General features: G+C 49.0%; 1 protein-coding gene across 1 annotated transcript; it reads left to right on the top strand.

Moving 5' to 3' along the window:
* The first annotated feature begins 9,222 nt into the window (after positions 1–9,222).
* LOC121444923 (transforming growth factor-beta-induced protein ig-h3) lies at positions 9,223–39,558 on the top strand. Its single transcript, XM_041646870.1, has 17 exons — positions 9,223–9,397; positions 13,914–14,012; positions 22,765–22,829; positions 24,528–24,688; positions 24,956–25,120; positions 25,356–25,502; positions 27,179–27,320; positions 29,957–30,169; positions 30,872–31,009; positions 31,532–31,677; positions 32,309–32,445; positions 33,129–33,259; positions 35,621–35,745; positions 36,669–36,771; positions 37,210–37,289; positions 38,221–38,245; positions 38,936–39,558. The coding sequence occupies exons 1-17, from the start codon at positions 9,264–9,266 to the stop codon at positions 38,974–38,976; spliced, it is 2,052 nt and encodes a 683-aa protein (XP_041502804.1). The 5' UTR covers positions 9,223–9,263; the 3' UTR covers positions 38,977–39,558.
* Positions 39,559–71,115: the final 31,557 nt, after the last annotated feature.

Consider the following 71,115-nt stretch of genomic DNA (forward strand, 5'->3'; position numbering starts at 1 on the left):
ATGGAGACTAAAGGGAAAAAGAACTCACAATGGCACAGCGGATTGTTTCAGAGGGGCTTCGGTGGGCTCTGTGTCTAAACAAACACTTGTTTGAAGCTGCACGCCATGCTGTTCCTTACTCACACGCCAAGTCTTTATGAGCCCAGCCTTGAGGTCCAGGTCCTTCCTGAACTTGGCCGACTCTGCCGCATAGTCCCAACGGCTCGGTAGAATTTGCACTTTTTGGGTTTGGTCACACAGAGAGAGTCAGGCCACAAAGACACACACTTGCTCCCTTCCTTGCCTTCTTGAAACTGCAAGCAGTGTTCAGCCGGAGCCTGGACAGTACCAACATGGGATGCTGATTGGTGGTCCTACAGATGACATCAGGATCCGACATCAGGATCCACAAGTCCTCGGGGGCTACTTTAGGGCTTCTTGCTTTTGGAGAAGTGGTCCAAAGAAAAATCAGGTCTAATTTTGAGAAGAATGAATGAATCAGGCCTAAGGATACTGAGTATATGCTATACCACGGAGAAGAGGTAAAGGAGGGCTTAATGTAAAAAGTCAGGGTTGTGGTTTTTTTCTTTTTCTTTTTTCTTTTTTCTTTTTTTTGGCCAGTCAGTCTCGGTATATATAAATGTGACTTCTCTGGACTCTCCTGAGTCTCCTGAATTATCAAGTACTAACAAGAACCAGAAAGCCAGCCCAGCAGTCTTGGCTCCAGTTTCTGCCTGAGGAGCTGCCGTCTACCTCACTGACACAGCTTCCTTTCGCCCAGATGATGAATCACCTCTTCTGGGAAGACTCTGGGACCCCTGCCCCCTCCCTGCTCCCCTCCCTGCCCACACCAGCTGTATGGGGTGGCGTGTGGTTGGTACTTCCCTTAGGAGCTACTTTTGCGTAGAGTCTTGTATTAGGCGCTGATTTCACCGTGTGTGCGTCTGGCTCTCTATGGGGCCGAGCGCTTCCCCCCCAGGCATGACTCACTCCTGTCTGGAAGCAGCCCACTACAAGCTAGCTCAGGCAGATGTGAAGACCCCATCAAGACCCACTTTCTGGAGTGTGCTGGCTTCTGAAAACTGTCAGGACGTTTTTCAAAGGGCTGACTAATAGGATCAGCTTGGCTGCTAAGGTGGCTGCTGAGTTAGAAATGATGTAACTCTTTTGTTGTCTGAAGACTTTGATGTCCTAAACATTAGACAATGCCATTAGTTTAACCAGTTCTCATATATGCAACTTATATTTGATCAGTATTGAAACAAAGTATTCAAAGTTTTTTCTTTCCGTGTGCCTGGCATAGTGTTGCCACATGTCCTTGGGCTGTGTGAGCCACCCCCTCTACCTGGGACCTTTAATTCTTAGTTCATGTGATTCCCTGGTGTTTTGAAGAAAGGGTGTCTGCTTCACAGGTGTGAGTTCTTGTCCAGAGGGAGCGGCACTGGGAAAAAGAGTTCTGCCCTGCCCAAGTCAGACAGAGCTTAGAGCTTTAGGTGGAGAAGGCTAAAGAGGGGTCTAGACAGTCTAAGCAGATGATAGAGGCTGGCTGTCACCTACCAATGTGGACCTAGGGAACCCGAGAGCTGACGAGATTGCCCCGTGGGTAAAGACACTCACTGCCAAGCCTGAGGCCCGAGTCCCATCTCTCATCTGTCCTTGGAACCAATTTGGTAGAAAGAGAGAAACGACTCCAACTCGGACATGTATCCTGTATCAGGCGTGCACACACAGAAAGTAAATAAATAAATGTATAAAAAAAAACCCTAAAAGCATCCCTTGTATGCTGAGAGAGTAAATTATTTTCTGGGGTCTAGACAACCCCTGGTTTGAGGACTGCGGGACATCCCCTCCAAGAGGCCCCAGGATACAGAGAGTGAAATATTAGTCCTAAGTTACCTAGGGATCCACGCAGATGCCAGGGATGTAGTACAAACCTAAAGATGTAGTCCTTCTTCACCTTGCAAGGTGAGTAGCTGCTTCCTTGTTGCACTTCTAGGGATTGAACCCAGGGCTAGGCAAGCCCTCCATCATAGGCTGCATCTCCAACCTGCTCAGTCACATGTTTATATTTTTGTCAAAATTCTAGATGCTTCTTTAGAGTTAGCACCTGCAGTAGGGTTGTCAAGAGGGAGTAGAAAGTCACAGCTCAGGGACCAGCAGTGTTGCTGGCCAATTGGAATCCTCCTGTGGAGCCTGGGAAGCTCCAGTCCTCAGAGACTCACCAAGCTGTTGGTAAGAAGTGTTCTTGTAGCCAGGCAGTGGCGGCTCACACGCTTAATCCCCCATTCAGGAAGCAGGGCAGGCAGATCTCTATGAGTTCAAGGCCAGGCTCCAAAGCTAGTCTCAAAACAAAACAAAAAGTGTGTTCTTGTATGCTGGGAGGTGAGGCCTGTTGTTTACTTGATAGGGCATCTCACTGTGTAGCCCAGGCTGGCCTGGAACTTGCTGTGTGAGTGGTCTGCCTGGGTACGTGACACTAATTCAAACAACCTTGACTCTGAGGTGAACTGGACATTTGGCCCAGTAGCTCTGGGCTTTTTTCACTTTGGTGGAAAAGAACACTTGGCTACCACTCTCCTCACCAAAGCTGCTGCTTTCACCAGAGTGACCTCGGGAAGCTGGGTGGGTTTGCTCAGTGAACCTCTATGCAGAGAAATTGATAGGGTTTCAAAAGCTACATGGCTGCCCTACATGGTGAGGGGTACATCTTCAAACTCCTCCAGGGATAGACCTGATTGGGGCATTGAGGAAATGAAGAAAAGGTAGACACATAAGAAAGCTCGGATTGGGTGGGTGGGACTCTCTGGTGAAGAACCTGCAGTGTCTTGGAATTGCAGTGTGTTTATTACACACAGTTGAACAGGTAGGTGGGGTTATCACACACAGCTGAACTTGGAGGCAGGATTAGCTAATGTCTGTAGGAGCCATCTCTGTAGGGAAGCGGACTTTAAGCATAAAAGCTGGGGAGAGAAGGTTAATGATGGGTATTTTCTGCACACACTGTCAACGTTCACACTTGAATCCCCAGGAAGGCTTTCTATCCCTTTGAGCCTCGAGGGAAGGGAGGGGCTTTGCCATTTCTCCATGAATCTGGTGCTACGGTCCTTATCATGGACACCTATCATATATCCGTGCAGGATTTCACACCAGAGCACAACACACATCCACTCAGGATTTCACACACTCAAGTATTCCTCCACTCCCCACAGCTTGCACGGTGGTTTGGGGTAGGGCAGGCTGGGGCAGGGGGGTTGCTTTCTTCAATATGTTGACTTTGCTTTGCTGACTTTGTGGCCACTCTGGTGGGTTCCTTTGATTCTCTCAGCCTTGGCTTCTTTGTATGTGGAGTAGAGAAGATGGCAGTACCCAAGCTATAGGATTCTCTCGAGGATGGGAGGGCTTAATGCAGGCCTTTGGTAATCCACTGATGGCTCGGCATCCTGTGTACACACATGCCCATTTCTGACGCTCCTCTTCTGGTTCTTCCTGGCATCTTTCTCAGGATGCCTTTCTTCCACACAGTCTGGAGGGACCACAGAGACTGGTCCTTGTTTTTGTTGCATTCAGAGACAATCATCCAAGTCTGTTATCTGTGTCCTCTTTATCACTACAAATGCTGTGCCCTTCACTAGGAGACATCGTGTGGTTTGTGAGCATCTCAGTGTCCACCATGTCCTAGGGACTCATCTGGAATCCCATGAGTGGAACAGCGAGGAGGAAGGTGCCGGGGGAGATTTGTAAGATTGAGGGGTAGGGTGCAGCTAGCAGATAGAATACCAACAGACCTTCTCTTGTATCCTGTCTTCCTGGCTGGGCCTACTGTCTTACTGGGTGTGGTTAATGGAGGGTTGGGAGCAGTACAAACTGGGTTTCTTATGGCTCTCTGTATGGGATTTAATTCTATCCTTTCAGGGCTGGGCAAAAATGCGGTTCAGGGCAATATCAAGTTTCGGAATGTTGAAACAAATGACAGACTCTCACTATCCTGCCCTTCACACATCACTTATTGTAGCATGGCTTTGAATGTCTGGGATGTTCTGGGCAGAGTCGGGTGACCTCTGGAGAAGGGCATTCTTAGGATTGGGCCTCAGTTAGAAGGATGGCTGCCGCCGTCACAGCTGCTCCAGTCCGCCTTTCCCTCTGACAACACTGCACCTAAGGAAGTAGAGACTTCCTTCCTCTTGGTCTTGAGGGTCTGCCAGAGAGTCAGCGTGTGACTTTGGGCGCACCTTCTTGGGGACTCTTACTCCTTCATGCTTGAATGGGATGTTTTCAGTGGGCAGCCAGGGGAGGAAGCCAGGAACAACATTCCTCAGAGCTCTTCAGAGTTGTAGCTGGAACCAGAAGCCACGCATGGCTGTGTAGTCCTAGACATACTGGCGAGTGGCCCCCTAAGCAATCCCACCGAAGTCCGTCTCTAGTCTAGACCTCTCAACTGGAAAAAGCAAGAATGCACAAAAAAAAAACAATTTAGACAAGACCTTTCAAAATCAGCAGGGCAGCCCACTGATGGGCCATAAATATCAAGTTGATTCCATGCTGTCTTATTTTGGGGTACATAAAAGGACCACTGAGAAAACACCCAGGCTGTCTATCGAGACAGACTTTCACCCTCAAAAAGAGAGGCCTCATCAAGTGGGAAAACCCAGGAGGGAAAGCCAGCTGAAAATGCTCCAGCCCAGAAAAATTAAGAAATTTGCCTGAGCAAGACCGTAAAGTTGGTTATGCAAGTGCTAATACATGTGCCCAAGACAAAGAAGAGCAGGGGGAAGCTGGTGTGGATCTGTGTGTGGGAAGAGAGGAGGAGGTGTGTCCAGCAGGAGCTGACAGGAGCACATGCGCAAGCTGATGAGGGGATAATTTCCAAGGGGACTGAGTGTCAGGTGCACAGAAGGAGGCAAGTAAATCATGCAATCTTTTGCTCTAGGTGATAAGGATGGATTTTCCACTGATGTAGTCTTTCCCCTACATTTTCCGAGCTTTTTGTAGTAAAGCTGTGTTCCTTTTTCTGTACGTCAAAAGAAGAAAACTCAACAAAGCAGTCTGAATCTTCTTCCATAAATAGTAGCCATCAGGAGTGTCTAGGCGAGCAGAGTTTGGGGGTTGGAGTAGACAGGGGATGCTGGGAAAGTGGGTGAGAGAGTAGGGTAAGAGATGATGTTAGGAGCTGGCTATGGGTCGGTAAGGGAACGACAGGAACCTGGGTGTTCAAGGGTTAGAGAGCGAGCAGAAGCTTTGAGGAGAGACTTGGAAAGAACGTTTGTCTTGGTAACAGAGGGCATATGGGAATCAGAAAGGGAGGAGGTTCAAATCCACATGCAGGGTTTCCTGTCTTGAATGGTGCCATCCGCAAGAGTATCAAAAAGATATGTTGGCCCAGAGAACTGTGTGGACGCCTGGACTTTGGAATGCAAGGCCACCTGGTGCTATCTAGCTCGCTGGGGCCATTGCCTGCCTTGGAGAGAAAGAAAACACAAGCAGAATGGCGTGGGTGAGGTTGGTCCCACAAGCCAGCAAACCGTCATCTGTGGGCATCACTCTGCAAAAGTATTTGAGGTTAGGCAATTAAAGCAACCCCAAGGACGCCTCCAGGTTCTCCTCAGAGATTTCAGCTGTGCCAAATCAATGAAGCTCTCTTTATGAAAAATCAATTTCCCTGGAAAACAAATTTGGGTTCTAACCAGCAAGTAGCATTTGGCAAACTCTCATGAAGAAAGCCAGTGTTTGGAGAAGAGAGGGAAACAGCAAGCCATTGAGTGGAGCAAGCCTGGGAGAGAGCCTGGTGCTGTTTCAGGCTGTGACAGCTGCCGTCTCCATCAGCTGGGAAATGCAAAGCTGTGGCTTTGTTTCTGAGATCTTACCACCACAAGCCATGGTCTGTCCTAGCCTGTTGGAGTGCTGGAAGCGGGGAGGGAGAACGGAAAATGATTTGGTGCCCCATTTCCTCTCCCTGTTCAGTGTGTAGAGGACACTGGCTATCAGCAGCAAGATCCGGAGCAAAAGCCACTTGACTGTCACACCTCAGTGGCCATCCAGTGGGAGCTAGTGTCAGCACAAGCTGAGAGTTCCTCTGTTCTTGTTTCGTGGGGGCAAATATTCCAGGATATTCCCTTTGGGTCAATCATTTGACTTGTACTCTATGGTCACCTGCAGGTTATCAGTCTAACGTGACCTCATAGGCCCAGGTTTCTAGGGAACGACACAAAGGGACCCTGTCATAATGTGGAGCCCCATTCTGTAGGTCTGAAGAGAGTTTTAGAGTCTGCACTTCTAGCACATTCTCCGGTGGTGTGGATGCTGCTTTCTGAATATCACATCTGGAGTGGCAAGGCTGTGGCTCTGGAAAGTCAAATCCCACACGGCACCACGGTCACCCCTTACCTGTAGCAAATGCGGCGGCTTCTCGCCTGTGTTCCTTACATGGATAGAAGTACTGTATGACATGTGACACAGGAAACAGGGTTCCCAGATCTGACACATACGCTCTTGGAAATCCCACGCAAATATGCCTTCCTATTCCTTCTAGGCTGTATGAGGAGCAGGCTGGAGAGGCTGAGAATCCTCTGGAAAAGGTCTGACCATTTCCCTTGATGCCCAAGCCTTTGAGGGGGGGAACAGTAGAGCCAGGCCTGAACTGGCCTGTTGCCTGCCTGCCTCTCGCCCACGGACATGGGATCCCGTGCAGAAAGCTCGTTGGAAACTCTGGTTTGTCTTCTGCTACTGAAGGCTCATTGTCGAGTGTTCCCAAGTTGTTTACACATAGCTTCTGGTGATCTTGTTTGTGCCACAAAACATGAAAGCCACCGTTTTTCTAAAGTACCTGGAAGAAGTCTAGTAATTATTGTTCCAAACAAGCCTCATTTTCTTGTGTTTAGATTTTCTAACATGGAAAGAAAAAAAAAAAAAAGCTCCCAAATGAAAGGACTGTTTTGCCCTGGCAGCTCCGGGCCATGGGGCTGGAGGACCTCCCCACACAGCGACATCACCGTCTTTGAGGCAGCAGCTACTACCATGGGGGGTATGTTTATATTTCTCCCTTTTATGGGGACGGGCAGGCGGTGTGGAACTTGTGGTGGAATTTTTAAAAATATCTAAACAGTAACTGAAGCGTTACTGTGATCTCCTCGGTGAGCTCATGGAAAAGCTCAAGTCATCCAACGTTAGTTTTATAGAGGGGAGTGAGGACGGTGAGATCACTAGCCAAGTTCAGACCCCCTCCGTCTTGCCAGAGATGGGGGTGCTGGACTGGAAGGTGGAAAGCAACCGCTTCCCGAGCTCCTCTCCCCAGTTAGCAGGGTTTCCTGGCCCGAGGGACGCTTTCTGGGATCAGGCCTGCACTTGACTCTTTATGGGTGTCTTCCAGCATCCTGGACCAGGCAGTCATCGCGTTCAGAGATGCTTTCTAACAGAGCAGAGGTTGCTTGGCTTGGCTTTGTGTGCAGCCTTTCTCTCTGTTTCGAGTTTCTCCATCAAGGCCTCCCTCGTCCCACTGCATCTCCACCCATGGGGTTATCAGCCTCTGCTCTGCTTGTACCTCCCTCCATCAGATCATTGAACAGCTCTTGTCTCCTGTCCCCTCACTGGAGAATGGCTTCCAGGTCTGAGTCGCTGGATCAGGCTGCCTGTGAACATTCCATGGAGATGAATCAAGTGTACCTCAAACTCATCAGGTCCTGAGCTACTCATCTTTCCCTGGCAGCGTTCCGCCATCTCCATGGCCTTCACATGAAAACAGCCGCAGCAGCAGCCATCGTGATGCCCGAATCTCAAACACCTCACTCACCCTCGATGCTTCTTTGCCCCCAGTACAGAGTGTGTCAGTTGCTTTACTGCTGCGATCTGACAAGACACAGTTTCAGAGAGGAAGGTTTGTTTTGGCTCACGGTCCACATGATGCCATTGTCCACCTTCCGTTGTGGCTGAGAAGGCAGGCAGTGGAGGCTGCTCACGTGCATTTCTGCAGATCACAAGGCAGAGAGCATGGGGAGTGTTCATGTTCACCTTGCCTTCTCTTTCCCCTCTTTTTCCAATCCAGGACTGCAGCCTGTGGCATGGCACCATCCCTATCCCATGTGGGTTTTTCCCTTCCAGCTAGTCTTTGGAAACACCATGCAGACACACTCAGAGCTGAGTGTCTCCGATGCCCTGGGCATTTGTCAGTCTGAGTCAGTTGGTAAGCACAGTTAGCTATCACATGTAGCTCGTATGTTCCCCTGAGACTGCGTATCTCCTAGACATACCTCCAATACTTCTCCCTTCAGCTCCAACTCTACCACAGTAGCACAAGCTCCTATGTGGTCCCCTCCTGCTCAGCCGACCCTCCTGCCTCCCATCTTGCCTTATTTTATCTGCTCCCCTCGAAGCCTGCTCATGACACTAACTCTGCCCTTTGCTTGAGCCCCTAACACTGGCAGGATTCTTAGTTTAGATCTGACCCCTGCTATTCGCCTGTCTTCTGCCCGACTCTTGTCTCCACCCAACACGCTTCAGTCAACTGACTAGCTTAGCATCCTCATTTTGCCTGACTAAATCCTGTTCAGACTCCAGATCTAAAAGCAGATGCTATCGATTCTACCTGATTGAGGGGCCTACTCCAAACTCCTAAGGCTCCAGCTGCCTCTCTCCATGGTATCTTCTTGGCTAGGTCCATGCTCCCCACATCTGGGAACTCACCCCTGGGGCTAGTAGAACCAAGTAAGGGGAGGGTGATTAGTAGGTGCCAGGGTGCCTGCTCACCTCCTCGCATGCCTTGAGCTCCTCCAGGGCACACTCCTAGCATCTATCTGGCATTCACAGACTTTTACCGAAGCCAGGTGAGGGATTCCTGATTGCCAAGGTGTGAGCCCCGCCCTTCCCCACTTTTCTGTTTTCTGTCAACAGGAAGATTTGCTCCTCATCTACAGCATATTAGCATGGGTGGTGCATCAGGATCCCAGAGGCCAGTCTGACAGGCCAAAGCTTGTGGGTGCCCGCTCACACCCTCTGGCTTCCTGCAGCCTAGGTTCCAGGCATGAACACCTGAAGAAAGAGTGAAACTTGAGGGCGCCTTCCTTTGGACCCGCACTTTGTGCGCAGTGGGAGGAGGGTGTGTGAGGCGGCTGGGCGGTGCAGGAGGGCTGCGGGTGCTTAGAAGTGGCTTGGCCTGGGAGGCGCCGGCCGCCCTTCCCCGCCCTCGGCCGCTCCCACCCTCTCTACTAAACCCTAGGCGCGCTGCCTGGCCGCTCTCACTTCGCCAGCGCCTCCCGCGCCTGCTTTCGTCGTGGGTCCGCGCGTGTTCCTGCTCCATGGCGCTCCTCGTGCGGCTGCTGACCCTGGCTCTGGCACTGGCACTGGGCCCCACCGCGACCCTAGCGGGCCCCGCCAAGTCACCTTACCAGATGGTGCTGCAGCACAGCCGACTCCGGGGTCGCCAACATGGGTAAGCCCCAGCGGTTCCTTGGTGGGCGGTGCAAGGACAGGTCGCTGAACTGCCAGTGCACTCTGCTGGGGACATCATTGTAGCCGACCTGAGTAGCAGGGGACAAAGCCCGACCGAAAAGCAGCCAGTGCACGTAGAGACTAGCCCTGCGTGGAGGGAGGAACTGTGGGATAATGAGATGCGGGGACCCAGTGGAATGCTTTGTGCTGAAAGGATTGGGGGCGCTGGCCAGTGGCCACAGACTCGGACCAAAGGTGCATGAAACAGCCTAGGGGACTTTCAGTCTCCTCTCCTAACTCTAGGTAAAAGGGGGCGTTGGCAGCTCTCAGCAAGGAATTGCCATCACCCTGAGAAGGTGTTTACTGCAGAGGGGAAGCCCAGCCAGATCCCACTGTCTAGTAAATCCAGGTGTGAGTCTGGTCACACACAGCTCCTGTGCACCTGGCATTGCTCTGCACCCAAACACTCATGCCCAAACAGTGCTTTCTGGCCACCAGACCAGTGTGACACCTTGTAAAGGAAGAGCAGGAAAGTTCACTTTCTACATGCTAGATACATCAGGTCCTGGAGGGCCCCAGCCTGTCATGCAGGGTGCCCTGGAGCCAGCATCGGAATCTGTCTTGAAGCCATGGCCAATTTTGTGAACGTGAGCCATTCGTGCTTCAGATACTCCTCTGGGGCACCACAGATGTGTGGGCTTCAGGAGCACTGGCCAAGGGTATGCCCTGATGAAGATCCTGGCCCAGGCCCAGGCTGTGCGGTACTTCTACATACAACCAGGCCATGGCTGCTTCGAACATAGCCCAGCTTTGCTGCACGTCCAGCCTACCTGGCTGCACCAACATGGTTTATACTGAGGAAAACTATGTGGGAAGAGAGGAGAGGTCCGGATGCCCCATACCCCAGCTCTCCAAGAGACTAGACAGATCTGTCCTCAGACTTTAAAAACACCCATGTGGCTAGTGAGGGTTGGCTTTGTAGGCTCAGACAAAATCGCAGGCCCCACACTGGGTATGCTCTGAACTTGGGTAAAGGCTGCCACTTTTAGGGAGCACTCACTCTTCTGCATGTGGATTTCAGGTCTCTTATAGACTCCCGGGTCTTAGCTTGGGGGAATCAAGCTGCTGGGTGCAGGACTGACCACTCTGCAGGGCAGAGCCCAGCCAGGTCATGCCATAGCCACACACCCTCCAGAAAGGAAGGAGGCAATGCAGAGGTCCTGAGGTCATTTACTGCTTAGGCCGTGTGCATGGAAGGTTGGGAGGGCAGATCCGAAAAGTGCAGATTTGAAGTCTCAAAGCCAAGCAATGACAACTGGAATGATCATCTCTGCCTGGGTCACCTTTGGTCCCGCCGCCTTTCTTGCACGCTGTATTCGGGTTCAGGGGTTCTGTTTCTCCTTCTTCTTAACCACGAAGAACAGCACACATGTGTGCATGCTACAGCATTGTCATCCAGAGTAGCAATGTCACAGCAACGTGAAGTCTCTAAAGATACCACATAGATCTATCGCTGAGGCCAGCCTCCTTCCCAGACCAGGACACTGAGAGGAAAACTTGAACTTTTAAAAACTGGTGTGGACCATGGAAGTGGCCCCGCTAAGGCATTGCTGCTAAGCCTGATGACCCACATAGAATGAGAGAACCAGCCTCTCAGGAGCTGTCTTCTGCCCTCCACACACTCACTGTGGCATGTGCCACCCACCTAAACACAAAATGAGTAAATGATTTAGACCAACATCTCTGAGTGCTTCTTGCGCTGAGTTGGAAGCCCTGTAGTAACCTGTGACAGGCTGAGTGATGGGGAGATGCCATGTACTGAGCAGGGCGATGCATTCCTTTAAGCCAGCTACTCCTGAGACAGGGGTAAGAGGTGGGCAATTTAGGGAGACCCTACCTCAGCATAAATATAAGGAAGAGCACATCAGCACCCCTTCTGGAGGGAAATCTGGACACCCAGGCACACAAGTCTTGGCAAATGGGCAGGCACTGTTGCATTTACTCTGATCTAACTGTCCCTGAAAAACCACGGGACTGCCTGGCCTTGCACGCATGGGTGTGGTTCCCTGTGCAGATGGATAACCTTGTACCAGTTCCAGTCCTTTATTCAAAGTGAGAGCTGGAGGGGGGGGGGGGAGTTTAAGGATGTGCAGGGTGTCTCACAAGGGAGGGAAAGGACCCTGTACCTAACTCTGGGCAACAGTGCATAGTCATCTATCACCCTGATGTATTTGCTTCCCCATGCCCCTGCCCCCAGCATGGTGAGAGCCACTGCAAAATTCTTATTTTACAGAGGGAGAAATCAGCCTATGCATGCCAATACAGCCTTAGGATGCAAATACAGAAAGCTGGTAGTAGGGTAGGGGTTGCTTGGTGGTCTCTTGGCTCCCCGCTGTATCTGTGTTACCTTTGGAGCTAGCACACTAATGTAAAAGTGAAAGTGTAGCCACAGGTTTGAATGGCACCAACAGAAACAGGATGGAAGTTCTGGAAGTCCTCGGTTTTCAGACACAAGTCGAACAGCAGGGCTGCTGGTCTTAGGGCAGAAGCCCAGAAATGGCCTGCTCATTTTGATTACATTTCAGTATAGATTTCCTGTGGACACAGCTTACCCCTACCCCCAGCCTCTGCTCCTGTGGCAGGGGCAGTGCAAACTCTCTCTGCCGAGGAGAGGAATGCTGGAGCCAAGTCCACAGAGACTCGCTGAGGAGCCGCCGGCCGCCCATGGAGAGCTGTGGGGAATTCATCCACAGTAATTATTTCCTGCTTAGCTGGACAGGAGAGCTGGGACTGTTCAGCAGTAAGGATGATTTGGGGCTGGAGCATGGCTGGTGGAAGCTCTTCGGGGGGTTATTCAAGGACTGTGAAACATGTGGATCACTGGGTGGAGAGTCTCTAAGCACCTGGGGAGACCCAGGAAGCTGGGCTGACCCAGCTACCTGAGTCACCCATCAAGCTTGACTTCTCATGGTCATCACTACCCTAATGTCAAGCCCGCTGTGCTCACTTACTGTTGTCCCTTGAGCAACAGCAACAAAAATGTAGTCTTCATATGGAGAAGAAACGGGAAGGAAAAAGAAAGGGTCAGAACAAACAGCCACCCAATCACCCAACTGTGGACACTGTCCAATGGTGAGGTGGTAGCCACAGATCCCCCAAATCCTATGCTCATCAAAGGAGTCTATGGATCACAGTTAGTTGTTAGTTAGTTAGATAGTTAGTTAGTTGAAGCAGAGTCCAGATTGTTCTCAAACTCACTGTGCAACCTAGGTTTGCCTTGAACTCAGAGCAATCCTTCTGCCTCCACATTGCGTTTTAAGGTATTGAGAGTTGCTATTGAAGAAACTGTCCACATTTCGATGTGCCTGATGCTGTGGGAACATGAAAATCTTGTGGACACCCTCAGTCTGTTTTCTTTGCTTGTCTGACTTACAGTTCAGTCAGATGGCTGCTGCCTGCTCAGAAAGAGGCTCACTTTTGTGACTCCAGATAGCAGCTCCCTTGCCCCAGGAACTCCAAAGAAGGTGCCACCAACACCGGACCTGAGCACCATTCTGGTTGCTCAGGAGAAAAACATACACTCAAATAGCATTCTCCAGAATGCTAAAGGCTCCAGAAGGCTCCAGAAAAATGTTCTCAGCAGAAACCCGGGGGTGGGGGGAGGTTGCTTCTGCTTTTCCACAGTTACTAAAGATCTTTTTAAACTAAATTTTTATAAACTGTTTCCACGAGCCTGATCCCCACTGACTCTAACCAGGCCGAGAACTCTTGTCTTTGCGGCTCTTTTGAGGGTAATTGGAGAGAGGGACCATCATGATATATCAGTTACCAGGTCTGTTTGGTACCTAGCACAAAATAAAGGCAGCCCCTCAGGTTAGAGTCCTGCGGGAAGTGGGGAGTGGCTCTGAGAACTGTGCAATAGAGAGTTAAGAGAGAGAGAACTCATTGTCAGTCCTGACAGCCTCTGGCCACTCACCCTGCTTTACAGGGTGGATACTCCCAGTGTGCCATCCCAGGAGCCAGGCACTGGTCTAGACATGCAGAGCATGTCTGTTTATGGAGCTGGCTGAGAAGTGCTGGAAGCCATCCGCTCTTGACAACGGGACCTGTGACACACACTGGGATGCCAAGTCTGTGCCCAGGGCAGGTACAGAAAGAGGGAGTCTGGAACGTCCCAGCAATATCGCTTGGGTTTTGCTCATTTTCTCAGTCTGTAACACATAAGCTCACTTTTTAAGGTACTTCCACCTTCATTTAATAGTTGCCTGAGCCAGGGAAGGATGCTTAATGTGTAAGACAGACTCGAAGCATTTATTTGAGGAAAAGATTTTATGGAAAGGAAAGATGTATATAGACCATGCCAAAGTTTACCCCAAACCACCAAAATGGCCATGTCTCCTCTCTCCAGATGGCTCTGCTAACCATAGGAGGTCCACATGATGGGACGGACCGCACAGCGACCTCAGTGTAGGCTGACTTGCCGACCATCTCACTCACACTGTTGCTCTTGTTTCCAGCCCCAACGTATGTGCTGTGCAGAAGGTCATGGGCACCAACAAGAAATATTTCACCAACTGCAAGCAGTGGTACCAGAGGAAGATCTGCGGCAAGCCGACGTGAGTATCTGTAGCCGCCCAAACCATTGCCTGCCAAGGAGACCACAGTGTGTGTGTGTGTGTGTGTGTGTGTGTGTGTGTGTGTACGAGCCAGCTGCCAAGGAGGCCACAGTGTGTGTGTGTGTGTGTGTGTGAGAGAGAGAGAGAGAGAGAGAGAGAGAGAGAGAAAGAGAGAGAGAGAGAGAGAACCAGCTGCCAAGGAGGCCGCACTCTATGTGTATGTATGTATATGTGTGTGCGTGAACCAGCCACCAAGGAGGCCACCCTGTGTGCATATATGTGTGTGTGTGTGCATGTGTATGGGGTAGTTGCCAAGGAGACCACACTCTATGTGTGGGTATGTGTTTGTGTGTTTGAGAGTCAGCCATTAAGGAGACCACGCTGTGTGTGTATGTGCATGTGTGTGGTGTGTGTTTCTCTCACTAAATGAATCGGCTATTCAGAGGAAAAGCTATGTGACTCTGGGAATGAAAAGTTGTCGGTGAACTTACCCCAAAGGTCAGCCAAGGTAAACACTTCTGAAAGTCTCCCTGTGTCTAGGAGTCACACAGGAAGCAGTGTAGCAGATTGAGACTCAGGCTCTGACCCCAGTTCCGACCCTGGCTGTGCCACATACTTGGGGAGGGTTCATCTTTTGAAGCCTCAGTTGCCTCGTGGGCAAAATGAACACAGCAGAATGACCTGCTGTTGACCGGAGGGTTGAGTTGAGCACTATTCATAAGAGGAGGAATATGACACCTGGCACATCATAGCTACAAGTCCCAGAATATACAGATGTAGACCACACATGCAGAAGCTGTGTGGTGGTCACAGTAGGTCTTGTGGGTGCCTCTCTTCCTGGAGGGAGGTGGCCTTTGCCTCACTGCCTGGCTGCCTGGTGGAAGCGGTTGAATGCATGTTCCAACAGAACTCTGGGGAACCTAATCGGCTTTGGTGCTGACAGTCAACAGACCTCAGAGCTGGCTCTCTCTTGCAGAAGGGAAGATGTACCATACCAAATCTCCTAAGAGACGTGTGGAGACCTGACCTTCCTCTTTTCAGGCAAAATAGGAAGATTTCTCTGTACTTGCCCCAGTGTGAGAGATTTTAAGATGTGTTTCTTATGCTATGGCTGTCAAGCAGCCATCGCCAGCTGAGAGAAGGAAAATGTTGTTCCCGTAACGTGTGCGTGGAAATGAACACCATGCTGTGTGGCTCGAATTATGTTAGGTTGGTCCTGGGCTCACAGACCAGAGCAGAAGCAAGGCTAGCAGCTCCCTGGGACCCTTTGTACAGCCCATGGCAGCAAGTCCCACCCGTGGGCAGCCTGGTTTCTGAGTGCTGTATGAGCTGGGACCCACAGATGCTCAGCCCAAGTTTGTGCTGCTTGTAACGGAAAGACTACCAAGTTTTAAAAACCCTTTCAGTACCAATAGATACGTACCTGACCTATTTAAACTTATAATTGCTTAATTATATGTGAAGTCAGACCCCATGCCATTACTTCTCAGGAGACGGCCAATGTGCTGGTGCCAAGTGGCAGATCTTCATGTCGTAGCCTCAGGGCACCTGGGGCAAGCTGGCCACAGGGTGGCATTCACCACGCTGCATCCGATTGGCCCGTGCTGTGGAACTTGACAGGGATTCATGGGAGCTTGATGGCATTCCTTGAGAGCTCCCAGACACGTGATGTTGACAGTGAGCTGAACTGATTTACTGACGCCTACCCATGTCTCTGCGGGCCAGAATGAGGTACACGCCACAGGAGGGTGCTGACAGATTGTCCCTGAGAGTCCTCTCCTCTAACCTGATCTGGTTTTGAGAGCACAGTGAGGTAGTGGGTCAGCCCTCTCACCCCAGAGACTGCAGGAAGCCGTGGTGGTGGTGGAGGGCGGGGGCACCAGCTCTAGGAAGGGAAGATGTACTGGGTTGTGGGTAGAAGAATGGTCTTTGTAGTGAGGTCAGTCAGAGCCCAAGGCCATCCAGGCTTTGACCTGGCTCACAAAACTGAGAGGAAAAAATTATTCACATCCAACTCCTGCATGTGGTTGCTGCTCTGGGAAACCTCAAGAAAGAGAAAGTGAGCAGAGGAAAACATGGGCTGCTAAAAAAGTTAGTCCCCAGTGGAACATCACATGTGGTCTTGGCCTTAGGAGGTGGAGCTGATGTAGAAGGGACCCAGGGGACAAAGAGGGGAAGAGGGAGAGATGGGACTCATCTCTGTTGTCCTCCAGGACTGAGAGCTTCAGAGGACACCGGCGTACATAGGAGAGTTGTCTCCAAGGGAGCTGACTGTCATATGGCCACATTTAAGTGCTAGGTGGAGTAGAGATGTACCAGCTGGAGCTGATGTCATCCGGAGACTGGGTACCTAGACCTGCTTAGTTGATCATGAGTGGGGCTAGAAGTGTGGCTATTGGAGCAGAGTTTTGACAAGCCAGCATGGGCATTTTCTCAGTGAGATGTCAGCAGGGAGGCTGCAGCAGAAGTGTGTGTGGGATGAGAGGAAGCAGGACCTAAGGGGGCCTGAGACAGAAGGAAATTTTTGGTTCTGAAAACAGATGATGACACAGAAATAAAGGTCTGGCCTTGTGAGGTTACCAGAGACACGGACACAGGCATAGCGAATATGGAGCCTAGAACCCCTTGTCTGTGCCTGTGAGGCTCTGGGTGCTGTCTTCCAGAGGGTACGGGTGGCCCTGCCACACTCGGCATGGTCCCTGCCACATTTGTGAAGCCTCTGAGTCTTCAACAGTAGCGGTCTGTATTTCCAAGGAGAGAAGAATCTGAGACTTCGGTGCTGTTTGTCAAAGACCCTGTCAGGCTAAACTACTGCAGGATGCGGTTAGCAGGGAACCTCTGTGTGGTGGCTTCTGTGTGGTGGCCTGAGCGAATTCTATTGCTCAGCAATTCATCTCAGCCTTTGCCTCTGAGCTGTAGCCCCAGAGTGGCACGAGAGCCAATCAGACAAAGAGACTGTGGCTGACAGGAGCCCACTGTATGCTTTCAGGCCCTGGTTTGCTCAGGAGCCATACAAGTTTTCTGTGTGTCTCTAACCCATAAAGAGAAGCTCTTGTGTGAGGCCGGGGGATGGGGATCTACTCAACAAACAGGTTGAGGCTGACCTAGCTGGGGTGTCACAGCCATGGCTGGAGCTATAGAATCCTAAAGGTGGAACAAAGGGACAGTGTGCAAGCTAGTGGGGGGGGGGGGGAGCAGTCCACCCCAAAGTCTTCAAATTGCTCCCCTAGCAGCATGGTTCACAGGTGAGAAGCCATTCTCTGGAGGCAAGAAGAACTGACAGGACGCCCCAGTATCTCCAGCAGCTCGAGCTTCTGTACCTTTCAGCCACGTGGCACAGTTCCTTGGCATTCGCAGAAACCGGACATTTCCGGAAGCCATCTGGGACGTGGTGGCACTTTCCTGTCAGCTAGAAGGTCTACTTCTAGTAGATGTCATCCTGGCACAAAGACATCTGACAGAGCCCCCCCTTCCTCCCTCCCTTGTGTCCCTTCACCTTGGCCCAAGAGGAAAAGAAGTGGTTGGAAGCAGTCAGCACTGTCCCCAGACCACGCCTGTGCACATTTCCTGTCCCCATCCATAACTTGCTCTAAGATAACAGAGACTGAGCACACCCCAAATACCCCACCACACGGTGCTTTCTAAAAATTCTAGGTCTAGACCGTTCTGTGAACTAGGAGTCTGCTTAGATGGTGCGTGATTTTGTTCTGGTGAGAACTTTCATGAGCCCACGTACTGTGTGCCGCAATGATCCCCCAACAATGCCCGCATCCTAATCTGAAAGCTGTAGATACTTTCCTTTCCGTGGAAAAAGGGCTTCACAGACGTGGCTTGGGTGTCAACCTGGAGTGAGTCTGGAATCATAGGTCCTTGTAAAAGAGCAGCAGAAAGGTTGGAGTCAGAGAAAGGGGTGTGCTAAAATCCACAGCTAGTGTGATGCCGCCAAAGGCTGAGGAACCCAGCCGCCTCCGGAAGCTGAAGGGCAGAGAGGGGATTATCCCGGTGGTTTCTAAAAGGAATATGGCTTTGGTTTTAGGCCCATGAGGTCAATTGCTGACCCTAATTCAGAATTGTAACGCAATAGATTTGTAGTATTTTAGGCCACCGAGTTCAGGGTAATTTGTCACAACAAGCAATCGGAAACTAACAGCCCTTGCTGCTGTGCTGATAGCGATCACAGTGGTGGGGTTTGATCAGCTGTCTCATGCAGGCCTTTACTTTCAATGAAGCTATGTTTGTTAGAGCATAACTGAGCTTCCGTTTTGTCATTTCTGTGAGGGTGTTTTATCTCCATCAGTTTGCTTTAGAAACTCCGTGCTGAGTACTTAGAATACACCCCACGTGGAGGTACTTCATGTATGTTTGCCACTTCAGCCCCCGTAGTCATTCTCTGTCCAACAGTGTTTGTGGGGAGAGAGAAAGAGAGAGAGAGAGAGAGAGAGCATTTGCAGATGGGAATACTGAGGAGCTAGAAGTCTACACATCCTACTGACAGCCATACACGGAGAAATGGGGAGGTCTAGCCCCTTTGTACCATCCCCAAGGGGAATCCAGCCTGGCCACTATGGTCAGCAATGCCACAGGGAGCAGGCTAGGATCTAGGTAGACTGTCCTGAGGTCCTGAGTCTCTTTTTCACAGCCCCAGATCTGTAGCCAGGGTCCTAGAAACAAATCCTCTTGAAGTCAGAGTCCTCGGGCCAGAGTCACTAGTCACCCCCCTCCCCTGCCCCCGGGGTTGACTTCAAGTTTGGTGGTCATTATGATGACTGATGGAGACTGAGAACCAGGACTTCTCCCCCAGACAATGGGTGTCCCTATAAATTCCACAAGCCTGTGTTCTGAAGTCACTTCACATCTCCCTAGGCTCTGAAAACCTTCACTGGGCCACAGTCGGTTAGGAAAAGCCCCACTTTTTCCCTAGGAACTTCAAGAATCAGCTTAGCCTCTGTCCAAGGGACAGCGCGTAGAAAGTGAGCTGCTTCGGGCTGGCAGTCCATGGGGTATGCCAGTATCTAGAGACTGTAACTGTGTGTTTGCTCTGTGGTTAATCTGAGGCAGGATGACACAGAGAGTGTCCCCTATCCCAGAAGACTACGCTCCGTCTCCATTCCTTACCCCACCTTCTCCCTGAGTGTAGCTAGTCTCTTGCCGCTTGTAGCTAGAACAGCAGCGAGACCCATGCTGTGCATTTGGGGGAGCAAATGTTTGGGGAGAAGGCAGTGAGACTTCTCCCCCATTCAATCTAAGAGACAGGCAGGGGACAAAGCACCCCACACCTTGACCTTGTGTTGACATTATCTTCTTACATTCTTTCTTCAAATCAGGTTACTGTCTCTCGTTTCCTTTTGCCCTAAAAAGCTAGAACAAGGTGACCAGTAACTCATTCCCTAGTGTGTGCGCTTAATCCAGTCTGAGGTTTTTATGTACCACGCTGTAATCAGAATCTAACTGATGAGACAAGATACAGAAACCAGTAGCCTGGTCCTTCCTGAACTGGGGACATTCAAGGAGAGCACCCATAGTTTCCGTTCTTCTCTACTGGGTCTAGAGAGCAGACTGAAGTTCTGTGCTTACAAAGTTGGCATCTTCTCCAGGGGGAGCCTATGTAGAATGGAGCATGGCCCAGGGAGGGTGGATAGCTCACTGTGAGACCACCAGCTCACAAAGTCCTGGTTAAGATTGTTCCAGTAAGCTGCTTTCTCTGTGTGTAGTCTCCAGCTGGCCTCTGCAATCTGGGCCTGAGCCGGCTGGTTCTAAGAAGGGCTTATATGGTCTAGACAGCTAGGAGCATGGAACCTGCCAACTGCAGAGCCCTCTCCGCACATAAGGCTGATGTCCTCAAAGGAGAGTCTGGTGTATAACTATACTCCCGGAGAGATACCTGGAATGGCTACCAGCGAGCCCAGGAAGGAGGGCTCTCCAGAATGAGAGGATTGGAGAGTCTTCACAAAGAGCTGTGCTTAGTTACAGCCTATGCCTGGAGGAAGGCTCGCAGCCTTGAAGATGGAAGTTCTACTGTGAGGACTCCGCAGTCCTCCACAGAAGCCACCCTGGTGTGAAAGCAGGGTGCTCTCCAGCCCCTGTGAGAGTTAGGTGCAGTGAGCCCAGCAGAAAGGCTTTGCCATTCGCACTCAAATCTGGCTGCTTCCTCTGAATGCTCGCGCGCATGGTTGAGAGCAGTGGTCAAGGAGTTAGCCTCAGTGAAACAGGAGAAAGCCTCCATGTGTCTAGGCTCTCAAGGACCCCTTAGCCCATCTTGTCCTGTCCTTCTAAGACTGCTCTGCTTAGGTCTATCCCGTCCTCACCAGCCCCCAACTTTCCACTTCTTCCCATGTCATTCTCTAACCCTCTTCTACGCGCATGTACACTCATGTACACATACACTATGAGGGGGGTATTTTACCTTCACTGAAATCCTGGGGAGGCCACCCAAGCTGTTCAGTTGTCCTTTGGTTTGGAGGGGACTGGAACTCAGAAGCTAACATTTGGGGAACAGAGTCTATGGGGAGTGTAGCTGGGCACTCCAAGTCATGGAAGATGAAACGGTGTGTTCACAAAGGGTCACGGAGAAAACTCTTTGGATGGGACAGTTTTCCTCAAGTGCTTCTCTATCGCCGTAGGTTTCCACATTGGCACTTTGGGAAAGTGACTAAGTTGGGGTGATGGCTTTATCTGATTGCACCTCCCCAACTCCAGTCACAGAACCCTGGTATTGTTTTTGTGTTGTTTTTATTGTGTGTGTGTGTGTGTGTGTGTGTGTGTGTGTGCGTGCGTGCGTGTCTGGGGAGATGGGTCCTGGTGCTATGGGCTCAAGGCTTGGGAGTTCCCTGGATTTAGCTGGGAGAAGCTGGCAGATACTGTTTTTCTTTTCTTTTCTTTCTTTTTTTTTTTTTTTTTTTTTTTTTTTTTTTTGGTTTGTCGAGACAGGGTTTCTCTGTGGTTTTGGAGCCTGTCCTGGAACTAGCTCTTGTAGACCAGGCTGGTCTCGAACTCACAGAGATCCGCCTGCCTCTGCCTCCCGAGTGCTGGGATTAAAGGCGTGCGCCACCACCGCCCGGCCAGATACTGTTTTTCTTCGAGAGCCTTTGCCCCTTAAAAGTCCCTCTGCTGTCTGGGGTGATCACCCTGAGGCTGAAGGGGCATCATAGAACAGCTGCTTGAACTGTGCCCTACTCTGTGGATCAGAAAATAGAGACCACAGAGAGAAGTGGGCTCCCAAGGTTACCCCACTTGTCACTGAGGGATCCTAGGTGAGTCACCTCATCCAGGACGGCTTCTTCTACACCTCTCTGCCTTGGCAAGTTCCTTAGCAGCGGAGATGGCGCACGTTCAGAGGAGAGCATAGTGGGTTGATCGTTGTTGGCCAGGCTGTGATCTCACCGCCTGTTTAAGGAACCAATGGGAGGTGTGCGGCAGAAGAGGGTGCAGGAGGGAGAGGGAGCAGGGTACAGAGGAATGTATAGCTTGTCACTCCTCACTTAAGGGGTCAAGTGGGGGCTGGGGGACGGCAGGGGGGGCAAGTCTAGCCAAGTGGCACCTGTAGCTCCCTGGCCGTCTGAGAATCTGACACATCCCCTGGGTAACAGGACCACACTTCATCCTCACTTAAATGAGTCTTTCCTGAACCGATTCCAAATGAAGTCTCAGGAGCCAGCAGCCTCCTCAGCACACACCCCTCCCCCCAGGGCCACATTTCTTCCCGCCTGTCTGCCTCTTTTCTGATGATGTCATCCCTGAAGAAAAGGACTGGTAAATCTCTAGTAGAAGAAAGGAAGGGGAAACTGGATTGGTTGCATTTGCCGCCAGGCCTTGGGGGAGGGGCGGGAGTGGGGGCTACACACCTGTGGGCAGCCTTCAGCTCTGGGCCTCGGGCTCCTTGGCCACAGTGTTATTTGAGACTCTCTCAGCTTCAGGGCTCTCACAGACTATCAGGGTGGCTGAAGTGTGCTTTGTGAAGTCCAGACAGCAGCCAGCACCCCACAATGGGCCCTTGGAAGAAGGAGAGCACACAATCTTTAGTTTAAAGCGCCCTGCACGTCTCCTGTCTCCTGTTCATCTGAGTGCAGAGGAACTTGGCAGCTGCTGCTATTGGCTGCCTCCTGGAAAGTCAATGGGAAGGTTGATGATGAGGGCGGGTGGGGGAGTAATTTGTAAATAATCATGAAGGTATTTTAAAATTGAAACCATAAACATAAGTTTCTTTAAAATGTAAATGAATAGCAAAGCAGGTGTCTTCACATGGAGGTGCTCTGTTTGCATCTGAAATTTGGTTTGTAAAAGCTGAGCGGACACAGTGATCACCCATGCCCTGCCTTTCGGGCAACTCAATCGGGTACTGGAAGAGCAGGAGAGAGACAGAGACCAGAGCCCCTCCACCTCCCACACGTGTGTTTTACATATGTGCTGAGACTCAGAGAAGAGGTGGGACCACGGGAAGGATATTGGGGGGGGGTAAGCTCAGAGACAGAACCAGCACAGGAGTCCTCCCAGCTTCTCCCCAGAACACCATCTATCCAGAGCCCTGTGCATGGTTGTTGGAGGTCATTGCGGGGTGACCGATGGTTCTGTCAGGGCTATTGAGTGTGCTGCCTTCGCCTGGTTTCCCGGTTGGTTGGCTGCTGGTGTTGGCGACCATCAGAGACAGGTTACAAGGCTGTTGACGATGCTCCTGGTCGCTATGCTTGTTGCCCCTGGGAGAGCATCCGGGAGGAGGAGCAACGCTCTAAGGGACACTCTCCTGTCTCTATTTCAGAGTCATCAGCTATGAGTGCTGCCCAGGATATGAAAAGGTCCCGGGAGAGAAAGGCTGTCCAGCAGGTGAGTGAGCCAGGCCCGGCCTGTGGGTGGATGGGATGGAAGAGTTATCCTGTGAAGGGCAGCACAATCATAGCATGGTGGAGGCATGTGGTTGAGATGTCTCTCCCGTGTGTTCCCTGGGCCATGAGGTGCAGAGGACAAAGGTGGAAACAGTACCTGTCCTGCGCTACTCCTGACCCTCAGCAGCAGGTGGAGGAAAGGCCACTCCACTCTGCCCAGCCTCTTCTCCGCGGTTACAGGTTCTAGCCTTGTAGTCAGCGGCTCTCTGTGCTTACAGGTTCTGGCCACGTCATCAGTGGCTCTCCATGGTTACAGGCTCTGACCTTGTCAGTGGCTCTCCGTGGTTACAGGCTCTGACCTTGTCAGTGGCTCTCCGTGGTTACAGGTTCTGACCTCGTTGTCAGTGGCTCTCCGTGGTTACAGGCTCTGACCTTGTCAGTGGCTCTCCATGGTTACAGGCTCTGACCTTGTCAGTGGCTCTCCGTGGTTACAGGCTCTGACCTCGTTGTCAGTGGCTGTCTGTGGTTACAGGCTCTGGCCTCGTCCTCAGTGGCTCTCCATGCTTACAGGCTCTGACCTTGTCAGTGGCTCTCTGTGCTTACAGGTTCTGGCAAAGATGGCAAGATACTTGTGAATTTTACTAGAACCTTCACTGCCACACAGCAACTATGCAGGGCTGGGTTTTGTTTTAGCTTTGAAAACCAAGATAGTTTAAGCTTAAGATAGTTTCTTTTTTTTTTTTTTAAGTTTTATTTATTATGTATACAGTGTTCTCAGTGCTCTGCCTGCAGGCCAGAAGAGGGCACCAGATCTCATGACAGATGGTTATGAGCCACCATGTGGTTGCTGGGAATTGAACTCAGGACCTTTGGAAGAGCAAGCAGTGCTCTTAACCACTGAGCCATCTCTCCAGCCCCTTAAGCTTAAGATAGGAACAGGAATTTAAGAGGGAAAGAGATTTAATTTAGTGGCAAGTTCATGATGTTATAGTTAGTGTGGCCATGGCTATGGCCTTGCTAACCGAAGGAGAAGGGCAGTTGAAAAAATAAAAGGGTATAAGGAGGTTGGCCTATAGGGGGGGACTTAACTTTGGGATGATCATTTCTGATGATTTAAATATGGACTTTAGTCTGTGTATGTGCATACATCTGCTATCCCAGCTGTCAGAAAACTGAGGCAGGAGGATCACCATGAGCTGAAAGCCACATAGTGAGTCTGTCATAGAAAGCAAATAAATAGACATTCCAGTTGCTGTCTCAGGGGACCCTTCTCAACTGCAGACGGTTCCTGAAAAACACACGAGAGTCTTGGCAGATAGATTTACAGTCCTTTTGTTCTAGCAATGGTGTTAGGGAACACGTGGCAATAGCTGGGGAGATCACAAGGCCCGTGTGGAGTTTCCTGCCTGTTTCTACCCACTTTATCTGAACACATAGAAACAGAAGCTCTGCTCCACTGTTCTTAAAACACTTAGGAGCTGCCCATCAGGCTGGTCCACACAGGGAGGCATTTGACCTACTGGGTGGTTCTGCGAAGCATGTGATTTTAAGCATCTCCATCCATAGACATCTGAGCTTTTCCCCACTCTTCCCCCTCCCTTCCCTCTGCAATTGTCTCTATTCTTTCTAATGAAGAAGCACGGGCAGGTGTGTGTCTCGGATGGACTCACACCCGTCCCTCTGTCCTCTGCCTCTGCAGCTCTTCCGCTCTCTAACCTTTATGAGACCATGGGAGTTGTAGGATCGACCACCACGCAGCTATACACAGACCGCACGGAAAAGCTGAGGCCTGAGATGGAGGGACCAGGCAGCTTCACCATCTTTGCCCCTAGCAATGAGGCCTGGGCTTCCTTGCCTGCGGTAAGAGGAGCCTTCTGCCCAGGGCACTCTCTTGGGAATCGCCTTTCTCCTGAGACCTGGGCACGCAGTGGGATTCTTCTGTTTGGGTCAACATCCTTTCCCTTAACCCCTGAGGGAAAGTTAAAGTGGGGTCCCAGGTGCCTTCCAGTGGCCCCATCCTCCCAATGATGCTCACTCACTAAAGGAGGAGCAATTGGCGGAAGAGGGGTCTAGGTTCCCTTGGAGCAGGGGTTGCTGCCTCTCAACTACTGTGCCCTTTCTTTCTAGGAAGTGTTAGACTCCCTGGTAAGCAACGTCAACATCGAACTGCTGAACGCCCTCCGTTACCACATGGTGGACAGGCGGGTCCTGACAGATGAGCTGAAACATGGCATGGCCCTCACCTCCATGTACCAGAACTCCAACATCCAGATTCATCACTATCCTAACGGGGTAGGGGCATCCCCAGTTACTCAATGCTGTTCTCTGTTCATAGCGAACCCACTTCTGGCCCATCGGGGTGTTTCCTTCTAGGGTTCCGTCCTGTGATTTGATAAACCGTAGACACGCCCTTGCCTCTGGGTCTTCTCTACAGACCCTCCCACTTCACACTGCTCCTAGCTGTGGGCCCACTGTTTGCCCTTCCGGCAGCCCTCTCTTTACTCACCCTTGCTTCTTCTCCGGGCAGATTGTGACAGTGAACTGTGCCCGGTTGCTGAAAGCTGACCACCATGCGACCAACGGCGTGGTGCACCTCATTGATAAGGTCATTTCCACCGTGACCAACAACATCCAGCAGATCATTGAGATTGAAGACACCTTCGAGACCCTTCGGGTAAGGCCCATGCAGGGGGCAGTTGACTTCCCCAGAGGGACCTGGCAGGGTGACTTCTGCAGGAGGACCTGAGGATGTCCCAAGTGTGGTTAAATGGAGGAGATACTATGAGCACTGGGCTTGATCCACTCCGAGAAATGGCCCTGTTGTAAAGCTTCCCTTTCTTTGCCTCTTCTGGATAAACCAGCAATCTGTCACAGTAACTGCCAGAATCCTCTGAGTCTTAGGGCTGAGCTGTGAAGTCCAGAGTGTGAGGGCCCACCTCCCTGATTCTACTTCCCACACAGGGCACTATTACAAATGTCTTGTCAGCTGTCACTGTGCTTTTAGGCCATATGTCACCAGCCTGGGGCCTCACACATGTCCCCTGGAGCACAGACCTTGCAGAGAGGCTGTGGTATGACTCAGGAGAGTAGTCCAGACTCCCGACTGCTCTGGCCGAAGGCGTATGTCTAATAACTGGAAAGGCAAGCAGTTTCCTGTTGGCGCTGGCCACACAGGAGGAAGTGAACACGGGCTGCCATGTCAGGGGTTTTGCCTGATTCAAGGAGAACTTCCTAACCACAGAGCACACAAGAGGGAGTGGGCAGCCCCTCCCTGGAGATCTCCAACACAGAGACAAACACAGCAGCATGGGCACAGAGGGGCCTCGGAATCTGGGGAGAGCTATGGCTGGCTCAGGGGGCCCCCAGGGAGTCTAGCTCTCCAAAGGCTTCTCCCTGCCTTTCTTCTGGGTCTTCAAGGGAATGTTAGTTCAAAGTCGACAGTGCAAACCTTCATTATCAGCACAGAGTCCCATAAGTAGCTCCCCCTTACTGGGGGATTCGAAAAAAAAAAAATCTCTTTCTTATTCCCCTTCTGCCCTCCCTGGTACTCATTTTTTCCTTCTAGCATGAGTTTCTAATACCTGCTGCTCCCCAGGCCTAGGCAACAGGGAACAGAGTGAGTCAAAAGGCTGCCATTCTTTCTGAGGGTCTAGATGAGACGTGTACAAGGCAGGGCAGGGTGATGTCATTGGGGAGGGTTGGCAAGTGAATGGCAGGCAGTGTAGCCCAGGAATGGTGGCCAGGGAAGGCTTCTTTGGAAGAGATACTCTTAGCAGAAGGCTCTGAAAGATGAGACAGCCCGCGTTTCCCAGTCCCACCGCAGAAGCACCGCTGAGGTAGGGAAGCCTGGAGGAAGCCTCCATGCCTTCCAGACCAGCAGAGACTCCCTAGTGGGGAGCAGTGAGAAGCAGCTCCGGCTCTTAGGATACTGTTCTAGATGTGAAGCCCTGAGTCACATGATCTTTGCATGCCATCATCGCTCAGAAGGGATCACAACTAATTGTGGAATTAGAGCTGGGAGACATGACAGTGAGGTTCATATTCATCTGGGGACCTAAGCCAAGAGGAATGGCGTTTTGGTCAAAGTTTGAAGGAATGGGAGTAGAAGATGCGTAGAAAGAGAGGAGGAGAGACTATTGGGATAAAAGCCTAGAGGTAGCATGGACTGACATCTGTCAACACCTGAAAAACAGCCAGTGTGGCTGGAACATGGGCCCACAGAATCTCAGCCAGGCTTCTCTCTCACTTGGGACTTCTCTAAGTGTCTCTAGTCCCCAGGGAAGGCATAACCAGGGTGTGTGTATCTTGCCAAGTAAGCATACGAAACACTTGTCCTCCTTGCCTGCGCAGGCCGCTGTGGCTGCATCAGGACTCAATACCCTGTTGGAGGGTGACGGCCAGTTCACACTCTTGGCCCCAACCAATGAGGCCTTTGAGAAGATTCCCGCTGAGACTTTGAACCGGATTCTGGGTGACCCAGAGGCCCTAAGAGGTGAGCACCTTCAGCTCATGTTGCTGCTTCCTGGGCACAGCCCACCTGAACCCCGGCCTATGCTGATGCCACAAGAGTCAGAAAATCCACTGCAACCCTGGTTTATAGTGTTCCCAGTGGCCATGTTTCTGTGGAAGCCTAGCAGACTCAATTCTGAGAGCCCCTAGCTGACCCTGGCTAAATAAAGGGAACAAAACCGGAGTGGCCAAAACTGTCAGGAGGACGTATGATGCTTAGAGAGCTTGGAAGAATCGGGTGTGGGTGGCCGGAGGTGGCATCCTTCAACTAGAATCATCTTGGTAACCTTTTATATCTTCCTATATCTGACCAGAGGCTTCATGGGTAACCAAAAATATTAGTTAGGAATCAGTAATGGTCAGTGATTTCTATTGCTGGTTCCATCTTTCAGTTCCTAAATTAGACATGGAAGGTAGATTAGGAGTGGTCCACTCTCACCTCACCTGACCCCTTTTAGTTCTAGAACTTCTGAAGGATCACTAGCACCAAGCTGCCCGGTGACCCTCTAGATCCTGTAAAGTGCACATTCTTCCTCCCAAACATCACTAGGCGTGACTTCATTTAAGCCTGCCTTGGCAGCGTGCCATGTAAGGAGAAGGAGCCCCGTGCTTTGCAGACACCCTGTAAATTTAAACTCTCCAGGCCAGGCATGGGAGGACAGGGACACTTCAGAAAGCAGAGGTGGGGACTGTGCCTATGTGAGTGTTGTCCTTTAAGATACCTGTCCCTGGCTGAGATCTGGGGTTCTGCAGTGAACACAGTCAAAAGTGTGTCTTCAAGAAAGTTAAAGTCTGGTAAGCACCCGGCTTCCAAACAAGCTGCTGAGGTGGGATCCGGTGAGTGCCGTGTGGAGGGCAGGGCTGGGGTCCATGGTCTCAAGGGCTAGGAAGCTCCCTGAGAGGGATGTGGCTGCATTTCCACACACATGCCTGAAATGACCAGACTACAAAGAGCAAAGGTGTCCTTTGGCTCACAGTCTTCGATGTGTTATTTCCTGATCACCTGACCCCATGGTTTTCAAACCTGTGGCTTTGTGGGTCGGGCACTAAGTAACTTAAAGGCCTCACAGTAGCCCTACCTCTTAAAGTTGTCACCACCCCCACTAGTACCACCCTGGGGCCAAACCTTTAACACACAGGCCTTTGGGGAAGGAGGACATTCAGCATCTACACTGTAGCATGCACTAAAAGATCTTTTGTACAGAGCACATTTTTTATATTCATTGATATTGGAAATCATTATAGACCCCAGATAGAAGCCTTTTGCTTATCTGCTTCTACTATGCCATAACCAGTTTTCTCCAACCAGGGCCCTGCCCTCTGCTGTTATAACTACAGACTTGAAGGCAGAGGGCTGGGGTCTATCTACATTCACAGTGCCCTGTTTTGTCTCTAGATGGTTGGTAGATAGTCAGGAAGCAGGCCTGGGCTGGCATATCTTGTTTGAAGCCTGACTTCTGGTCCTGTCCTTCTCACCCCTATATGACCCCAGGAGTTCAGTTTACTTCTCTAGGAAGTATGATCCCTCAAAGGCCTCGTTCCTATGGAGTCTTCTTGTCATTTTCAGACAAGGCTTACTATGTAGCCTAAGCTAGCCTCAAATTCAAGGCAGTCTTGCTTCTGAGTGATGGGATTACAAGCATACCACCATACTTGGCCTGACAGAGTCTTTTTGTCTCTTCTTTACTTACCGAGTTGGGTCAGCACTGGCTCTCAGGATCTGTTTCCAGTACCCTGGTGCCTCTGTCAGCCCCACAGCTTCCTCCTAACTGTGACAGGGCAGTTTTGGTTCCCACACTCAAGGATAAACTGAAACTTGCCTCTGTGGTGAAGCTGAGACAAAGGACCTTGGTGACACTGGAGAGTAGCATCTGGGAACCTGTGGGCTTGGGGAGGGGTGGGGCTTGTCCTTGGCTGGTCTGTGCTGCTGCTTTCCTACACAGAGGTCATGAATGACCCTGAGACCCTGTTAGAGGTGTGGGTGCAGAGGCTTCAGCTTCTGACTGCCCAACACATGCCTCCAAAGTAGAGCCTAGACTTACGAGGGAGCAATGGGCACAACCAGCCTCTAAGTCAGATCCTGGCCACTAGGAGGCCTTGGGGTAAGATAAACATAATCCAGAAAACAAGACATGCAAATAATTCATACCTATCCTTGGGTCAGTTTTTATCATTGCTTGCCTCAGTCTATGTCTTATAAAGGCCTAAGACATAAAGACCATAGTATACCTATTGGAGGTTTCCTCTTCTCCCTGGCCCATTAGGAGAATTTACCCTGAAGCCCACTGTTCATGAGCTAATGGCTGGTGTTTCTGTGTTGTGGAGAGGCTTGCATTTCAGGTCTAGGAGACAATGCTAATCTTATCTGTTTACTCATAAGGAAGATGAGATTTGAGGAGGCTAAGTGGCTGACCCAGGATCCCACAGTTGATCAGCAACCAGGGGATTCAAACTCAGGCAGTGTGACCATAGAGTCCCAATGATTTTAGATAGTGGTAGGCAAGAGATGGAATGTGGGCCCTGTAATACTCCAGCAAAGTCCTTAGCCACAGACAGGCAGGGAACTGGTCCCTGCAGAGGTCTCAGCAGGCTCTAGACCTGTGTCCTGTTCTGCCATAGACCTGCTGAACAACCACATCCTGAAGTCAGCCTTGTGTGCCGAGGCCATTGTCGCCGGAGTGTCCCTGGAGACCCTGGAGGGCACCACACTGGAGGTAGGCTGCAGTGGGGACATGCTCACAATCAACGGGAAGGCTGTCATCTCCAACAAAGACATCCTGGCCACCAACGGTGTCATCCATTACATTGATGAGCTGCTCATCCCAGATTCGGGTAGGTGGGCCTCAGGGGCCTCTGTCCTGCGCAGCTTCCTCCCTCCTCTGACAGCCCTGGTGACAGCACCAGGGCTATGTAGAATCCTTTGAGCCATTTCCTGCCCTTGGTTCAGCACACGGCCCTGTACCTACTGTGAACCTATGGGAAGTGTGAAGCTTTGAGCTTCAGGTACAGAGGTCCAGACACCATCCTGAGGCAACCAGGAATAAATTAGAGCACATATGGAAGGAACGAGACACCATCGTAGAGTTCTTTCTGGCCTGCATCTTGTGGTTAGGCCCAAAAGGCCATTTGCTGATGTCACAACATCTTATTTCCTTAGAGAAACCAAGGCCACTGGCCCAGGGAAGATGACTGGATTGGCTTTGGTTTCCATTCAGAAAGGAAACCAGTCTCTTCCTGTGGGAGTATCTTCAGAAGCAGCCACGCAGGCCATGCTGCCTCCTCCTCCCCACCACCCTCAAACAGGCCCTGGCCAGGCCACCCTGGGGTCAGGGACAGTTCTGCCTGCTGCCAAGTGACTCTTACCTCCCTGCAAGTTAGGTTTTCCGACCACACAAGCATGCTGGGCCCCACTGCATTCAGAGGGCCGGTGGCTCACAAAATGAGGTTCCTGCTAATGCCTGTCCCATCTGGGGTGGACCATGGCATATACTCATGGCCATGTTACCTTTCGAACTCTGTCTCTCCCTCTTGTAGCCAAGACACTGCTTGAGCTGGCTGCAGAATCTGACGTCTCTACAGCCATCGACCTCCTCAGGCAAGCCGGCCTCAGCACACATCTCTCTGGAAAAGAAAGCTTGACCTTCCTGGCCCCTCTGAATTCTGTCTTCAAAGGTAGCGTGGAGAACACCTTCTACTGTCCTGTTGTCTCTGGGACAGCTGCCCCAGTCCTACAGCACTGCCCTGATTTACGACAGCCTTGGAACCTTCCGCCCACCATAGCCCAAAGCAGATGTGACTCTCTCAGAAACTTTGGACTACCCATTGTTTATCTGAAACAGCCAAGAATGTACTGGGGACTTTTCCCCTCGGAACCCAGCATTTCGCTTCTGCCGAGAGTGGAGCAGGCTTCTGCTTTTTGTTTGCAGGGTCAACACCAGGGTATATGGGCAGAGGCTAGCTGAGCTGCCACCGTGGGGATGACAAGAAAGACCCTCTCCCCTGACTGAGGGCAAAAATACAAACACCCTCAGTGCCTAGACCTATTTTATTTTCTATAATAGAGGCCAAATGTTAAGGAATTTTGGCAGTCACACTTATTTTCTGTCTCCATTTCCAAACCAGGAGGGGATGGGCTTTCTTTCTACTATATGTGCCTCATCCTCCACTTCATCTCTGTGCACCCTTCGCTTGCAGATGGTGCCCCTCACATCGATGCCCAAATGAAGACTTTGCTTCTGAACCACATGGTCAAAGAACAGCTGGCTTCCAAGTATTTGTACCACGGACAGACATTAGATACCCTGGGTGGCAAAAAGCTGCGAGTTTTTGTTTATCGAAACGTAAGTTCTAGGACCTTACTCACACTCCTTCTTTGGCTTCAAATCTACAATTGTTTTTTAAAGTCCTCAATAGCCAGGAACTTATGTAAGAACTGGCTTCTACTAAAGGGGAAGTAGTTTCTGGAGAGGGCAGGATACTAGCTGGCACTTCCTTTCCTGCAGACTTGGAGAATAAGGCTCAGACCTAACTGAATTGCTGAGCACTGAGGCTACCTGGGGCTCAGCAGCATGGACAAGGGGGAAGGGGCATGGAGGCTTTGAGTCTTCCCAGGCTTGTGCCAAGAGAAGCCCCATGAAGCTCAGACCTCTTTGATCCAAGACCTTCCCATATCAAACAGGAGGGATTGCTCCTGGCCTGGGATCAAACAGGACCATTTGGCCAAAGATGTCCAGTGACCGGTGAAATCAACCAGTCAGCTACCTCTTGTCTGCCTATTTGATCTTTGTCAATGGACCTCGTGTGAGACTGATGTTGTCACGGAGTCCTTATGCAATTTTAAGAACCCCTATAGCCACTCTTCCTTGTGGAACACTTCTGTGGGCGATGACATTGCAACTGGCTTGGAACAAATCTGGAGACCCCTGCCTGAGGGGATAATCATCTCCCTTTCTCTCCCCCTCTTCTCTGCAGAGCCTATGCATTGAAAACAGCTGCATCGCTGCCCATGACAAGAGGGGACGGTATGGGACCCTGTTCACCATGGACCGGATGCTAACTCCCCCAGTGGGGACCGTTATGGATGTCTTGAAGGGGGACAATCGTTTCAGGTAACCAGTCTCATCCCAGGGCTAGGCTTTCGTCAAGTGGTCATGCTGGCCCTTATCTATTTTATCCAACTTCCCAGGGGGTGACCTAATGTAGTGACATACTGGTGTGATCTTCCATGTTTGGGGTGTGGTGAGAATGAGGGTCTCCTTGAAACCTTAGATTGGGAAGCAGGGCTCCTGCTGGCGGTATATTCTTCATACCCATTGTAAGGGGAGACGTTCTTATTACTACACAAGGGTGTCACTCACACCAGAAAGTCCCCAGTGAGCTGAGGGCACAGGTGTTAAGGACCTGTTGTGTTTTCCTCTTTCTGCATTTTATTTATAGGCTACTGAAGCCACCATGTCCCTTTACTTCCTTGCCTTGATCCTTCTGTCTCCAACTTGCTAGCTCTCCAGTGAGTGCTGTCAAGCCAAGGGTTTCCTGGGCACTGGCTTCAGTTGCCTGCCCAAGGGCTGGGAGACTGGGCCCCTGGCTTTGCAGGGTCACACTCAGCAGACACCGACTCTGCCAGGCTCAGGGACAGCCATACCAAGTCCCACCTTTCTCCTCCCTCTGTTCCCTCTGCCCATATTCCCTGTGTATGACATTCATTCTCGTTGGAAAGATGTAAAGTACACGGTCTCCCTCTGCATCGGGAGACGCCACGGAAAGCAAACTCATCTTCTCTGTTTGTCTACAGCATGCTGGTAGCCGCCATCCAGTCTGCAGGGCTGATGGAGACCCTCAACCGGGAAGGGGTCTACACTGTTTTCGCTCCCACAAATGAAGCTTTCCAAGCCATGCCTCCAGAAGAACTGAACAAACTCTTGGGTAAAGAGCAGTTTAAACAGCTATTCCCATTTCCCTGAAATAGCAGTCAGTCCCAGCCATGGCAGGAAACGAGAGATACAGGGCAAAGGGACTTAGTGATGAGGCCATGTTGTGGACACATGAGCAGAATTAAGGGGACAGCAAATGGTGACAGTAGTGGAAAAGGGTGGGGTGAGGGCAGGGACCAGGGAGACTCGGGACAAAGGACACAGAAAACACCAGAGCCAATTGTGGTTGTGACGGGGCCATGGCAAAGAGGGGTCCTGAATGCCCCTTCCTTCTTTCCTCCCTTGGGCCAGTTGACTTTCAGCTGGATGTAGGAGGGCAGAGGTGATGCCACTCAGTTTTCTTAGACACGGTGCCAAGCAAGCAAGAAATGAGCCGCTGAGGTGTGTGCTCTCTGCTGGGGAGCTGTGATGACAGAACTGCATTAAATGTCCTCAGAGATGGAAAGTCCGTCTTGGGCAACTTCAGCTGAGGGTGGTGGTGCAAGTGAGCTCTGGTGAGCTGCTGAACTTCTCTGAGCCTCAGTTTCCCCTTTAGAAAAATGAGGTTGGCAACAGTCCCAGACTCACTATGATATGGATTAAATGTGGCACACGGGACAAGGCACACATGTTCCATTAATAGTGGTGGGGACAGGGAGATGGGATGGGGTGATGGGCGTTACCTCCGATGTATACCCACCCTCCCAGGAAGGTGGTCAGGGGAGGAAGAAAGGAGTGCAAGGAAGCAGCTTAGCCAACCTCACTCAGAACAAACACAGTTTATGCCTCCCTTCCTGCGGGAGAACAGAAGGCTCAGGTTGCAGTCATCAAGGAACTAAGTGTGTGTCCTGTTTAATTTTCCCGATTGCCAAGTGCATGCCTGTGTCTGTTCTGCTGACGCAGGTTCCTGAGAAGAGGAGAGAAGTTCAGTCTGCACATAAATGTCCCATCCTCTCTCAGCCTTCTAAGAAGGGATTATTCCCCAGGTGGCCTGTGCCTGCTCAAGTTTCCTCATGTTCAGCTGTATGCAAGGTCCGGGAGGGGGTGTGGGGAAAGTTTCCTAAACAGCCCTCAAGTCCTATGGGGAGGATAAATGATCCCCGAGGGAGGAAGAGTGGCCCTGGTGACTCCAAGGGGACTGGCTTGACTTTGCACCTCCGGGCCATATTTTTGTGGGAGGGGATCTCTTACCAGCTTCAATGTAGATGTTCAAGAGACCCTTACAGGTGGCTGAGCTTTAGTTTTCCAGGCGCCCAGACCCCAATAATCACACAGAAACTATATTAATGACAACACTGTTTGGCCAACAGCTCAAGCTTATTTCTAGATAACTCTTATATCTTAAATTAACCTGTTTCTATTATTTTGTATTTTACTACGAGGCTCATGGTTTGTTATCTCTTACTTCTTGGGCAGCTACATGTCTGCCTGAGTCCGCCTTCTTTCCTCCTCTATCTCTGCTTGGATTTCCTGCCTTGCTATATTCTGCCCTGCCATAGGCCAAACCAGCTTCTTTATTAACCAATGATAACAAAACATATTCACAGCATACAGAGGGGAATCCCACACCAGCACAACATAGATGTGTCGTTAACCAGATGAACTCTCTGAGTTGTTTTCAATTTTCCTCTGGGTTTCTTGATCCTGGGAACAGCCACTCATAAGCCCTGGGGAAATAAGCCACTGGCTGTCTATGGAAGGATCAGGACCAGAGGGTAGCTGGCAGATGTCTGTGCTGCCTCTCATGTAACTTGGGAAAGGTATCGGGTGCCTGGTCCAGTTGGCAGAGAAACTGATGCGACTTGGAAGGGATGTGCCGAGGAGGAAGGATGCTGCAGAGAGAAAACTGCCTTGGCCCTGACCTCATCGGCTCCGTGGCTCCTCCAAAGCACAGCTGTTGATTCTTTCAAGTCCTCCCTCCAGGAAATAGCTAACTCCAGCAGAAAATGCACTTGAGGGCATAATGTGTAAATATTTCACTACTGTGTTATAGTCGGCAGGAGCCACGTCAATGATGAGGCATCCCAGATGCCGATGCTGGAAAGGTCCCTGGCTTTCCAGGCAAATATTTAGCTCATGGAAGCATGAGTCATACGCATAGAGGAGTATGGATTAACTCCTCAGCTGCCATGGAATCCTGCTTAACCCAGCCGCCTGCTAGCTCCAGGGCCAGCTCACAGACAGGGCTGTCTGCTGACCTTTAGATTGATAGTGGGTCGTGGGCTGTGCACACAGTGGGCACTCGGTACACACTTCTGCTTGTTCAATGAGTTGTCCTGCTCAGAACAAACCACCGCTATCTTCTCTTGTCCCTTAACCTTGCCAGTCGCCATCCTTGTGCATAACAGTGTCCCCTTCTTCTACCATCTTACAGCAAATGCCAAGGAACTTACCAACATCCTGAAATACCACATTGGAGACGAGATCCTGGTTAGTGGAGGTATCGGGGCCCTGGTGCGGCTGAAGTCTCTCCAAGGGGACAAGCTGGAAGTCAGCTCGGTGAGTGTGCCAGGGAAAGGTTGGCTGTGTGCTGCCATGAAGTCTCTAGGACACGCCTCACCGTGCACACAATTTTTAAGATGCTAATCGAACCTTCGAGTGTGGTTTGTCCAAAGAAAGAGAGAAAAGAGAAGCGCCCAAGGGACACCAAGAAAGATTATCTATAGATGTGTGTAGGAACTTCCAGATGTTCAGGGCAATCGGGCATCTGACGTGGATTGTGAAGAAGCTCCTTAGAAAGTGGGAAGTGGTCCCCAAAGCCAGGCACTCACGACCTGTTCAGTGGCTGGCGTCTTCCTTTTGTCCTGATTCTGCTCTGGGTGCCATCTCTCGCCCTGTGGTGATGGTACCGCTCAGCTTTGGAGCTGGGTTCAGGGTGTCTCTACCTCAGATGAGAACATAGCCAGCCTGACTCAGCAGAGGCCATCCGTGTGGATAGGAGCTGGTGGCTCTCTGCTCCAGTCTCTGGATCTTTGGTGTCCCTTGCTCACCAGTTCCTTGGAGACCATGGGAGGAAGGCTGGGAGAGATCTGTTTAACTTGAAGTCACTCAGGGTCTCTTGGGACTCAGTTCCATGTGTTGGGATCCTGTCTGTCATAGGCACTTGGGCTGTTCAGGAAAGCATTTGCCCCGAGGAGACATCCCCACCTATGTAGTTCAAGGAGCTGTGTGGCCTTCCTTGCACCTCAGCTCCCACTTCCATTAAGAGACAAGCGCCATCCTTGCCCCACATTGGGTGAGGGCAAGAATCCTAATCGCGCTGAGCCTCCATAGGGCAGTGGAAGTCTGCAGAGAGCAAGGGCCGCTGCTCCCTGGAGAAGCCCTGCTGCCCATGCACAGAGCGGGTGTGTGGTCAGCAGGGGCCTGTAGAACGAGCAAAGCCAGTAGGCTCCGCATCTAACAACGGCTGTCTCTTCTCTTAGAAAAACAATGTGGTGAGCGTCAATAAGGAACCTGTTGCCGAAACTGACATCATGGCCACAAATGGTGTGGTCCATGCCATCAACAGTGTTCTGCAGCTGCCAGGTGAGATCCTAATCTGTGCTCCTCACGAATAATGGCCACAAGCACGGCCTCCCTGGGGCCGAGGGAAAAGTGCATCAGGAGTTATGGTTCCCAGACGACATACTACAGAACTCGAGGGCCTATTTCTTAGTGAGCTGCCTGCTGTCTTACCCCAACGCTGACATTTTGCATCGTGTGTATTTACATGGATGCTGGTGGCAGACAAGGCCCAGATGTGTATGTGTGTGTGCATGGTGACACTGGTTCCAGAAAGGGCCAGGCTGTGTGTGCGTGAGGACACTGGTGGCAGACAGGGCCCAGCTGTGTATGTATATATGGACACTAGTGGCAGACAGGGCGTGGTTGTGTGTTTACATGGGGACACGGGTGGCAGACAGGGCCCAGCTGTGTGTCCATCGAAATGGTGATAGCAGACAGTGGGCTTCTCTTTCTCCCTAGCCAACCGACCACAGGAACGGGGAGATGAGCTGGCGGACTCCGCTCTTGAAATCTTCAAACAGGCATCGGCATATTCTAGGGTATGTAAGGGTACCAGTAAGCATGGCTGAGGAGAGCAGCCCTGAGACCCACCTTGCCAATGGGGGCAGCGCACCCCGAGTTCATGCCTGTAGCAGGTTGGCTGCCAGGCCTCTGAATGAGTCTTCATTTTCTGAGACTTGCCTATCCTCTGTGTATGTGGAACTGGGCTCCCTGGCCTCAGCCCTGCCTGCCTCACCCCGCATCTCTCTCTTACTGAGCTTCCTTGCTGGGCCCCCTGTCAGCTTAGGGTGTGGTGAGGGATCCTCTGTATGTTACTAAAGCTTTGGTTTCAAGAGAAGAGACTTCAGGCTGGAGTCCTGACTCTGGAGGCTAGAGTTCGAACATGGCCCTCCACTTTTGAAGAGAGATCTCCTCCACAAGTGCTCTGAACCCTTACTTCTGGGAGATGCCCTAGCTGACCCCCACTCCCCACAACTCTAAGCTTTGGTCTCAGTGGAAAAGCCTAACTTGCAATCCCCCAGGAATGTCTATCCTCTACATAAGACCTGGTTTGAAAGAAGCCTGGTACAGCCAAGGGCCACTGAGCTCACTGAGGGGGCTCTTTGGGGACCGTGGGTTCCACTTTTCCCTTTCTCTCCCCCGCTTCAGCAATTGTTTGGTGTAGAGATGACAAGGTGCAAAGACCCCCCCCCATATGCAGATTTAACGACGATATGTACTGGAAACCTCACGCCCTAGGCATGACATGCGGCTGCAGTCCCTCCCTGGAGGACCACCACAAGTTCTAGACCAGCCAGGGCTACATAGAGAGACCCTGGCTGGAAAAAAAAAAGAAAGAAGGAAGGAAGGAAGGAAGGAAGGAAAGAAGGATGAATGAGGGTGGATACAGAGGGAAAGACAGAGACGGAGGGGCCGGAAAGAAAAAAATGATGAAAAGAAAGCCTGACCTGCGTGTGTTTGTCCTTTCAGGCTGCCCAGAGGTCCGTGCGACTCGGTAAGTGTCTGGGTCTGCTGTCCCCTCTGGGCTAATGAGCCCGACAGTCCCTAGCAGAGCCAACCTGCCATATGTTATCACATGCAGTAAGAGAAGACTGGCCCTCAGGGTCAGAGCAGCAGGGTCAACTGGGGTCAGACAGGCAATCTAGTTTCCTTCTCTGTAACATGAAGATAGTGGGGTCGGGCTGAATGTGGCTTTGGCCTCAGGGAGCCTGGGAAGATTACACAGGCCTTGGCAGGCCCCCACACTGAGAAAAACATCCCAAGATGACAGATGAAGAAAAACCCAAAAGATCAACTATTGAGTAAGACATGAAGTTCCACAAACCCCAAAGCCCCAGCTGTGTACCTGAACAGGAGAACATGGCAGAGGGAGGCCTCACAGCCTCAGGAGATCCCAACTACTTGGTAGTCTGAGACAGGAGGGTTGCAAAAGTAAGGCCTAGATAGGCTACAGAGTGAGTTCAAAGCTATCTGATCAATCTGGCAAGACGTTGTCTCAAGAATAAGAGAAAAGAGGGCCTGGATGTCACTCACTGTGAGAGCATTTGCCATGCATGCATGTGGCTCCAGGCTCATCCTCTGGTATCCCCAAGATAGAAAGACTAAGCACCCAGACAGATGGTGGCACAGCAGACGACGGTGGGACCCCTGCATTTTACCGGCTTTTCGTGCTTCTTCTTTGCAGCTCCTGTCTATCAGCGGCTACTGGAGAGGATGAAGCACTAGCAGGACCAGCGAGGTGTGTACTGCAGCAGCTCCCTGCCAGTTTCTCCCGGGTTGTCAAAGAGACCGTTGGATGTTTTTGAAACCAAATATCACACTTCAACCTACAAGGGCAGCACCGTATTGAGATCTGAGCCTTGGACGGGTAGAGAGGGGGTGGAGGAGAAATGGGCTCTTTTTAGCTTTCGGTCCCTCTAAGCATGGTTGTTGACCCACTGAATACACAGATTACCTGGCTCTGATGTCCAGAAAGGACCTCTCCAAAGCGTGGACTTTTCTGACTGTGCAGAGGGCCTGAACAAAGGGAGCTGCAGCATTGCAGAGCTCACAAATGTGAATCAAGCGGCTCGGCATTCTGGGAGCCCTGGCATGTTTCTGTAAAGCTCTTGTACAGCCGGAGAAATGGTATCACTATAAGCTATGAGTTGAACTGTTCCTGTCAGACATGTCTTGTATCCACACATGGCTTCGACACTTCTATATGGCCCTGCCCAGGTAGAAAAGAAAGGGTGTATAGAACATGTAGAATGCAAATTTCCTGGGTGTGATGGAGCCATGGTGTGTTTGTGATAATAAAACCAAAGAGATATATATCTGTATGCTGGTTGGATATTGGGGATGGGTTCTGTTCTGCTCCTCGGAACATGCAAATTACTTCATGTCTGAGTCTTCCCAAGAGCAGTTCAGCAAGGAACCCTGAGGGTGGTTAATTGGTACAGTTTCAGCAATTGGCCCTTGGATGCCCAGGCAGCTTGTGCGGGTGTAAGCTAAGCCTGGGCTGCTCTTGTTTCTGCCTACTCCTAAGACCTCAGTTTTCATATCACCCAGCACTGTATTTCTCTGAAACCTTTTCCTTTCAGGGATGAGCTGCCCTCTTTGTTTTGGACTTTTGACGACTTGGTCTTTCCCACACAGACCTATCATTCAAGGGATCAGATGGGTACTTGGGACAGAAAGAATATTGGTAACAACAACAATAGCCAGACTGATGCTGGAGCCCATCTCCTGGCTCAGAGACCAGTATCTGACAAGAGAGCTAGTCCATATTTCCCAGGCTCCGCCTTCTGAGCCAACCCTTGTTCAGATCTCTTTCCTGCTCCCTCAGCCTGTACCATCCAGATGTGCTTGGTACTCTGGGGTCAGCACTATGTGATTGGGAGAGTGCTTTAGCTTCCTGAGCCTTCTATGTATCAGGGTGGTGACCTGCTTCCTGGGTTAGATATTTGTGGGTGTGAGGGTAAGGTAAGACATGGTCTATAGAGTACCACACAGTGTCATGTCCTTATTGTTATACCTTCTGGGAAGCTCAAGATCCTTGCATCCATCGCGTGGGTCTTTCCTGAAGGCAGCCTGCTCCCCTGGAGAATGGGACAGCCCTATTCATACTTTGTGCACGCACAGGTGTGCATGCACACACGTGTATGCACACATAGCTAAAGCATAACACCAGTCAGTTCTGGGACTAGACTGATAGATGAGGCAGGAAGGCCTTTCTCTTACATACTTTTAAATCTAAAGAAAGATATTGTATCAGTCTATTAAAATTGACTGTCCAGGGGGATGGGCAGAAGGCTCAGTGGTAGGAGAACCCAAGTTGGGTCCCCAGCACCCATGTCCTACACCTCATAAACACCCATAACTCCAGCTCCAGGGAGTCCAGTACCCTCTTCTGTCCTCTGTGGGCACCTGTGCCTACGTGTACATAACCCCACACACATGCATACAATTAAAAACAAATCCTTTTTTATTTTCTTAAAAAAAAAGTCACTCATTCCTCATGTGCACAGGTAGCACAGATAGCTTTTGAGAGTCACAAGCATCCACCTTAGGTCCTGGGTAACAGGTACAGCTTTGTCACCATGAAGCTTCCCTATAGGTGGAAAAGAGAACGGTCACTCAGCTAATGACCCTGACGATGACATGAGGGAACACGGAAACACAGCCCCTTAGCTCTGTGACAGATGATAAAGGAACCTGAGGAAGTGGGGGTGGGAGGAATGGATGGCCTGGAACAACCACTGTAACCAGAGTGGGGGGTACTGAGAGGGGCTGGGGTGACTGACTGTAAAATTTAGGGCTCGGGGCTCGGGGAGACAGTATGCTGAGAGGTGAGACACAGCCCTGGGCCTTGCCAGTCCCGTTGCTTCCCCGTAGCTCTGGCCTGCTCATCTGGCCTCCTGGGCAGTCCCCTGGCCTGGGACTGTGGTGACCTTGCTCTTGCTGGGTGTCCTGCAGCTGTGGACTTTGAGTACACACAATATCCACGATTCCAGTGGAACCCAAAGGGATGGCTATCCTAACTCTTAAAACCCATTACATTGTAAATAGAACTCTGCGCTGGGGAGATGGCTCAGCAGTCTAGAGCACTGGCTGCCCTTATAGAAGACCCAGGAGGTTTCCAGCGCTTACACAGTGGCTCTCAACCATCCGTTACTCTCATTCCCTGGGGCTCTTCTGCTGTCTTCTGACCTCCATAGGCACCAGGAACACATATGGTGCACATCCATACATGCAGGCAAAAACACTTATACACATAGAATAATAAAAGAAATCTTGAAGAGGTATTTAAAATAAAACCTCCCACAGGATTCCTTAAAAATGCCAAATGCCAACCAGTGTTTAAATCCTTCCCCTCCTTTTCGCCATTTGCCTTTTCCACATCCTTGCCTCAACCCTCCCAGTAAGGATTCCACTCTTCCCTAAACTCTCTCTTCCAGAGTCTTCCTGTGGCTACAGCCCTAGGTGCTCAGAGCCCTCTGTGGGGATCTTAACTTGAGACTTTTCTGCCCTCCACCCACGTGCTGGTTTCTCTAAAGCTCAGGCTCAGCTTTAAACGTGTGCTGCCACCTGGAGGCTGGCCTCCTAAGGCTGAGGAATCTGCCTCTAGCTGTTTCCTGGGATTTTGTACATCCAAGGCCAAGAGCAGCCCAAATAGGATAGAAGTTGCACAGGCTTCACCTGAGTCCAGGCGCCTGAGCCTTTCAGTCCGGGGAGGAGACAGAGGTTGAAGGAGAAGGGGTTCTGCCTCTTGCTGCTGTCTTCAGGGAGCCAAGAGAAGCATGGCCCAGCCAGTCCTGAGCAAGCCAGGCACAGGCAAAGGGGACCCGACCGTCCTGAGATCACCCTTCCCCAGCAGGCTGAATCTCTGCTGCATCTCTTTGACTGTAATTCGCTACCACACCACCGAGGGACTGGGGTGGGGGAGCAGCCACAGTCGCGGGGCCTCAGCAGCGCGCCAGTGCTACGAAAGACAGAGGGATACACCTCTGTGAAGGAACCGCCATTCAACACTGGGCTTTTGAAGAGCTGCATGGAACATTGTGCTCAGATCTGTTTCGAAGCCAGGAAAGACGGCCCTGGAATGAAGGGTGGGCCCAGTGCCCCACCCACAGAAGTCAAACGGGGCCATTCAGATCGTTCATGCCTGGCAAGTATGGGCCCTGGAATCCCCTACACCAACCCCACACACCCCAAATCCTCCCCACACCCACACTCTGCTCTCACACCCACAGCACATTAGCGCCTAAAGGGTCTGAGACAGAACTCCAGCCAGGAACAACTGCACTCCTCTTCCGTGAAGTAAATGCAGCCCATGACCACCATGGAGTAGAAACAAAGAAAACAAAACCAACCCTGGGTCTATAATAATGAGTCTATTAACACTCCCTAGTAGAGGGTTGGGAGAATTCACAGACCCTCGCCTGGGATTCAGCGCCGCCCCCACCTCCAGCTGCGCATGCTCTGGAGAGGTACTGTCCTGTATGAGAGGTGGAAGGTTAGCTGAAGGTGGGACTCCATGACACCCTTCTCAGAGAAACCACCATTTGTTAGTCTGCCCATTCCTGTACACTCTTCACACCCACACTGCTGGGGCCTTTGGAGAAGGTAGGTGGCTCTTACACATTCCCAGAATCCTCCCTGCCCGCCATCCTCGCCAACAACCCCCCACCCCCAAGCGCCCTGCTTTAATTTCCAGGAAGTTCTGAGATTTGGAAGTAGCAGAGAAGGACTTCTGATTAAATGCCCTCATTTGGGCAGAAATGAGGTTTTTGCATGAACAGATGGGAAAACTCCTCTTCCTCTCAGTCTTTGGCGCCTGCGGTCCCGACAGCTTCTTGAGAGCCGTGTGTCAATAATTGAAGTTCAAGGAAGCAGCGCCCTTGAGTTTTCAGGGATCCTCGGGACACAGGATGAGAACAAACCCTGCTGTTTCCAGCAAGCTGAGCGGAGCACAGCTACTTCCCCGGGTGGGAAGGACGGATACAGAATACTGGGTAGATACCCCTTGGTGCTGAGATTACAGTCATGGGCCACCATTCTCGGTTTAAATGCAGTTTATATTGGCTAAATTCTGCAGATCATGTGCTTGTCAAGTGGAGAGCACCTTCTACTGGGCAGCTGTGCACAGCAGGCATGCACAAACACAGTCACAAGCCAGCTTCTTTGCTTGCAGCAGGAAAGAGAAAGAGCCTTCATCCTCAGAGTTCATGGTGCCTCCATCGTAGTAAGGGAACTTGAAGGACCCTGCAGGTGCTGACGGCATGGAAGACCTTGACTGAACACCCAGGACTCTTTCACCTATGGAGAAAACACACCAATGGGGCATTCTGGGCCACTAAGGGATGTGAGGTTATGCTATAAGTGGCTTATCTATTAAACCCGCAAGAAAATTCTCCCACCAGTGAGTACATTTATCAATAGCCAACTGCTTATCATCGAGATCACAGAGTTTATACCAGTAAATGACTTAAAGTAAAATCCCATTTGTTGCCTTCCTAAACTAAATGTTTTTTTAAATATTTATTTATTTATTTATTATGCATACAATATTCTGTCTGTGTGTATGCTGCAGGCCAGAAGAGGGCACCAGACCCCGTTACAGATGGTTGTGAGCCACCATGTGGTTGCTGGGAATTGAACTCTGGGCCTTTGGAAGAGCAGGCAATGCTCTTAACCTCTGAGCCATCTCTCCAGCCCCTAAACTAAATGTTTAACTTCAGAAAAATACTTTGGGTGTTGTGAGAGTGGCTTGAAAAACAATGATCCTCTCTTCACAATAAGAGTGCTGGAGCTGGGCAGTGGTGGCGCTCATCTGTCTTTAATCCCAGGATGCAGAGGCAGGCGGATCTCTGTGAGTTCTACAAGAGCTAGGCTAGTTCCAGGACAGGCTCCAAAGCCACAGAGAAACCCTGTGTCGAAAAACAAAACAAAAAACAAACAAAAAAAAAAAGAGTGCTGGGGACTCAGCATAGTGGAAGTGAGACAGGTTGCCTTCATTTCTACAGAAGCCAGACATCAGCCTGCACAAGGGGCAAAAACAATCATTACCATGACTCGATGCAAAAGTGAGGTTTTTATATATTCCTAATTGCATTTTCCTGCCCCTCAAACTCCTCGTTGACTGAGCTCTTCAGGAAGCTGTGGTCCTTCCTTCTGGTCTAGCACAGTCCCTTGCTGTGGGATGATGCTTTTGTACACTGTAAAGATTTGTCACTCATTTTGGTTTAATGAAATGCTGTAGCCAGGCAGGAAGTATAGGCAGGGTGACCAGACTAGGAGAATTCTGGGAAGAGGAAAAGCAGAGATATTCAGTCACCAGCCAGATGCAGAGGAAGCAAGATGAGAATGCCTCACTGAGAAAAGGTATCAAGTCACAAGAATTATGGATTAATTTAAGTCATAAGAGCTAGTTAGTAATAAACCTGAGCAATAGGCCAATCAGTTTATAATTAATATAAGCATCGGTGTTTCTTTGGGACTGTATGGCTGTGGGATCAGGTGGGACAGAAACTTCTGTCTACAGTCCCCCACTCCTACTCCCCACCCCAAATTCTCCATCCTCCTGGCTCTAGCTCCCCTAGTCTGAAACAAGAGCTGAGTCATGGAGCTGATGGTCTGTAACTTTTCAGCCCTAAGATAACTAAAGAGTGTCCTGGCAAGCAAGCGTGAGATGAGCCGCTAGCTAAGGAAGACAGGAGCCCGTGCCTTCTGCTCATCTGTCATTCATTGCTGAGCTCTAAATGCCCCTCATACTGAAATGGACCATGTTTTTGTACAGTAGCTCAGTGGTTAAAGCATTTGCTATCCAATCACAAGGACCTGAGTTTGAACCCCCAGAACCCACATTAACGCTGAGACACAGATGTCTATAACACCTGATCTCCTATGTGCACACAGAGTGTGAAGACAGCAAAAGCTTGCGTGCTAGTTAACCTGGCGTACACAACAGGAAACAAACAGACAAAGAAAACCACAGAAGCCCTATCTCCGACAGGACGGAAGGCGAGAACCAACCCCTGAAACTATTCTCCAACCTCTGCACATGCTCTCGTGCCATATTCAAACACGAATGTGTGCACACACATTCATATATACCATATGGAGGGGAGGAAACTGTCAGTTATGAAAATACATAAAATAATTGTCTACTGTTTGCTCTAAGGAGTTAAAACTCGTCTTCCCTCTGAGTTTGATTCTTTTTCCAGGGGAGGCACAGCCCCAGCTGATTTCATCCATGAAAACTGTTTTCCTTGCACCACACAGTCATCTCCGACTTCTTGTCCTCGGCCGTCTTACCTCTCAGCAGTCCGTCTCTTTGTCTCTTTGATCTGCACAGCTGTGCGCACATCTATAGCACACCACTTAAATTGGTGTTAATCTCATACCTTTTTTAATAGCATCTTATAGACCTAGATCTCATTAGAGCTCTTTCTTTTTGAAGATAAGTTGGTTTTTTTTCTCTTTTCTCCCCCAAATTTATACTTTCTTCTTGTAAAAAAAATGCTAGAAAATGTAGGACGCAGAAAGAAAAAGTGAAAATATTTAATATTTATCATTCTACCACTGGTGGTCATGTAGATCTCCTTCTCAATTTGTGTTTTGAGGAAAATGTGTCCATCCAAAACATATTGCACCCCCACGATAGAAATAAAGCCCAAGCCTGTGCACAACAAATAACACTCTACCACCAGGCTGTGTCCCCAGCTGTCATCTTCCATTATTGTGCTCAGGTATACTTCAAAATAAAAAGAAAACCCATCAGAGTAGGAAGAACTCCAAGGCAACTCTGGTGGTTTTGGATGTTAGTGATGCTCCCCTGATAGCATCAGAGGGATCATCTGGCTGGCTGGATATCACAGCCCACTCAAGATAGATGTTTGCACCAGTTGGTAGCAGAGTGGGACATCAGACTGAAGTCTGCAAAGAACTCCAAGAAAAGTTGCTGGTTTGAATACGGATAGAAGGGACACAGGCAGCCTGGAGTGGGAGTGAGCAGTCCCCAGCTGACAGCCATCGAGGACACTGACCCCTCTGATCTAAAGTCACAAGGAACTAGATTCTACCACCAAGGCCAATGACCCTTGGCAGGAAGTCTTCACTCTCTGAGCATCCAGTAAGAGCTCTGTTGATGCCATGGCCCCTGTCTGAGAGAAAGACCTTAAGTAGAGACTCCAACCAGCCTCCTCTTGGAGAATTTCCACTTTATAGAGCGTGAGATGAGGAGCAGGCATTCTGTGAGGCAACTAGTACATCCCACCCCTGGTGGCTTTACCGTGAAGAACAATGACTTTCTATCCTGCAGCCGTAGGGGCCTTGTTAGAAGTACAGATTTCTAGACTCCATCTTGTCAGATTATGCTCCTGTCTCATTTGTATGAAGAAGCCTAGGAATTAAAGCAAGCAAGCAAACAAACAACAAAAGGAAAAAATGAAAACAAACAACAATAGAACCAGAGTCTGTGTTTCCTGTAGCTAGGCCAAGCTGGCCTTGAACTCCTCTTGATCCTCCTGCCTCCATTGCCTAAGTTCTGGAATTATAGGCATGTACCACTGAGACAGGGAGAGAAGTGGGGAAAGGATGAGGAAATCCTAAAATGAAACTAAGCTTTCCTGCCTCAGCTGGGCAGTAACTCAGGCGCTGGAGTCCTAGAGAGTCAATGGTCATCAAGCCATAGCGGCTTCAGGGTCCGCTATCGCATTAAGTTGAAGAATGAATTTCACAGAGGATCAATGTGCTCTTCAGCTTTTACTGTCCAGTTGACACAACCTAGAGCCACTTTGGAAGAGGAACTCTCAATTGAAGAGTGCCCTCAATGAGTTTGCACGTGGCCGTATCTTTGAGACCTTGTCTTAGCTAACAATTGACATGAGAGAGCCCAGCCCACAGCGGGTGGTACCATCCCTAGTTACAGGTACTCCGGGCTGTATAAGAAAGCTAGGTGAGGGTGAATCACGGGAGAGCAAGCCATAACAGGATTCCTCCATGTGCTCTGCTTCAGTCCCTGTCTCTAGGTTGTTGCCTTGGGTTTCTGACCCTATTTCCCTCGGTGACTGACCGTAACCTAGAAGTGTAGGCTGAAATAACTCCTTTCCTCTTCAAGTTGTTTTTAGCCACGGTGTTTTTCATAGTAACAGAAAGGCACCTGAGAGCAATGAGCTTTGCACAAGGTGTATTGTAGTCAGAGGTGAGTGCCGCAGCTGGAGAGTACGAGTGTGTGCCAAAGATGGGTTGCTGCTGAGGACAGGTGTCTGGAGCTAATAAGGATTGTGTAGCCTGAGGCATGGGGTGGGGGGGGGGGTGAGCATTACAGCTCTGAAGGGAAAGGTATCCTGAAGCCAGGCTATACCTATAGGCCAAAAACACAATCTACCCCTGATTCGTGTTTTTTGCTATGTATTCCGGTGGTTTCTCAGCAGGAACGTAGCAATCCTGCTCCTCAGAGAGAGAGAGAGAGAGAGAGAGAGAGAGAGAGAGAGAGAGAGAGAGAGAGAGAACGAGAGAGAGAGAGAGAGAGAGAGAGAGAGAGAGAGAGAGAGAGAACTACTACCACTCAGCTCTGCTCCACTCTGTTGAGGGGATTTCCGGCAGAGATGTCCTTAGCTTCTCTGCTCTGGCGAAAGTGTTTCTTCTCTGCTAAGGGGGAAACCCCATAGAAATATAGCAGTCTTCTGCTCTGGCAAAAATTGTTACTTGTTACTTCTCTGGCCTGGTCCACTCCTGCATAAGAAGGCCTTCACCCAAAACTGATTCAAGAGATTTATTGGGAGGGAGGAATCCAGGAGAGTGACTGCCTCTGCCAGGGTGGAAAAGGGAGCTCCCAACTGAATAAACACAGGGTTTATATAGGGCTTCTTAGGGCAGAGTTTTTCCAGAGTGAAGATTTTCAGTGTGGGAATTGGTCAGATTTCAGTCTCTGAACTTGGACAAGCTCAGAGATGGGCTGGATGTCATTCTCATAGATTGATTGTTTTTTCCTGCTCAGGGATTGGTTGGTCTTTTGTACTGAGTTGGTCAGGGGTAGATTGTGGTTTTTGCCTATGGTTTCAGGGCCAGAATATGCATTTTTTTTTCTGACTCTGGTTTCAGGGTGAGGGTATGCCCTTTTACTCTACAGGGGGACCCAGTCAGTCCAGTTGGCCCAACCTCTGGGTGTTGTGGGATAATCTTTTTTTTAAATTGTGCAAATGTGTCTCTGCCAAGGCACCTTCTAATTGGGTTAATGAAGAGCTGAATGGTTAATAGCTAGGCAGGAGAGGGTAAGACTTCTGTGCAGATATAGGAACTCTGGAAAGGAACCAGAGAGACAGGAATATGTTAGTGAGACGCGGAGGAAATAGGAAGCACAGTATGAAGGAGAGGTAACAAGCCACATGGCAGAATGTAGATTAATGAAAATGGGTTCATTTAAGTTATAAGAGCTAGTTAGGAATAAGCCTAAGCTAAGGTCATGCTTTCATATTTAATAAGAACTCCCTGTGTTATTATTTGGGAGCTGGCAGTTCAAAGAAAGTCCGGCTACATCTGGGAGTCTATGTACCTCTCCCATTCCAGGTCCACGGACAGAAGTTTCAGTCAAACCTTCATGCTCAGCTTCCAGTCACCTGTGTAGAAGAAGAAATATAACAAGGAACCAGAGCCCCCAATACTTCCCTGGCTTCTGACCAAGGATAAGAATGGAGGTCCCTGTAGGTGGAGGCCTCTTGTTCATTTCCCAGCCACCCAGACTCCCCAAATAATCACACAAAAATTATATTATTTAAATCACTTAAGCGTATTGGCCAATCACTTAAGTGTATTGCTAGCTAGCTCTTATATCTAGAATTAACCCATTTCCATTATTTTATATTTTACCACAATGGCAAGGTTCCAGCTAGCAGCTCGTGTCTTTCCCCTCTGGTGGCTCCATGGCATCTCTGACTCCACCTTCTTTCTTCCAGCATCCATTTAGTTTCCCCCTCCCCAGGTTTACTCTGCCCTGTCACAGACCAAGCCAGCTTCTTTATTCATTAACCAATAAAAGCAACACATACGCAGAAGGACCTCCCACACCAGCTCCCTGCCCCTAAAGCTACCTCACCAGATTCTACTTTCTCATGACATGACACCCAGCTCAGTATATTTAAAACTCTCCAGCTCAATGTCTCTTAAAAGTCATGAAAACGAGGATGCTGATGCCATCACTTTGGGATGGAGCCAGAGACTGTTGCATCTCACACAAGGTGATATTGATGCCATTGATCCCAGGAGCCACAGTCAAGGCCAAAGTCTCAGCAGGTTCAGAAGGTCTGCCCTAGAACAACTGGGCATTCTCAAGTCTAGTTGTGGGACTAAGAGCATCCCCTAGGACAGTGACTCTCAACTTGTGGGTCGTGACCCCTTTGGAGGTCTCATATCAGATATCCTGCATGTCAGACATTTACATTACAATTCATAAAAGTAGCACAATTACAATTATGACATAGTAACAAAATAATTTTATGGTTGGGGGTCACTACAACATGAGGAACTGTGTTAAAAAATTACAGCATCAGGAAGGTTGAGAACCACTGCCCTAGGGACTTGTTAGAAAACAACTTTGGGGGCTCCCTGCTCAGCTCCATTGGATCAGACATTCCCCACAGTTTCAGGAAACCCACTAAGAGTTGCAGGAAGCCTGGGAACCACAGCCAAGGTTGGGGAAACACATTTGCTGGGACAGCAGCAAGGCCTGTGTTGGAGGGGATGCCTGGCTCTTTTCAGCTTTGTTCCCAGGGGCCAAGTCCCTGAGGCAGGAAGCAGACTAAGATCTGCCAGTGCAGCTGGGTTTCTGCTTCCTGATAAGGTCAAAGGCAGCTGCGTGGGCATCATTATGTAAATATGAAAAAAAGCAACATTCTTGGGTGGGGGTGGGGGAGTCCTTCACTCTGGCTTTAATGAGCAGAGGCTCAGGCCAAGCCAGATGTCTATTCCACTAACAGCTGCCTGAGAGATAAAAACACATCTGATTTGTTTGTTTTCTCTCAATGTGATGTATCAGTTTCTAGGGTCTAAACACCCATTTCTGGAAAGCTGTGGGATTTCCCTGTGAGGAAACAGGAAAGCATCTCTCTGAAAGGAAGGGACAGGTTTGTCATTCCAAACCCGCAGGCACACGTTCTTCCCGTAATGTACGGAATGCCTGCCAGATGGCAGCCTCTGTGCTAGGAATCAGAGACGGAGCTGTTTATCTTGATAGTAAATGGTGTCTTTACAATTATTGTCTCCTTGTAACCAGGCTTGCCTGGCAGGAAGAAAAATACTCTAAAGAGACACTTGTGTTCCTCAGTTTGAATCAATGAACCCCAAGAAACTGGAAAGCCCTCAGGGAGTTCATGTTGGCAGAGAAAAACACAGAGAGTCTGAAGCCTGGTGGTACCCAGAGGAAAGAAGCTTGTCTTCCAGAAAGAGATGCATCACACATCCCATCACACCACCTGCAGAAGAAGGTACTGGAACTATGTGGGGGTCAGTGACAGAAGGGACCACACCTTCACCAAGATTGCTTTTACCCTCCAACCAGCTCCCAAATCATGACACAGAGACTTAATATTAGTTATGAATGTTTGAACATATGCTCATTTCTTGCTAGCTCTAATAACCTGTTTCTCTTCATTGACATTTTGCCTCAGGACTTTTTACCTTACTTTACTTTTGTATATCTTATTTTCCTGCTGTCTCCATGTCTGGCCGGCTAGCAGCTGCTTGGCTTCTGGCCCCAGACATGACCTTCTCTTTCTCCCTTGTTCTTTCCTCCTTCTTTTCTCTCTTGAGTCTAGCTTTTTCCTCCTTATTCTCTCTGCCCACCAGTCATGTCTAGCCCTCTCCTGCCTAGCTACTGGCCATTCAGCTTTTTATTAGACCAATCAGGTGCCTTAGGTAGGCAAGGAAACAAATGTAACCCACTTTTACACAGTTAAAGTAATATTCCACGGCATAAACAAATGTCACACTTCTTTATATAGTTAAATATTCCCTATTTCCCCTTTTTGTCTAAATAAAAAGAAAGGTTTTAACTCTAACATAGTAAGATTAGATACAATAAGAACAGTTATCAAGTAACAATTACATTTACAATATACAGTCCATTTGTATTTGGCAAAATTAAAGAAAATACTCAGGACCTATGTAGACATTTGTACCTCACATTAGGCACCAAATAAACCAGTCTTCCCCTTAGTCACACACCTTGACATAGTTAAATATTCCACAACAAAGGTTGAACATTTCTTTGCATTTCTCTTCCATTTGAGATGTCTCTATCTGTACCTCAATTTTTAATTGCATTATTTATTTGAGTTTTTTTCTTTCTAATGTCTGGTTTCTTGAGTGCTTTATATATTTTGGAAATTAACCCTCTGTCAGATGTGGGTTGGTGAAGGTCTGATTCTGTACGCTGCTGTTCTTTCGTAAGGTTCCATTTATTAATTGTTGATCTTAGTGCCTGTGCTTGGGGTTCTATCCAGTACTTTTTCTCCTGTAGTAGTGCGTTCAAGGCTGTTCGTCACTATCTCTTCTATCAGGTTCAGTGTTTCTGGTTTTATGTTGAGGTGTTTGATCCACTTAGACTTGAGTTTCATGCAGGGCGACAGGTGCAGATCTATTTGCGTTCTTCTGCATGCTGACATCCAGTTAGACCAGCACCATTTGATGAAGATGCTTTTCCCCCCATTGTATAAGTTTGGTTTCTTTGTCAACAATCTGGTATCCATAGGTGTGTGGACTTATATCTGGGTCTCCATTTCAGCTTCATTGATCCTCCTGTCTGCCTTGATACCAATTCAGTTTTTATTACTGTATTTGTGTACTTAACTTCACTACAGGAAAGAATTTTAAGACAAGTCAGTATGAAGCTGAATCAAAGTAGGGATTTTTGTGGGTTGTGTGTGTGTATTTTAGAGACAGGGTTTCTCTGTGTAACCCTAATGTCCTGGAACCCACTCTGTAGACTAGACTAGCCTTGAACTCAGAGACCAACTTACCTCTGCCTCCCCAGTGCTAGGATTAAAGTCCTGTGCCACCACTGACCAGCTGGAGCATGAATTTATTTAAAAAATATTTTAGGGTCTGGAGAGATGGCTTAACAGTTTGGAGTGCATACAATTTTGTCAGAGGATCAGAATTTAGATCCCAGCACCCAGCTCACAAATGCCTGTAACTCCACTCCAAGGAATCTGTTGCCCGTTTCTGGCCTCTATCGGCATTCATGTATATATACAAATGCACACACAGACACATAAACACACACCCACACACGTACATAAATAAGATAAATCGTTTCTTTGTCTTAAGAAAAGCTTTGGACAGATTTAAGCATGGCTGCTGTAGGCACAGAAGGAAAGAGTATTACAGACAGAAGTGTGAACATGGGTGTCCCTGGAGAGAGCTAATGATATAAGTGTCCTAATAATAGCCTTACATAGTTTTGGTGACTTTGGAATTTACATAGTTTAAACAGTGTCTAAAGACCTTAGTTTTTATTTTTCAGTAAATGAAGTCATAGATTGATCTCTGAGGTACATTGGATAGGTGTTAGAATATGGCCTGTACCTTTAAGCCTGATCCCATAGCCTGAGTCAGGCCACATCTCCATGAAGCTTGGTCTGATTCCATCTGCTGAATCATGGCCTGGCCGCAGCCCCTAGTCTTCCACAGCACCTGGCTCCTCCACACTACAAGGCTGCACTAAATCAGATGCTATGAAACATCCTTCTGTCCTGACAAGATTGAAAGTTAGACCTTGCTTCTGTTTAGGGGAATGATCAGCAAATCCTTGGAGACTTTTCAGAGATTTGGTTCCAAAAATGAAGGCTGCTCTCTGAAGAGGCTCCTCTGACCTCTACCCAGGCACCCCCATAACACACACCCAAAACATCACACCACACACACACACACAAAAAAACACCCCTTCCTTTTATCTCCCTTCCTCCTCCTCCTCCTCTCTCTCTCTCTCTCTCTCTCTCTGTCTCTCTGTCTCTGTCTCTCTCTCTCTCTGTCTGTCTCTCTCTCTCTCTCTCTCTCTCACACACACACACACACACACACACACACAAAACACCCCTTCCTTTTATCTCCCTTCCTCTCATTTCTCTCTTTCTCTGTCTGTCTGTTTCTCTCTCTCTCTCTCTCTCTCACACACACACACACACACACACACACACACACAAAACACCCCCTTCCTTTTATCTCCCTCTCATTTCTCTCTCTCTCTCTATGTCACATACACACCTCTGTCTGTCTCTCTCTCACACACACACAACACCCCTTCCTTTTATCTCCCTTCCTCTCATTTCTCTCTCCCCTGTCTCTCCTCTCCTCCCTCCCTCCCCCCCCCTCTGCCACACACACACATCCTTCCTCATTGATTAAGCTTCCCTTCAATCTTAAAATGAAGTCTCTCTTTCCTTTGAGGCCCCATCGTGTTTTGAGATCTTTGTGTGTTGTTTTGCTTCTTTCTCCCGTTCTCTCTTTCTCCTCAAGGTCCAATCACGGCCTTCCGATCACAGTAATCATAATGATAAGATTATAATGGCCGAGCATCATCACAAACCTCCTTTCTAGCAGCAGTCTGTGTCAGCTTCCTTTGCAGACCGGTCACTGCTAGTTCATATTTTGCTGAGAAGGTGAAAGCCAGGGGTCAGAGGGCTGAAGGGAGGCTTACTGTTCCTGCCTGAAGGGAACTGAAGATGTGGTTTGACTCCAAGCAAAGATCATAATCTTGCTTGTGAGATTCTCAGAAGGCATTTGCACACTGACAGCTGGAGAAAGAATGAGGTTAAACTCGAAGGTCACACATCCTTGGGCCCTCAGCAGGGTTTCTTGCTATTTTAACATTCTTATTTGAAATCGCTCTGTAAAAATGATACGTCTCTGTGCAGACGGGCTTTACAGCTATTAGTGTTAATTATGCTGAAATTCTTGACTTCAAGCTAGCAAAGAGTCTTCCACCAGACTCCATAGCGAGAGGCCCCTCCCCACGTCTCTTTCATTTTCCATCTTTCCATCCTGCCTTATACCTAGGAGAACTTGGTACAGCATCTGTACTTCATTTACTTCGTGGCTGTGGTCTTTTCACTGACCTTGCTACCTCAGGCTGGTTCTTGTCACTGGGCACACAGCGCAGGTGAGACAAACAGAAGGATGGAGAAGGTGACTTTGACTTCCGGCCTAGATATCAAAATTAGTGGGTTCTCAAGAGACCTCATCCCACCAGCCACACCCACCCCAGAGGTCATAGGTCAGAATTCCAACCTGTCCAAGGTCATCAGTTATGACCTGGGAAGGGGGTGACTTAACAGTTCCCAAAAAAATCTCCTTTTAAAAAATATTTCATTTTAGCCTATATATGTGTGTGTGTGTGTGTGTGTGTGTTTTGCTGGCATGTATGTATGTATGTATGTATGTATGTGCCACACATGCTTGCCTGATGCCCGCAGGCATCAGAAGAAGGCAACTGGAGTTACAGATAACTATGAGCCACTATGTGATGCTGGGACTAGAACTCAAGTCCTCTGCCAAAGCAACAAGTTCTCTTAATTACTGAGCCAGTTTTCTGCCCCCAAAAGATCTTTAAAATGCAAACCTCAGTAAATCCATGCCTCTCTGAGCTGGAGCTCTGCCCTAAATTCAGGGTCTCCTTACAGTGGAAAGTGCTGAGGAAGAAACAAGGGCCCTGGGCCATGGGGTGGAGGCAGCAAGACTTGGCCTCTTGTGTTTTCCTGGAGTGCATCCCCACCCTCCAGCTTCCTCCCTCCTGTGATCTAAGAGGTCACAGGAGATCTGAGAGATCTAAGATCTAGATCTAAGAGGTTTAAAGTCCCACTGCTCTGCCTAGTGGTGGTGGAAGCCTTTGAGAAGCAGGACTCCTGCATAAGGAGCCCACATGAAGCAGCTCACCTGTCCCTAAGAGAAGAGTGACTACTTCGCAGAACAGTGGAGTAATGTGGTGTGGGAGCCCCTTCTGTCTTGGTTAATGAATAAAGAAACTGCCTTGGCCTCTTGATAGGGCAGAACTTAGGTAGGCAGGGAAGACAGAACTGAATGCTGGGAGGAAGAAGGGCAGAGTCAGGGAGAACCGCCATGGAGCCTAGCCAGAGTAAGACATGTTGAAGTTTACCCGGGCAAGCCACTGCCACATGGAGATACACAGATTAATAGAAATGGGTTAAATTAAGATGGAAGAATTAGGGCTGGAGAGATGGCTCAGTGGTTAAGAGCATTGCCTGCTCTTCCAAAGGTCCTGAGTTCAATTCCCAGCAACCACATGGTGGCTCACAACCATCTGTAAAGAGGTCTGGCGCCCTCTTCTGGCCTTCAGGCATACACACAGACAGAATATTGTATACATAATAAATAAATAGATAAATATTTAAAAGAAAAAGATGTAAGAATTAGCCAATAAGTAACTAGAACTATTGGGCCAAGCAGTGATTTAATTAATATAGTTTCCGTGTGGTTATTTCAGGGCTAAGCTAGCCCGGTGGCCGGGATGAACAAGTGGTTCTCCTTTCTACAGTAATGATTCTATGCTTCTGTTTCAAGTCTGGGATGGAGGGGACATGAAGAGCCACGCACCAATGGCCACGGAATGTATCCAGTCAGAGCTGTGCCGAGCAGAGGGAGAGCCACCGCTATGCCACCTCCCACCAGGTACACACCTAAGGTCTGTGCATTGAGATGCAGTGTGTTTGCAGTCATCCTGAGGGTGTGTGCAGGGGAGGTCCCATTTAGGGGTTCAAATTAAGTCAGATCATCCCCGTATCCCTCCAAGCCAGTTAGTGTCTGTATCCTAGTATGACCCCAGGAGCTTTGAACTATTTCTTGCCTCTTCTGTAACAGAAAAGCAGAAGAGATCAATTCTGGTGCATAATGAGCTGGCCCGTGCTAAGGGAAAGTGGGGAGCCAGCAGCATGGCTGGCAGGGTTCCGCTGAAAGGGGATGGAGTCTGGGTTCACGTGGCTCAGAATTCAGTGGCAACAAACAGTGACCTCATTCAGGACACGTTATAAAAATGGAGCCAACGGGGCTTATTAATATATTGACTGGGGGTGGGACAATGGAGGAGGAGAATCGCAGATAGGGTCTAAAGGTCTGACATAAGCAACCAAGTGGGCTATCTTGTCACTTCCTGAGGCAGGAGGCCAAGGAAGACCAGGCAACGTGGGCAGGAGGGCGTTAAGAGTTCTGGTTCCCCCAATTTGAAACATCACTGGAACATTTCAAGTAGAGCATTGGATGCTAGAATCTAAGCGCCAGAAAAACCTGGGATGGAGGGCTTTTTTTGTTTTAGTGACATGTATGTGTTTGTGTATATGTATGTCTGTATGAGAGAACATACACTTGAATGAAGGTGCCTGTGGAGCCCCCAAGAGGGTGTTGGATCCCCTGGAGCTACAGGTAGAGGTGGCTGTGAGCCTCCTCTGGAGACTGCTGGAATGGAACGCAGGTCCTCTGCAAGAGCCGTGCATGCTCTTAACCCCTGAACCCTCTCTGGGCTAGAGATTTATGTTCGGCAATGCTTTGGGGAAGTTTAGACTAGAAAGCATGTCTGAAGTTGTTAAGATGTTAGAGGTAAGGAAAATTTGGATTTGGCCTGAGATCACTTTGACACAGGCTATTGATTTGAGGGGGGGAAATGTGCTTTAAGAAAGTGGATTACAGGGCTGGAGAGATGGCTTAATGGTTAAGAGCTCTGGTTGCTCTTCCAGAGGTCCTGAGTTTAGTTCCCAGCAACCACATGGTGGCTCACAACCGTCTGTAATGGGATCTGATGTTGTCTTCTGGCCTGCAGGTGTATATGCAGACAGAAAACAGTATACATAAAATAAATCAGTCCTAAAGAGAAAAGAAAGTGGATTGAGATAAGGATAGAAAGCAATGCCTAGCTACAAGGGGACCCAAGAATTGGACTATTGCCAGGAAGAGACATAGATTAGGAGACAGTGGGGTGATTGTGTTTGTGTTTTATTTTTGTGGGAAGAGGAGCTGTAACGATTAATGTTGATTCTCAGCTTGACTCTAAGAGGCCCTCTGGTGTAGGCGTCCTCCTCCACAAGACAGTCAGGATTCTTGTCTATTTTGTTCTGTGTTTGATACTGTGTGTTCATCAAGAATAATTGGAAAATAAGATTTGAGTAAAATATCAACCTGGCATCTCCTTCCCACCCACTTCAGCTGCAGCAGCAAGGTTTCCTACAGGTTCAGAGGTTCAGTCCATTATCATTACGGCTGTGAGCAGGCAGAGGTGATGCTGGAGGAAGAGTTGAGAGTCCTACATCTTGTAGACAACAGGAAGTCGACAACAGGAAGTCCTAAGATCCTGGGGACACGCAAGTTCCGCTGGACAGTTTTGAGACAAGAATTTAATAGAAAAAACACATGGGTGTGTCTATATGCATTAAACCATTTATCTTAGCAAACACTTATCTAACCTACTAAGTCCTAGATGATGTAACTACTACAAGGGTAGAACGTTCCTGCCCTTGAGTGACAGATCCATCCCACACAAGTGAAGACAAATCTCATGGAGTATCTGGAGAGGGTGTAGAACACTAGACAGGAAACAAGTAAGGATGGGGAGGGTGTATTCGGTGTCCCACACATGACCAGCACAGGACAGGGAGGGACAAGTTTAAACAAGAAAGGATGGAGAGGGTACTCAGAATCCCAGACACAGGACAGAGAGGAGGAACTTGGTTCTTTTAAAGACCTACAGAACAATTCTGGGTAACTGCATTGGAAGAAGGACATGCTGCAGGGGATTGTCACACTGGTCCTTAGTGTAAATAAAACGATAAAAGGTTCAGTGGGTGAAGCACTTGCCTTCCAAGCACAAGGGCCTGAGTTCGAATCCCCAGAACTATATCAGGTGGCATGATCCTATAGCATATGCCCACAAGGAGATGGAAGCCCCCAAACACGGGAATCAGCTAGTCTGGTGCACAACACAGCAACAAACAACAAAAGACAACCCGTCCCAAACAAGACAAAAAGCAAGGCCTGCACCTGAGGTTGTCTTCAGACCTGCACACAAGAGCCATGACTGACAGATGTATTTACACACACACACAGACACCTTCAGAATTTATCACCCCTCTCCCATTTTTATTTTTTTTACCTCTATCCAGATGTATCTCTTCTATACATTCATAATTTTTCCTTACAGCGTATATACTCTAGCAAAATCTTTCAAGTAATAGAAAAATTACAATGTGGTTACATTCTATTTTTCAAGTGAATGATTATGCTGAATACACATTAAAAACATGTTTTCTATTTCCCTTACATGATTAAATATTTTACATATTACAGATGGAAAACAAATTATCCCCAAGAACCCACATACATTCATGTCCAAGCAACTTGTTATATGTTAACAAATTGCAAGCAAGCAAGGTATTTTTCTCAGCCAGTTCTTTTGCTGGCAGACTGCATTTTGCAGTTACAAAGAAAGAATCAATCACTTTGCTATTTGTCTCAAAAAGTAATCTTATAATAAAATATCTTAGAAGAATCACAAATCTAAACCTTTCTATATGGAAACAATCATCTTTGCTTTAAATCCTCAGAGTGCATACCTATTAATCAACAATTCTGTATATCAGGAAGCTGAGGGCAGAAATGGGGACAAGGAATTAATCATCGCCTTTGATCACAGACCCATCTTAGCAAGAAAGGTTCGTCAGCCAGTGACAGTCAGGCTGTTTATGTCCCTCACTCAATTATTTTTTTTTCTTTCTCTCCTTTTTTGTAAATTTATTTATTTATTAAAGATGTCTATCTCTTCCCCGCCACCGCCTCCCATTTCCCTCCCCCTCCCCCAAATAAGTCCCCCCCCCCTCAGCCCGAAGAGCAATCAGGGTTCCCTGCCCTGTGGGAAGTCCAAGGAACCCCCACCTCCATCCAGGTCTAGTAAGTTGAGCATCCAAACTGCCTAGGCTCCCACAAAGCCAGTACGTGCAGTAGGATCAGAAACCCATTGCCATTGTTCTTGAGTTCTCAGTAGTCCTCATTGTCCGCTATGTTCAGAGAGTCCGGTTTTATCCCATGCTTTTTCAGACCCAGGCCAGCTGGCCTTGGTGAGTTCCCAATAGAACATCCCCATTGGTGTGCCTTTCTAAACTTTAAACTGTTCCTCAAAATTTTCTACCTCAAAGTCATTAATAGAAACATCTTAACCTGATGTTAAGTCATTATTTAAAGCTTTGTTTCAGCTATAGTAAACACTGAAACCTGTGAACCCATCTCCCAACATTAAGATTAAAAGAACTTGAGCGAGCCTGGCTTTTGGGTCTCGGTTGTTTTCCTTAATCATTAACCTAAGCCACAGTCTATACAGTGGCTCCTCAAGAGAAACCAAGTCCTAGCTGTGTGACACTTTCCTTGTTCCTATTTTCTCTCCTCTGCAGTCCCTGTTCTACCAGGGCTGCGGGCAACACTATAGCCTACCTTTACCTGTATTAATTTTCCCAATAAACTAATCTTTATCATAATCCCTTTGGGTGATATTTTGTTCGTGCTCTAATAAATAAAGCTTACCTGAAGATCAGAGTGCAGAGCTAGACCTACTAGTTAGCCATAAAGATCAGGCAGTGGTGACACACACCTTTAATCCCTTTGGGAGACAGAGGCCAAAGGATCTCTGTGAGTTCAAGGCCACCCTGGGCTACATAAGACTGAATCAATCTTTAAGAGAAACAGAGATTACACTTTTGATCCCAGCACTAGGGAGGTAGAGACAGGAGTGATATGGCTGGGTGAAGAGAGGAAGGTAAGGTGGGAGGAGACAGGAGCTCAGAGTATCCAGTCTGAGGACTTGTGGAGACAGGACTCCTGCTGCGGGAGTTCCCGCAGCTGACGCCACACTCGCTTTCAGGATTTCGTCGAGGCAAGAACTAGTGGCTGTCTGCTCTGCTTCTCTGATCTTCAGGCAAGCTTCATTTCCCTTACTACATTTGTTAGAATTCCTTAACCATCAAAATTCTATTTAAATTATTTTAATTAAGTAATTATACTATTATTGTATAAATCATTGCTTCAGCTAAGTAGTACAGCTTAAGAGGAAATCATCCTCATAATAATCTACAGGTAAAAATACCCAGTAGAACTAGATATTTGCCTGAGATAATCATACTACATAAAGGCAATGGGGATACCCCCACCCCCATTCACACCATGCTGGATGGATATGAGAGGAAAAAAGTAGTGGCAAACATGTAAAGGCACAACAGTAGCAAGAGACGTTCTGGAGCCAAAGCTCAGAATCTAGCCTTGCCTAGCCTAGATTCACCCATCAGTGCCTTGCATTCTGGTGGGCTGAACTCCTGAAGTCAATAGCCACCTGCTGCTCCTTTGACAAGGCCACCAGCAATACACCACACACACACACACACACACACACACACACACATGCACACACACACACACACACACACACACACGACACTATTCTTTAAAAATAAAATACTGAGTGGAGGCTGCTTTAAGCTTACAAGACCCTCCTGGAGTACTTGAAGTGAAATCTCGATAAAGCAACACTGTGTGGTTTGTATAGGAATGGCCCTATTAGGAGGTGTGGCCTTGTTGGAGTTGGTGTACCCTTGTGGTGGAAGTGTGTCACTGGGGTTGGGTTTTGGGCTTTCAAATACTCAAGGTACAGTGTCTCTTTCTTCCTGCTACCTGTAGGTCTGGAATGTAGAACCCTCATCTACGTCCCTAGCATTATGTGCGCTGTGCGCTGCCTGGCTTCCTGCAATGATGATAACGAACTAAACCTCTGAATGTAAGGAAGCCCCAGTTTGTCATGGTCATGGCGTCTCTTCCCAGCAATAGAACAGTGACTGAGATAAACAAACACCGAAGCTTGAAGCCGCTGCTGTGTTTTTCCCAGTATCTATGTCTTCACGGTGTCCCCAGATATACGGAACTGGCACCAACTATTGTTCACTATAGGATCTAGTAAGATTGTATGCAGAGAAGTGACCAGTGACCTTAGCAGGTTTCCAAGTCATCAAAATTATATTAGCAACCATTGGATTAAGCAAATTAAGAAAAAACAAATTGGGGCTGGAGAGATGGCTCAGTGGTTAAGAGCATTGCCTGCTCTTCCAAAGGTCCTGAGTTCAATTCCCGGCAACCACATGGTGGCTCACAACCATCTGTAATGACGTCTGATGTCCTCTTCTGGCCTGCAGACATATACACAGACAGAATATTGTAAACATAATAATAAATAAATATTAAAAAAAAGAAAAAACAAATTGTGCCAAGTGGTGGTAGCACACACCTTTAATCCCAGTACTCTGAAGACAGAGACAGGTGGATCTCTGTGAGTTCAAGGCCATTCTGATCTATAGAGTAACTTCCAGGATAGGCTCCAAAGAGAAACCCTGTCTTGGAAAAGAAGAAGAAGAGAAAGAAGGAGGAGGAGAAAGAGAAGGAGGAGGGGGGAGGAGGAGGAGGAGGAGGAGGAGGAGGAGGAGGAGGAGGAGGAGGAAAGAGAAAGGAAGGAAGGAAGGAAGGAAGGAAGGAAGGAAAATAAAGATCACATAGCCAGTCTTCAAAATGAGAATACAGAGCTCAGGGAAGCCAGACAGTCAGACTATATCGGCAAGTCTCAAACCCAGGATGGGATGAACAGATGGAAGCTGACCAGGGATTTCTAGCACTCAGAGGCCTTATAATTGCTCTCCCAAGGATACAGGAAGATGGCACTATTAACAGTATTTGCTAATGGAGGCGTCTGAAATCACCCAGTTCAGGCAGCCAGACACACTGTAGCCGTTGTCAGCAGTTACAGAAAGCATTGTTATTTTCCTGTCCCCCATCTCCATTCTCCTGCCCCGACTTGTCTCTTCTGTTCCTGTCTTTGGGGATGAAAGAGATTGGGGAAAGTCTGGGTATTTCAGGAATAAGAATTGCCTGGCAGGAAGACAGAGTCCAGCCCTGTATCCCAGATGCTCCCCCTGGTGGGCAAATATTCCCGGACCACAAGAGAAATCGCCGGTCTTTGGGAACCGGAAACCCTCCTGTTAGTCTCCCAACCTAATCCAGACACCTCTGGCTGCAGGAGCTTGTGCCCGCCTGCTTGTCCCACAGTCCCAGGGACCCCTCTCTGCCCGTGCTCTGCTGCAATCATAGGTACAGTGTAGGTGTCCCGAGGACAGAGAACGTCTCCCCAGTGTCTGCCTGGCGTGAGCAGCCCTAACAGGTGTGAAAACAAGGAATAAATGCTGAGCGTTAGCTCGCAGACTCAGCGGTGGAGCGGAGGGCGCACTGTGGGTCCACACATCTTCCAGGGTTTCTGTTCCCTGCCCTGCCCCACATGCGTCTGGAGTAGCGGGAAGGGGACAATGGTAGAGAAGCTTCTGGAACATACACACCCTGTTGTTTGAGAACCTAGAGCCTGTCTGGGGTGTGTCTTTCTTCCTCTCTCTTTAATAAATGCCAAACTCTGCTTCACATTGGCGAGTCCTAAAATCTGTCGCCAAAGCCACAGATCCCTGTTCTGCCTGAGTCAAGGTCCCCAGGAGATGGGAATGCCTCTGGCGGCTGTGGGTAATAAGGAACCACACACAGCAGGGGTGTACACAAGCCTCACTTCGTATTAACACAGTCTGGTGTTTCCTTAAGAAGATGAACATACATTACTGTGTGATCCAGCCACCCCACTACAAGCTGTTTACTCAAAAGAAAAGAAGGCACACGGTGGGCAGGGGTGGGGTGTGGGGCTGGAGCAACACTCCAAACTCAAGATCACTTAGAGGTGCTCAGCCATTCAGACCAGCTCCTGCAGAGGACCCAGGTTGGGTTCCAAGCTCACAACTATCCATGGCTCCAGTTCTAAGGGATCCAGCACCCTCTTCTGAGGGTATCAGGCATACACATGGTACACACACATGAAGCCAAACACTCATTTAAAAATCATTAAAAATTGAAGTGTACATGAATGTTCTTAGCACCCTGTGGAGGTTTGAATGAGAGTGGCCCCCAAAGGCTCTTGTGTTCAAATGTTTGATTCCTAGATGGGGATAATCTTTGGAAAGGGTTGGGAGGTGTGGCCTTTTGGAGGAGGTGTGTCACTGGCAGCAGTTCTCTCTCCCTTTCTCTCTCTCTCTCTCTCTCTCTCTCTCTCTCTCTCTCTCTGTCTGTCTGCTTTAAGGCACCTACATCCTGCTGTGTGGCTGTCCACCCACTGCTCTGTAAGTAAACTTAATAAATTCCCGGGCTCCCCAGGGTGAGCTCTGGTGAAATCGTACGTGGATTTGTTAGGGGGTGGTGTAAACATTGTCTCTCCCAAGGGAGGAATTTTAGCAACAGATAAGAAAGAACATGTCCAGGGCCATATGGCCTTCGATAAATTTTAGCAACAGAGACTTTTGCATCCGCACCAAGGAATCTGAAAATAATTATGCGGAGAGGAAGACGCCCAGTGAAGATAGTGCTACTCTCTGTTTCCACGTACATAAAATACTCTGAAACTGATCTGGCCTGAGAGAGTAGAGCAGAGCTGCCTGGGCGTGGGAGGGGCAGAGTTGGAAGTAGGAGAACAGTTTTACAAAGGGGCGTTAGAAATGTTCGCCATCTGGATTGCCATCTTTCCAAGGGTCTAGATGAGCTGTTCTTAACATCTGGGGTGCAGCCCCTGAGGGGGTTCACGAATCAGATATCCTGCATATGAAATGTCTACATTATGATTCATAATAGCAGCAAAATTATAGTTATGAAGTAGCAACGGAATGATTTGATGGTTGGGGTCACCACAGCTGAGGAACTGTATTAAAGAGTCACAGGTTAAAAACCACTGTCTAGAGGAATGCCAAAATCTGCCAGGTGCAGTTCATTGTCTGCCAACTCATTGCAATATTCTTGCAAAGACTTATCATCCACAGGGTTGCTTGTGTAGCCTTGGGTTGCACAAGCATTGGGATGAACTTGGTGGGACTTCAGTTGGAAAAAGCCGAGCTTTAAGACTAGGAGCAGAGGGCTAGAGAGATGGCTTAGAGACTAAAAGCACTCACTGCTCTTCCAGAGGACCTGCTTCAGTTCCCAGCACTGACCTCGCTTGACCCACAGCTGCCTGTAACTCCAGCTCCACGGGATCCAACACCTCCATGGACATTTGCACTCAGGTGAGCATATGCCCACAGACATCTACACATAACTTAAAGTAATGAAAGAATTCTCTGAAAGAGATGAGGAGCAAAAGGCTTTCCCAGTGTGGGATATGTGTGCATGTGTATATGTGTGTGTATGTGAGTGTGACTGTGTATATGTGTTTGTATGGATGTGTGTGAATGTCTATATGTGTGTTTGTATGAATGTGTGTGAATGTGTATATGTATGTGAATGTATGTGTGTATGTATGATTGTGTGTGGGAATGTGTATATGTATGTTCATGTGTGTGTATGTGTGTGAATGTATGTATATGTGTGTTTGTATGAATGTGTATATGTATGAATGTGTGTGAGAATGTGTATGTGTGTGTATGTATGAATCTGTGTATATGAATGTGTGTGAATGTGTATATGTATGTGCATGTGTGTGTGAATGTGTATATGTGTGTATGCATATGTGTAGTTGTGCATATGGGGGTTTGTTTATGTATGTATTCATTTGTGCATGTACGTGTATGTGTGTTCATGAGAGACAGAGAACTGACCTTTCTCAATTACCCAAACACCTGCAGATTTCAAAAGCCACCAGATACTGTAATGAGCTGTGAGTCTTTGTGACAGAGCTTTTATCAGATTCTTACAAACATATACAGTGACCCTCTTTGCCCTTCTGACTCTGCCATACCGTTTAACAGAGGAGGCTCAGGAGTGTCAAGTCTGCTGTCCAAACTGCACAGCAAGGAAAAGACAGAGCCTCAATACATGGGACTAAAAATGGCTGGACTGTTTCCTCTCCCTAGGACACGGCCCCTCCCTTCAGGCAGCTCCCAACTGGGTGACTGCAGATCCCTGACTGCCTGTGGTGGGTGTTGTGACAATGGGCCACGCCTGTCCAAGGGTTCAGTCCTCCTAGGTTAACTATAGTGCATAGTGCTATATATAGCAGGTTGTCAGAAAGAAAACAAGATTTACTTTTTGAAGGTTCAGAGGATCTGGGTGACCGGAGTGGTCCTGATGCTTTGCAGGAGGCCGGGAGGCCATTGTCTGAGCACAGCTGGTGTGTGGTGTGGGCTGGGAGGTGGCCTGGCTCAGGAAGGTGTAACACTTGGCTCTGCTCAAAATAGAGACTGGCCATTTCCTGAGTGGGAGTTAGCCGGAGATGGGAAGAGTGTCCAACCCTGGAGCCTCTGCCCACAGTCCCTCAGAGAACAGAAACTGGACAAATGTTCAGGGTCCCTGAGGTCTCAGGCTGGGCAGAGATGACAGGCGAGTTGGGCAGGTGTGTGGGTGACAAGGACAGGCCTCGGGAGACCCATGCTGCTGAGGCCACCTAGCCAACGGGGCAGGGGTGGATTTTGGAGAGGAACAGCGAGGGCACTGTAGGGGCGCATAGTGGTGGGGAACTGGGGGCGGGGGCGTGCTTCAAAACACTGGGCGTGGGGAAAGTTGATGATTCTCACGTAGAAACTGAGCTCACAAGGATCCAGATGATAGCCTCACTTGAGTCAGTGGGCAGCGAGCCCAATGGCTACTGAGCGAGCATCGGAGGTGGTAGTTTAGAACGCCCACAGGATGTGGCTCAGTTCCTGTCAGCGGTTTTTCATTGGGGCTGAATCCTGGTAGTTAGCTGTAACTAGGCACTGCCTGAATGCCCTTCTCTGGTAGTTAGCTGTAACTAGCCACTGCCTGAATGCCCTTCTCTGGTAGTTAGCTGTAACTAGCCACTGCCTGAATGCCCTTCTCTGGTAGTTAGCTGTAACTAGGCACTGCCTGAATGCCCTTCTCTGGTAGTTAGCTGTAACGAGCCACTGTCTGAATGTCCTTTTCTGGTAGTTAACTATAACTAGCCAATGCCAGATTCCCTTTTCTGCCAACAACTCCCACAGCCTCTGACCCCATCCCATTACCTCCCACAGGCCCCACCACTAGGGACTTAATTCTTAGTCTCCCCTGATTGACTGCTTGTCAGGGTTTGAAATGGTGAACTATCACCCAAAGAGAGTAGCAGCCACCTTCTGCTGTTGGTTATATGCCAGACCTTATTCTAGCCGGTGGTTCACTGCGTCAGTCAAGTAACTGACAAGCGCTGGGTGCCCACTGGGGACAGCTGTTGTGCCATGTTGTATACTGACCGTGAAACACAATGCCCACCATTCATTCAGCATTAACCCTCTTTGGTTAATTTTTAAGACGATGCTTCATCCTCAAAAGAAAAAAAAAAACCCTATGGTTCAATATGCTAGTCATTTTTTGTCTCAATGACAATACCTGAGAGAAATAATTTAAGAGAAGAAAGAGGTATTTTGTACCATGATTTCAAAGTTTCAGACCGCAGTTGGCTAGACCCATTGCTTTGGGCTGAGGGGGAAGGCAGATGGCTTGGCTGCAGAAGGATGTGGAGAAGGAGGCTGCTCACTTCATAGCAGCCAGGAAGCAGAGCAGGGAGTGAAGACAGGAAGGAAATGAGCCAGGTATGTTTTCAGGACAAGCTTTTCAGAGTCTCCTTCCTCAAAGTAGGCCCTGCCTCCAGGCCTCCTCCCTCCCGATGCCATCATACTATGAATCTATCTAGGGATTGATCCACTGATCAGATTGGCGATTTCAGAACCCAGTCATCTCCCTATGACTATACCTATCAACTGGGGACTAATTCTCTAACATATGAGCTTCTGCATTGTCCAAACCTCAGCGCAGGTAGTGACAGACCCGGTGACTCCAGAACCGTGTCCTAGAATCACTCTATACTGGATGGGAATTTGAAAATGTGTGCAGGGTTATCTGGAAAACTGTGGCCGTTTGAATGAAATGGCCCCCACAGGCCCCTAAGCAGTGACATTATTGGAAAGGATTAGGAGGTGTGGCCTTGTCGTAGTTGGGGGTAGGCTTTGAGATTTCAAATGCTAAAGCCAGACCCACTTAAATAGGTCACTCTCTTTTCCTGCTGCCTGCCGATCCCCATGTAAGACTCTCAGCTACCTCTCCGTCACCACGTCTGCCTGCTTGCCCCCATGTCCCACTATGATGATAACGGATTATACATCTGAACTGTAATGACATGTTTTCCTTTATAAGAGTTGCCTTGCCCATGGTGTCTCTTCACAGCAATAAAGCCCTAATGAGGACAGAGACCATTATTCATTCTCTCATCCACACATCCGCTGGGCACACAGCACCCTACTCTGCAATGCCTCTGACTTCGCTGCTTCATGTTCCTGACACCACCCCCGAATTCCACAGATGCTGCCCTCGTGCTGTGAAAATCAATTAGATTGTGCCTTGGGTCTCTGAGGGAATTTTCTGCTCCAGTGGCCTCAAACTCTCCAGAGAGTACATGAGGCCTGTGACAGTCCTGTGCTGTCTACCTGTTCTGCCTCCAACTGTGGTCCCTTCCTGGACACCTCCTGTCTCTGCTTCTTCTGCTATGCTGAAGTCAAAGTGAGGCCACCGTTTTCTGTAGCATCTCCTTGCAGGCATCCTTGAAGATACCCTGTTGCTAAAAACAGCATCCCGCTGCTGTGTCCAGGAGCCTTTCCGCGGACCAATGACGGGCAGTTTCGTATGCCTCATTCCTCAGCAATTCAGGAAGGGCAGCCAGTGTCAGAGCCCATGGATAAGTGTGCCACGAAAACCAGACCCTGCCCAGGACATTTGCAGACGAGGGAAAGAAAGCAACATTAGACGTATAATTACAGAAAGGAGCAAAATGATGTCAGATCTTAAATGGAAGAGTCAAGGTCATAAGAAGAGGAATTAGTATGACTAACAGCCAGGCTGACACATGAAATAGCCAGGAGAAAGGACAGGTCTCAAGAGCTGCCCGGGCAGTGGGAAAAGCCTAGGCCACGGCCTCTGGGCTGAGGTCAAAGTTCGGTATGTTTCAAGTCACAGAAGATAGAGCAAGCAGTGAGAGGGTTGGAACCAGGGGGTGAGGATGACAGATCCCTGAAAAGGGACTGTTCTGGGTAGCACAGGTGAGGTCTTAGTGCTGAAGAGGCCAGGCAACAACCCCGCGGCAGCATCCTTGGCACTGGGAAGGGGAGGAGTCATAAGTGTCCTTTTTCCACTGTGGTCCCAGCCAAAGAAGGCATTCTGCATTACAGTAAGCCCAGAGAGGCCACAGTTCAGCTTTGTGTCTAAACCTCTGGGGTCCAGACTGCTGCCTCTTCCAGGATGCTTCTAGTTCTCAGAGGCAGAAATAGCTGATGTGGTTCAGACTAGAGACAGACAGTGGGAGGCTCAGGGGAGCCAGCGGCCCCTGTGTCCTTTAGGGACCCCTGTTTCTCTGCACCCCTTTCTCTTCCCTTCTCTCTTCCTGCTGACATACCTGACCTGAAGATGCCATCCACCGATAAAGATAAAGATGGCCTCATGCTGCTTCTGACAAAAGAATTGGACAGAGATGTGAATTCTGAATGTCTCACTTATCTGCCTATCCTCAGGCAGCTGCCCAAGGGGGACAGCAGTGTCCAATGGCTCTGGGCCAGCATTGCCTTAACTACTTGGTCAGACTCACTTTCCAGGAACACCGAAAGTGAGAGTTTACCCTCTGGGGAGGTTCTTCTCCTTCCCTCCCTCCTTCAAGTAGAAGGTCACTCTTCCAAAAGCCATGCATGGTTCATACTGCAATCCTAGCCCTCAGGAGTCAGAGGTAGGAAGAACACAGGTTCAAGGCCAGCCATGGCTACCCATGATGGGTTTTAAAAACCCACATCAGGTTCAATTAGCGCCCCCACTCGTGTGTGTGTGTGTGTGTGTGTGCGTGTGTGCGTGTGTGCGTGTGCGTGTCTATCTCTCTCAGTTCCTGCCCTCACGCCATGCCTGCTTGCTGTCACTCTCCTCCCCATAAAATAATGGCCTCACTGAAACTGTAATCAAGCTCCCAGTTAAACGCTGTCTTCAATACGTTGCCTTGGCCATGGTGTGTCTTCACAGGACTAGAGCAATAACTAAGACACAAAATATTAAGTTGCCAAAGAAATGTAACCCTGTATTCTTCTTTTCAGTCGCATCCTGGATGGAACTTTGGTTGACCTTTCTCTGGGTAAGCCTCATCTCACAGTTTTCTCGCTCTCATTTTTCTCCACACTGATGTCAGCATCCTTGGTTTATTTGCATGTATGCATATAGTATATACATATGAGTATGCGGGTATACTAGTTTTTTATTTGCATGTATGCATATAGTACATACATATCAGTGCGCGGGTGTAGTCTCTGCTCACATGTGCAAAGGCCTGAGCAGGACACCACGCATCATCCTCCATTTTTCTGTCACCTATTCCCTTGAGAAAGGGTCTCTAACTGGCCCTGTGCTCACCATTTCAGTTAGACTGAGCCCTTAGGATCACCTTTCTCAGCCTCCCCAGCGCTGGGGCTGCAGGCACATGCAGCCGTGCCCAGCATTTTACATGGAGTATTAGGGTTCTCTAGAGAACTCCATAGAATTTATGGAACGAATCTGTGTGTGTGTGTGTGTGTGTGTGTGTGTGTGTGTGTGTGTGTGTTCATTAGAATGACTTACAGGCTGCTGTCCAACAATGGCTAGCTGTGAATGAAGAGTCCAAGAATCTTGTAGCTACTCCTTCCCACGAGGCTGGGTACCACAGCTGGTATTCTGTATGTGCTAGAATCCCCAAGAAGTAGCCTCCAGTGCCAGTGAAGGAGTGGGTGAGCTGACGAGGCGAAAGCAAGCAGGCAAAGAATAAATGCTTCCTTCTTTCATTACCTGTAGAAGGTGTGGCCCAGGTTAAAGGTGTGTATGCCATCCTGCCTCAAGATTCACATCACAGGTGTGCCCTCCACTTCTGGACGGCAGTTCATTCCAGATATAGTTAACTTGACAAACAAGAATAGCCATCACACATGGTGACAGGGACTTGAACTCAGGTCTGCATGTTTACAGAGCAAATGCCTTTATCCGCTGAGCCACCTCCCCAGAAATCCCCCACCCCCGCAGTCGTATTATTATTACCACAGCTTTAGGTGTGACCATATGTGTTACACATGCACACGCCCACTTGATCACCCCTGATTTCAGCTGTGGTTTTCACTTTCCTATTGTCATTTAATCTGGTCAGAGTGCACAGCGCTGCCCCAGGAAACAGCTGTCTGAGTCATTTTCCTTTGTAGGTGAGCTTTCTCTGTGTCTGGAAACATAGCAGAGTTCTTCCTTAACCTCACATTTGAGAACCCTTCAAGAGATGGCTGGGGTTTTTGCTTGTTTGTTTGTTACTTGGAATTTGATTAGCCTGTTCTAAAACTGAAAGCTTGTCTTTCTTTGTCTTTATTTTTTGCAAAGGGTCTTGCCATGAAGCCCAGGCTGCCCTGAAAGTCTCTATCCTCCTGCCTCAGCTTCTTAAATTCTGTGGTTACAAGCCTGTGCCAATATGCCCAACCAAATGCAGGTTTTCTACAGCTTAGACTTCTGCTATTTCTTTTCTTTTTAAATGTGCTTGTTGTGCCTGCCTGCGTAGATATGTGTATGGTCGGTCACATGTATGTGTAAGTATGTTTCTTTGGAAACACTGCCATTATTTATTAATATGCCTCTTCTTTTTTAATGTGTGTATGTGTGTGTGTGTGTGTGTAAGAGACAGGGTCTCACGTACTCAACCTGACCTCAAACTGGCTATGTAGTGTAGGATGACCATGAGCTCATCTTTCTGCATCCACTCCCCAAGTGCCAGGATCATAGGTGTGCGCCATCATACCTAGCAATATAATATCTTTTCTC

Source organism: Microtus oregoni, unplaced genomic scaffold (genome assembly GCF_018167655.1).
Source record: "Microtus oregoni isolate MIOR12 unplaced genomic scaffold, Mior012 000148F_ref0000004, whole genome shotgun sequence".
NCBI classification, from domain to species: domain Eukaryota; kingdom Metazoa; phylum Chordata; class Mammalia; order Rodentia; family Cricetidae; genus Microtus; species Microtus oregoni.

Coding starts and splice junctions, on each gene's coding strand:
- LOC121444923 (XM_041646870.1), top strand. CDS start 9,264: ATGGCGCTCCTCGTGCGGCTGCTGACCCTGGCTCTGGCACTGGCACTG. Junction 22,830..24,527: donor AGAGAAAGGCTGTCCAGCAG/GTGAGTGAGCCA, acceptor CTGCCTCTGCAG/CTCTTCCGCTCTCTAACCTT. Junction 37,290..38,220: donor AGGCATCGGCATATTCTAGG/GTATGTAAGGGT, acceptor TTGTCCTTTCAG/GCTGCCCAGAGGTCCGTGCG.